Genomic DNA, 72,089 nt, shown 5'->3' on the forward strand with positions numbered 1-72,089 from the left:
CGTTTCGCAGAGATTTGCGTAACGCGAATATGCAAATTCCGCCCACCCCTGGTCGCGAAATGGGAACTTACTGCTACTTCATCAGTGGATAAGATGGAGCCTCACCAAACAACTACAAGAGTTAGAGTGTATTGATAAGCGGACGGGGGCACCCCAGGTACAGCAACTATTTGAGGCAGTGAATTCAGAACTCGCCAACCTAGATTTGGATAAAGCCTTTTGGCCAGCAAACTGGGCACCCAAAACCAGGCAGCTACCGTCCATGCAGTCTATGATGCGGGTGGCTCTAAATGCTCGAGTGACGCAGACATAACATGTGCGGTCCCGATTTTTGCGCTAAACTTTACACAGCTCAACATATTTTAGAACAGGCCTCCCTTAATTATCTACAAGGGGTAACTCACTCTAAACTGACACCAGAAAAGGCTGCTAGCCATGACACCCCAATCCGTATAGAGGAAGTGATATCAGCCATAGCCTGCCTTAAACATCTCAAATCTCCTGGCCTTGATGGGTTCTACGCTATTTTTGCACCAACTTAGCACCCTTTTTAAGCAGGCTCTTTAATGCGATAGGCGACTCCTCCGACATCCCCCCACAATGCTTCTGGCATCGGTTGTCATACCACAAAACCAGGCACAGATGGTCAACACTGTGCCTCTTATCATCTGATATCTCTCTTAAATACTGACCTAAAGCTTTTTACGGGGATCCTGGCGGCCAGGCTCGGACCCATGATGCCGGGACTAGTGGATTCGGACTAGTGTTGGTTTGTAGCCAGTATGTAATGCAGTGATAATACGCGGAGATGACTCAATCTCCTTGATAAGGCCCAACATCAGAGGGTGGAGCAAGTGGTGTTGTGGTGGATGCTGCAAAATCATTTGACAGGGTGCACTAGCCGTATATGGAGGCCATTTTCATGCAGTTTGGGTTGGGAGACCGCTTCCGCAAATCGGTATTTAGTAGCTACAGTCCCCCCACAGCCACGGTACAGGTGAACAGGCATTCTGCAGACCCCTTTCCGATTGCCCGGGGCACAAAATAGGGGGGCCCGCTCTCCCCGCTATTATTCGCTCTTTACATGGGGCCCATGGCCCAGAGAGTGTAGGAGAATCCACTGATATCCGGGGCTTGGTTTGGGGGGGAACGCCAGAACATAAGCATTTACACGGATGTTGTTGTCGCAACACTGGAGGATCTCTAGATCTCCATCCCTGCATTTTTCATTAAGCTCGAGAGCTTCACAGAAGCCTCAGGATACCAGGTCAATGTTTTAAAATCGCAAGTCCTTGGGGCTTCCCTTAACTCTTCTACTAAAGAGGCCCTTAAACTCCTATGCCTGATTCAGTGGGCGACGGAATCGATTCCATAGCTCGGTATTAAATTGGCAACATCGACACAGTTCACCGCCGCCTGGAATTACAAACATCTCCTTTCCCAAATCCGATTAGACCTGCACCCATGGAGGTTATTGGGCCTCTCTTGGCTCGGTAGCATGGGGGCACTCAAAATGAACGTGTTAAAAAAAATACTATACATCTTTCCGACACTCCCAGTGGATTGCCCCCCCGCCCCCTGGCATTATCAAATCGCTTCAGCAGGAATTCCTCTTGTTTGTCTGGGCAGACAAGAAGCCTAGGATATAAAGGGAGCTAAGCTGCAGATCCCCTAGGGAGGGTGAGTTGGGAATTCCTAATATAGGACGTTACTATCAGGCTGCCCAGCTTTGAGTTTTACAGGAATTGTCTCATAGTGAATCGGAATTTATTTTTATTTTTTAAGGAAAGAGCCATCGCTGACCAGTCTCTGTGGAAGATCCCTTTCCTCCACAAAACTCAACACCCTGCAGGCTATATGGATCATCGGTCACTCGCGCAACATTAAAAACCTGAGATTCAACTGAGGTAAGGTGCATGTTTTACTTCCTTCCCGTCTCCCCTTACGCCTATCGTTAACAATTTGGATTTCACTCCAGGCCTCGACCTGGTAGCCTTCCAACACTGGGATAAGTAGGGGTGTAGATCGATAGGACATCTCTTTGATAAGAAAGGCCAACTGACCTTTAAAGATCTTCGCTCCCACAGCACATGTCAGAGATCGAATACTATCACTTCCAACAGGTGCAACACTGGGTCATGCGTCCCTCGGTATGGCAAGGAGCTCAGAGACCCTTACGAAAAATGGCTGCACACCAAAACATCTAGCAAATACCTTATCACTGAGCTCTACCATTTATTGCGCCCTCCAGAAACAGCGGTCATCTCCGCAGGTCAGCCATGCTGGGAAGCAGAACTGGGAGTATTTTTTCACAAGAAGGAATGGGGCGACATCTATTATTGGGCACGCCACACTGCGCAGAATGTTTCTGGCATGAAAACGGTGACCAATTGTCGCCAAATATTGGTATCTCATGCCCCCCAGACTTCACAGAAGCAACCCCATCTACAAACCAGACTGCTGGAGGAACTGCGAGTCAGAAGGCACGCTAAGACACTTGCTATGGGGTTGCCCCACACTTTCTCCATACCGGGAACAGATTCTAAATGATATAGATAAATACTTTCATAGACAGATACAGCTCTTTCCGGCATACATCGTCCTAGACCTGCCCAACGCACTCACATTTCCGATCAGATCGGGCAGAGGCAGACAAATGGGAATAGCTCTGGGTGGTTTTAGAAAATGGGGATCCCTATATACCTATTTGACTTTGCTATACATAGGGAAATAAATTACTTTAGAGAAAAGTGCTATAGCTAAGTCAGTCAATTACTTGACAAACCCACGAAGAATTTAATGTTAGGTGAACACCCAAGTACCTTATAGTGAATTACATTAATAAAGCTTGTCACACAATTGTAGATGAAAATACATATTTATAAACAATTTATTAATTGTTTTTTTAGAGTTTGACATCAATGATAACTTATTTCTTTAAAAAAAAAAAGTTATCATTGATGTAAAACTCTAAAAAATCAATTAATAAAATGTAGGAACTTACCTGTCCAAAATACTTGCATCTTTTGTCTCTCACAACGCCCCCACAGAACACCCCTTAATCTGCATGACCAGGAAGTACAGTTCATAAACCCGTATTCAGTTCTATTGACCCAATATCAAATCAGCCCAGGGAGGGAAAGAGGCAGGGGATGGGTTGGGAGGGATAAAAGGGGGGAGGGGATTGTGTTGGGGCTTCTTGTAATGTGCCCTGCTGTCCATGTATGATCTTTTTGGCTCATTATTGGTGGCAACGTTTGATGCATTAACTAAACTTATCAATATGAAGATTTGTACCTAAAGAAAGCCTCAGATGACCCCAACAATCTAAAAAAATATCACCTGATCTCCCTGCTCTCCTGCCCAGCCAAAGTTCTCGAGAAAGCCATCAACCATCAGCTCACCAAATTCCATGAAAAAAATGACCTCCTAAACATTTCTCAATCAGGATACCATGCCAACCACAGCATTGAGAACGTGATGATTGCTGCCACAGACAATGTCAGAACACTCCTCAGCTGTGGATGGAGAAACAGTGGCCCTGATCCTCCTCGACCTCTTTGCGGCTTTCACACAACACCCTCATCAACAGATCAACAGACCTTACAACATAGGCATACAGCAAGACACCCTCAAGTTAATAGCCTCCTTCCTTACAGGATCCACACAGAGCATACGGCTGCCTCCCTTTACCTCTGCACACAAAGACATCAGAAGTGGCATGCCACAAGGATCATGCCACACCCCCGCCCTGTTCAACATCTACATGCCCCACCACGGACTCAACATAATCTCCTATGCAGCGACCCTCAACTGGTCTTCTCGCTCACTGAGACCCCTCCAATGCCAAAACCAACTTCAGCAATGCCATGGCCAACATAGCCAAATGGACGAATGAATGAGAGATAACTGCCTCCAACTCAACTCCAAGAAAACTGTAGTACTGATCTTCTGGAAGAACACCTCTGCATGGGACCACAGCTGGTGGTCTGCAGAAATCGGACCTACGCCCCTATGACTGACCATGCATGCAACCTGTGCATCATCCAACTGACCATGTTGCGGCAAGTCAACACAGTCCCCTCCTCCTGCTTACACACACAGTGCATGCTACGCAGAATCTTTAGATAGATCCCAACCAACACCAGAAAGACTGTCACTCAGGCCCTTCTCACCTACTGCCTCGACAACGGCAATGTCCTCTATGCCGGGATCTCCAACCTGCTCCTCGCAAAACTCCAGACCATATAGAACGCTGCAGCCAGACTCATCCTGAACCTCCACAAACAAACTCACATCACCCCACCTGAAAGACCTCCACCGGCTCCCCAAATGTTGCCAGTTCAGAATCCTCATGCATGCCTACAAAGCCTTCAATGACTTAGGATCTTCCTTTCTCAACTATTGACTAAACTGCCACCAACCCAGTAGACACTTGTGCTCTTCTTCACGAGCCCTAGCACACCCCCCAAATCCGTTTCAGCCGTAGCGGTGGCTGCTCCTTCTCCAATACCAATGCCAAGACCTGGAACGACCTTTCCCCCAAGCTCCGTACCGCCCCCTCGCTGGAAGACTTCAGAAAGAGACTCAAGACCTGGCTCTTTGACACAGCACCCAGATACTGCTAAGGGTGACAGTGTTGCATTTAATAAATGCTGTTTCATTGATTCATTGCTATGTCATCAGAGGTAATGAAAAAAGAATATTAATATTTGCAACACCAATTAGCTTACTAATCCTCAACAAAACACAACTAAGTTGATTGATGTGTATTTAAATGATAACACTTGCCCAAATATATAAACTTCACCGCCAATACCACAATACTAACATTCCCCCAATATATGCACTACTCCCTAACAAGCAGAGTTCAACATTCCAAGGTCTAATAACAACAATTAAAAATAAAACACACAACTATTCCCTGCAGAAAATAGTCATGGACTTCAAGCAAACCAGTATATGTACAGTACTAAAAGTCTAGCCACATACATCCATACAAGACTGTTATTATCATTTTAGCTAGCCATCATGGAGGTAACGCCAAAGGTCAACACCTAGCATTGAAGGATTAACCAATACTTAATTTGCATATGAAATGTAAAAGCTGGCCTTAGTGCCTTCAACTGAAGAGACAAAATATTACGACTTATTTCTATCAGGAGAACAAACAAAAAAATCTCCTCTGCTAGACTATTTTGAGGGCACGTGGTTTGAATGCCTACAACTGTGCCAATCCAAGTTTCATATTTTATGGTGGAATGTGTACAATAGTGTACTTTCACAGGAAACCAAAACAACAATGCTGTGGAAAGGTGGCACAATTCCTTTTTAGGCAGTCTTAGAAAAAGCCATCAAGCATTCTACCATTTTATTGTGACACTAAAACAAATACAAAAAAATAAGAGCTCAAACTAACACAATTCCTGACACAACTGGAACCCAAAAAATGTAAAGAAATATTACAAATGCACGAAATGCTAGCCAATAAAGAACTCCTTTTTGTAAACAATCCATTGTGTTAATCTATAATACGTACACCACTATAAAAAATAATCTAAACATAAATAACAATAAACTGCACAAATAATCAAAACCTAACACCATAGCACAATACCTAATTTCATACAATTAGGCATACTTTAGGAAAAAGGTCAAAACCTGGCTGTTTCCTAAACAACTCTAACTTGTGCACCCCATTCTGCTCCTCCAATTACGTCCCGCCCCCTTTTGAGCCTCCAGCGCCAGGAAGCCTGCAAGGTGACAGTGCGCTTTATAAGTCACATAAATAAATAAATACATTTTTATTAATTCATTTATTGATTATGATATAAATATGAAACATAAAAAAATGAAATAATCAAAAACATGAAAGTAGTTAATAAATCCTAAACCAGCAACACCTCAATAATTAGTGTATGACAAAAACATTACTAATTTCAATACAGTTCCCATTAATAACATTACTAAAGTACTTGAATTCACATATTTAACCGTTGTTCAAATATACAATACCTAAAAACATAATAATAATAATAATAATACAGACAACACATAATATTAAACCATACATATAATATCTTCTTATAATAAAATATATATATCCCACTTACCATTTCAAAACACATTTTAAAAATTACTTAGGAATCAGTAGCAGAAGTTATTTACCTATAATTCTAAAGTCTGACCTCTCACCTCTTGTGGTCTTCGCTGTTACTAAATTTCTAGCAGCAATGTGGAATACCCGAAGGCCACTGGTGCTCAATTTTTAGGTCGGGACAAAGAGTGCATAACTTTAGAACTGTTTTGAGGCTGCCCCCTTAACTTTAGCAGGGCATGTGGGGCTAACTGATATATATAAGAATTAGTTATTATTATGGACTAGCTTCATCATCCGCTCTTTTAACTTTTTAACTTTTTAAACTTGTATGTATTGTTTTAATGTTTTATTCCTGTCTTTTATGACATACCATGTCGAAATAAAGATTGCATGATGATGATATCTACCTATAATTCAATATTTACCAACAATATCATACATCCCCAAAATAATCTAGTATAAAAAGATCCCTCAAAAATACTAAATATAGGAATAAAGTGTATTAACAAATTAACATAAGCAATATCACCTATATTGACATGCTTTGAAATACCAAACGTTATTACAAAAATATAATAAAAATGATCCAGGAAACCAACACAAATTAAGTTAAATATATGTAAAACTTTAGAAATAAAAAATACAATATATTTTCCTTCAATTAAAACATGCTAGCTTTATTTAAAACCCATCTATCCACTATCATAGAACACCTGTAAAATCAAAAAATAGATATCCACCCACAAAACATACTATACCCATAAATGAAAGCATTACTGGGCAGATTTAGCAACACTCTACGCCGGTGCAAAGTCTCAGGAATTGACACAAGAGATTCTGTAACTGGAAGGGTGTCCTTCCAGTAGAACTGGGAACAATAAAACCATTGCTCCCTGTTAGTGCCTGTTTACCATGGGCGGTAGTGTCGGAATGTCCATGACCACCCATGGGAAACCCTGTTGACGCAAATTCATGCAAGAGAGTCAAACCACTATTTGTGTTACTTATAGGCTATTTTCAAAGCAAAAACATAAATATTTTATCAGCACTTGTTCCAAAGGTATGTGTGTAGCACAAGGAAGCCTGAAAGAGCACTATGCAGGGGAAGTGAACAACAGCATCACATCTTAATAGATATGGTGCTGCCCTGTTCCCGCCTCCTAACACAACTATGTGCTGCATCTTAGGGAGCTGCACTGCATTGCACTATAAATTTGTAATTTATCCTGTTAACCGCCTTAAACAGTGATAAGCAACATTTGCAAACTCTTTGTAAACCTAAACTTTAAATAGACAAAAACACATTAAGGCCCACCGCACACACCTTACACTCTATTTCCCAATCCAATCCGAGCTAAAGCTCTACTATACTATTCCACATGAACTAAACTACCTAACAATCCACCAGATCCGAAAGAATCGAGTAGAAATTAGAAAATAACGTGCTTACTGAATCGAAGAACAACACACAGGAACCATTATTCAAGAGATCCACCGCTAAAGACTGAAAACAGACTACAGGGGAGGCAAAAAAGGATTTTAAAAAAATCCTTTACATTACAGCAAATAAAGAAAGAAATATTAAGAATGCATTTCAATTGAAAAAAAAAATAAGAACATGCAAATAACAGTGGTAAAACTGCTAAAAATATGTAATAAATATATGGAAATGAAGTTTAAAAAATATGTAATAATTGATCAAATGTATTATTTATGTAACGATCTTTGGGTTGAATTTGTATGTGTTATAGTGAAAGGTGAATATACTCTGGTGGCTCATCAAGGAAGGTGAGAAATAGTATTTGTGTGGGCTAAAACATAAAAGAATTGTTAGGGGTGTGCCTTTTAGTCAAAATGTGCAGATTTTTAAAAATCCCTTGCAGAAACAAGTGGCCTCTCTGAATAAGGGCCAATTGGACTGATTCCTCCATAATGAGAGGAAGTAAAGAGTTGTCCAGAGAATAAAGCATGCTGAATCCTGCCCTCCCAATCGTCTCCCTCCACATCCAAGCAGTGCAACGGATATTATGTATCTGCACAGTAGGACGAGATGTGGGAAAAGCTAGAACAGTCTGCAATGTACCTGATTCCCGCTGGTCGCACTCATAGAGGATATGCGAGAGTTGATGAGATAGATAGTACCAGAAGGAGTCAAACTACGCGTGTGCAGCAAAGTAGTATGGGCCTTATTTATGAAGGCCTTGTGACACTTTTGCGCTGCTGTTGCGTCATTTTTCGTGATGCAGAGGTGGTGTAAACAATGCGCCACATTGCAACATATATACAAGGTAACACATCTATGCAGATGCGTCACCTTGTAAATCCCTGCGTCAGGTATAATGTATGAAGGGCGGGCGTTCCCACGTAAAAAAAGTGTTGTAGGAGTGGCACGGTGAAATCTATGAGATTTCACTGCAACACATCTAGGACTCCACTGCGTCAAACCTTACACATGCCACATGGAAGGTGAAAAGGTGAAGCAGTGCAATGGGTATAGGCTTACCCCAGCATTGCTGGAGTTGCGTCATTCTTGCGCCACTACTCCAGTAATGATTGACTTCTCTGCCGACAGATACGTCAGGATTCCTTACATATCTGACCCTGACGTATCTGTCTTTCCTTGCACCATGGACCACCCTACCTTAAATGCAGCGCATACATCGTGTCGCAAGGAGGGAGCAGTGAAATCTGTTGCATCGCGTTTTTGTCGCTGTGATGCAACAGTTTTCATAAATGAGGCCCTATGTTTCTATATTTGGGCAGAAATAAAAAAGAGGCAACTTTTAAACAGCGCACTTCAGACTGGCCTTCTGCCCAGATGAGCTTATGGAGCAGGCAGTTCGTAGATAGTAGAATAGTGTTATTATTGAGCAGATGCAACTTTTTAAGGGGAATGAGCATCTTAACAATGGGAAGCTTGCTTAAACTAGACAGGGCAATTTTATCCAGCGGTCCATGCGTTCAGACAGCTTTGGATCGCATCTGTTTCCCGATTGGTGTATAAATATGAAACAACAGTGTCTGTACCCCACCGGATAGGTGGGGAGAGGCAGCATGTCAGATGTTTTCCTGTTTGTTCAGATGCTAGAATGGGCAAAAAAATCTTTAACTTCGTCAAAAAGGATATAACATTGACCTCAAGGTTTTTGAAGTAAAACATTGTTGTGCACATAAAGAGAAGGCAGGAATTCCCTACAAGGGAAGGTGAAGCTTCAGCAGGAATTAAACTCTTTAAGACAGCAAGAAAGAGGGTCCATCGTAAGGGTGAAATCAGCTAAGACAATGTTCACCCCTATCGTGTACTCCTCCTGTCAGCAAACGGATTTGGTATGCATCCACTGGTCCAGACCCTCCAGACTACAGACATTTGTAGTCATTTACTAAGAGATAAAAAACAGTTACTCAAAACCTTGAAGGGATGGTGAACAAATTTAGCCAATCCAGCGAGCCAAAGGCCTACTCCGCACCTCATGGTATGGAGACTACATGGCATTCACTGCATCCAATACTATTGAGACTGTGTTGATGTAGGGCTTAGTTTGATACATCATGGTGACATAAGAATGGATGTTATTTTGGGGCGTGGCTAGCAGCATGGCCGGTTAGGAAGTGAGACTGCGGAGCTCCTGGGCGACAGCCGCGTGATCCGACGTTACAACAGACCGCAACTTCCCAGGCACGGCCCGAACTGTGGCTGAAGGTGTCCTGTAACTGATACGAGGAACGCAAAGTAGCACCGCAGTGGATACGCCGTGTAAATAGCGGCGGATTACCGGGTCCGTGAGCGGACTACACCAAGATGGCGGCCAGTGGTCGAGGGCGCCGAGCGCTGTGAGGTTTGTCAGCCGACTCTTGCCATCGCCCAGTGTGAGACCCTGTCGGAGTGGAGGATCCGCGCGTCGGAGGAACCTCCGCGAGCGCTCCCTGGTGAACGCTCGGTCCCCCGCCAGAAACGGAGGACTTGAGCGGCGAGGTGGCCTGCACCAAGATGGCGCCCGGAGTGACAGAGAGGAGTCCGCGGTCGTGAGCGGAGTGCGGCGCGCTGCTGGCAGGCCGGCGAGAGGAGACCCAACACACTGATTGCCGGCGAGAGGAGCCGCGGGAGACGTGAGGGGTTGCCACCATACCGCTCCTTGAATAGAAGGGACCTAGTCCCACCCGGCGGTGGAGAGCCTGCGGATGGGGAGGTGAGCCAGGGAGTGAGAGGTGAAAGTGGATGTCTGGCCCCCATTGCGGAGACACACAGCAGTGCCAGACCCGTCCGCCCCAGAATCCCACGCATTGAGGGGAGATCTCACCCACGAGGCCACCCGCTGCGAGCAGGCGGGGACACTCAGAGGCATCCGGGACGGCTATAGACCTAGCCCCCCCTACCCACCGCATGCAATAAAGGCTCTCAACATTAGCGCGACAAGACTACCATCACGGGTCTGGCAGTGGCCATCACGCTGCAGGGTGGCATTGACAACGTGCTGCAGAGAGGCGCTAACCCTCGTGGGACCTGAGATACCAGCAGGGCCTGGGGAGAGGGGCACGCCGTAAGGCGCAACAGGGGGCTGCCGGCCGACTCCCCCAGCCACCCACGGGGAGAGGTCTATCCAGCCAGCGATCCACTGGGCCAGCGAACGCACGAGGAAGTCATGGGGAGAGGAAATGTCCCGCCGAAAGGACCAAAACAGGGCCCGATGGACAATTACGCGGCCCCGCGCCGGGTGGCGGATGGACTCCCAACAGTCCCCACCATGGATTCTGACGCGGACCGGCTCATGGCAGCAATCCAGGCATCTCGTACAGACATACAGGAGTCCAGAGCTGCATTAGAGGTCAAAATTGGTGAGGTGGGCTCGGAGGTGACGCTTCTACGACAGGATTTTCGCAACCTCTCGGACAGGGTCACGGCGGCCGAAACACGAGTGGGAGAGGCTGAAGACACTATCACAACGCTACGGAAGGACATGGCAGAGCTCCAGGCATCGCATCGCCAGCTCGCGTGGAAAGTGGATGACGCCGAAGATAGAGCGCGGCGCAACAATCTACGCTTTGTGGGATTTAGGGAAGGAATTGAGAAGAACGACATGGTGGCCTTCCTGCAAGCGTGGCTGCGAGACACATTCCCACGGGCGCCATTTTCGCAATGCTTCATAATAGAGAGGGCGCATAGGGCGCTCCTTGCGAAACCGCCGGAGGGGGCCCGACCACGACCGGTGATTGCACGATTTTTGAACTTTGCAGACAGAGACCTGATACTGAAAGAGGCGAGAAAACTAGGCGAGATCCGGATAGAAAATGCGCACATCATGATCTTTCCGGACTACAGCCAAGAAGTGCAAAAGCAGAGGCGATCCTTTGATTCAGTGAAGGCCAAGCTCAGAGACATGAAACTTTCATACATGCTACTGTTCCCTGCGAAACTTAAAGTGCTATTTAATGACCAGACACTCTTCTTCACTCACCCGGAAGACGCATGGCAGTGGTTGGAAGAACGTCCAATCCTGAACAGTAGAGAGATTGCACTACGTGAGGAGCTAGACAAGTCTCTGAAAAACAGGACGCAATGGGAACTTCCAAAGCCTCGGAGACTGAAATCTAGAAGAGCCAGGAGACAAACGCCACTGACGCCGTACAACAGCCGCGATATGGGGCAGGCAAGGAGGGGGCGGTCGGCCTCTCCGGGAGGAGCAGCAGCACCGGCTTCGAGATACGAAGTACTACGCACCTCGGCGAGATCTGAAGGTGAGGAGGAGGACACGCACGACAGTCACACATCCGGCGGAGGAGAGGGGGACGAAGAAGATGACAGACAATCAGATCATCCGTTGGTACGAGAGATCAGGTTGCTGGAACGGGACAGGTCAGAACCACACAGCGCACCGGAATTCGAATCGCAAGGCTCTAAATCCTGAAGAGAGACAACGTATGGCGAACAAGGTATCATCGGCCCAGGGACATTCCGATAATAGACTACAGACTCATACGAGGGAAGGCGGGAAAATATGGAGTGGCAGTCAGCTACAGGAAAGCACGCAAGTTGACACTCCCCCCTTTATTGTATTGCGTTTGACACGATTGTAAGGTTGTTGGGGATTTGTTAGGGAGGGGGGATTGGGTGGGCGACAGGCCTACTCCTTCGGAAAGCGATGCCAGTGTTAAGGGCACACCTGGAAGGGGAGGGAGGTGGGCTGGGGGGGAAGTTCATGTTTGTCGGGGTACAAGAGGGGTAACACTGCGATCATACACTTTGACACGCCTGCGCCTACGTCCGAGGTGGAAAACATTGGCAGACAAGGTAAAATCTTCGCAATGGCAGATACACTAGATCCACCACAACAGGAAGACAGGGGGGTTTCCATCCTAACCTGGAACGTGAATGGCTTGGGCTCTAAAATTAAGCGTGGGCTAGTTACTGCTTATCTCAAGAGAATGGCACCAGACATAATTCTATTGCAAGAAACACACCTGCGCGGGAATAACTGTGCTTTCATAGCGAGAGGGAGATATGAGGTCCTGGCGCATGCAGGGTACACAACAGGCTCGAGGGGGGTAGCGATACTTCTCAAAAAGTCGTCCCCGTTTTGTATCACTCGTACATGGAGTGACTCGCAGGGCACTTATGTGGGAGTGCAGGGAACATGGAGGTGGCTTAGATACACCATACTCTCGGTATATGCACCACCGAAGCTCCAAACACGTACACTCACGGCAGTTGCACCCATTCTTCTAGACACAGCTGACACAATACAGATAGTGGGAGGGGATTTTAATGATGTCATGTCTGAAGAGCAGGACAGGACTGGCCACAACCGTAGAGTAGCCACCCAGACAGCATTGTTCCAGCAGATGGACACAATTGGCCTCACCGACATATGGCGCTGGCGTCACCCTACGGAGACCGCATATTCATTCTACTCAGGGGCACATCGGGTCTTTTCTAGACTAGATTATATATTTATAGCAAGACAATACCTCACTGCAGAGGACGTAGCAGAATACAAAGCCCGAGGGATCTCGGATCACTCGCCCCTGTTTGCAAAGGTGGGTGGGGTGCAAAAAGGGAAAGGTGCGGAATGGCGACTGGCGGCCTGGGAACTTCAAAAACCAGAGTTTGCACGCGGCATCAGGGCAGACATTAAGGTCTATGTGGCCGAGAATGAAGGGTCGGTGGCTTCAGGGGTCACCTTCTGGGAGGCGATGAAACCGGTCCTGCGCGATAGTATACGGAGGAGGCTGGGGGAGGAGCACCGGAAACAGATAGCGGTGGTGGCAGACCTAGAAGAGGCGATCTTAAGTTCAGAAGCGAAATATTTGCAGCACAAAGACGAGGTAACGCTGAGACGTCTACTAGACTCTCAGAATGAATATAGAGAGGTGGTCTCCAATGAGGCGTGGACACAATCCCTGGCGATGCTCCATCGTTTGTACGATGTCGGAGATAAATCAGGTAGACTATTGGCATGGCTGGGTAGGAGGGAAAGAATGGCTAGGTGGGTGGAATGCATCCGGCCGGCGGAGGGACTCATAGTGCGCACTGACGAAGGGATAGCGGAGGCTTTCGCGTCCCACTACGAATGCTTCTATGCGGCATGGGGTCTGGGAGACGAGGTGGTGGCGATGCAGTATATGGAAACGACTGAGGTGCCTGTACTACCCTTGGATGAGTGCGCGGTGTTGGACGCGGATATCACGACAGACGAGATTTCAGCCGCTATAACTAAACTAAAAACGGGTAAAACGCCGGGACCGAATGGGTTCCCTGCGGAATTTTTTAAACGGGCAACTGATCTTTTGACACGGCACCTTTAAGTCCTATTCACCGAATCATACCGGGAGGGGACCCTTCCACCTGACCTCACGCTAGCCACCATAGTGCCGATTTATAAGGAGGGCAAGCAGAAAGAGGAGTGCGCATCTTACCGTCCCATTTCCCTCCTTAACATGGAGGTGAAGATCATAGCGACCATCCTAGCACAGCGCTTACGAACAGTGATCCCAAACCTAATCCATATGGACCAGCTAAACCTCAGGCGGACGCACAACTGGCTGCAGGAGGTCAGGGGGAGGAGTGAGCCGCACTGGTTCCTCTCCCTCGATGCAGAAAAAGCGTTCGACGCGGTGCACTGGCCCTTCCTTATGGCGGCGCTCCAGAAATTTGGCCTGGGCCCTAAGTTCCGGGGCTGGATACGCCTGCTATACACGGCCCCGAGAGCGCGAGTACGGGTAAACGGGAGACAGTCTCGTGAATTCAAGATAGAAAGGGGTACGCGCCAAGGGTGCCCGCTCTCGCCTCTCCTATTTACACTGACGATCGAAATCCTGGCCGCACAGATTCGGCAGAACCCGGATATTCATGGCTTCCTTAGGGGTCCCGCAGATGCCGTGCAAGAAAAAATATCCCTGTATGCAGACGACGTGTTGCTATACATCACTCAACCTGACACTACGGTACCGGTGTTGTTTGAGGTGCTGGACGGTTACGGGGCGAGAGCGGGGCATACGATCAACTGGCATAAGTCGGTACTGTACGACCCGTATGGAACGGGGGAATGGGGGACCTTGCCTGGCGCATTGGTGACAACCACGGTAGGATTTCAGTACTTGGGCATCTACATTACCCTAGATGAGACGCTATCGTTCAACAGAAACGTAGCACGGATCATGGGGGAGGCGGTGGCGGATATGACCAGATGGCAACAACTGCCACTTACTCTTCTGGGCCGGGCGGCTATGTATAAAATGATCGTACTCCCAAAATTCCTCTATGTACTCCAAAATGAATACTACCCACTCCCGAGTGCTACCATACAGAAGGTACATGCGGACCTGCGCTCCTTCCTGTGGTTGGGAAAGCAGCCACGGATAGCTCTACAGACGCTACAGCGCCACCAATATAGTGGAGGGATTTCGCTACCCAACATAGAAGCATACTACTGGGCGGAACACTTGACTCCTATAAATGAATGGATACATGCTCCGGCAGACCACCCGACATATGCACTCGAACGACACAAGATGTCACCCAAAACTATACTATACTACCTCTACGGTGGGGGGGCTACGAAAGTCGCTACTGCCGGCAACGAAACTCACACTGCGGGCCTGGTCCAAAGCCACAAAACGCATGGGTTGGGAGGGCAAACCCACTAGACAGACGCCGTTATGGCAGTGCCAATGGTTGGCCGAAATTTGTAAGTTACGGGGCTTCCAAAGATGGGATGACATTGGCATCTCTACCATAGGGGATGTGATCTCACGGGGAGAACTGAAAACATTCCAGGAACTACAGACAGAATATGGATTACACCACACACAGATGTTTAAATACACGCAGCTCAGACACGCATGGAAGGCTCAAAACATCGCGCTAGCAGAAATACCGGAATATGCACCACTGGAAGGCAGACTCCTCCAGGAGCAGATATGTAGCCAGGCGGTATCCCTCACCTATAAAACCCTCACCAATAACATGCTGGGTGACCTGACAAAATTAAGGGGCATATGGGAGGCAGAGGTGGGAGTGATGGAAGATCTGGATTGGGAGACAGTCCTCATGCAACCACGGAAAGTCGCAATCAAATCGAGGTTACGCCTCATACAGCTGAATGTGCTTCATAGAACGTACTTTGATAGATTGCGGCTTCTTAAAATGGGGAGGATAACTGACCCGGCATGCCTGCGCTGCCGCCAGCAACAGGGGGACTTCTTCCACACGATGTGGGCATGTGCTCAAATACACATCTATTGGAAACACATTCTTACTGAACTGGGGGCGGTGTTGGAGACGGAACTCCCACTAGAACCTAAGTTGGTCTTCCTGGGCATGACAAACGAGGTGGACCTACCACGACCACAACTCATTTTCTTGGTATTAGCGTTGGTGGTAGCGAAGAGGGACATTGCTAAGTACTGGGGAGCCGCAGAGACACCTGACATCGAGGAATGGAGAAGGGGGATGGACCTCTACATGGCTGCCGAAAGGGTGACCTATAAAGCTAGGGGCTGTCCCAAAAAGTTCCGCAGAGTGTGGGCCAAATGGAGGCAATACCATGGACTGGAGGGGGGAGTGCAAGAGGAGACCCCAAATGGAGAAGGGAGGGGTGAAACTGCAAGTTTGACTTGACTAAGGTGCGGATGGTAACACAAAGCCATGAGTGTAGGTACGGAGGGTTTTAGGCCGTAGAGTGGGGGGATCGGGTATTGTGTCATAATGCCACGTGCTGGGGGGGTGGTGGGATAGGGAAGTTCCATACTGTCTTGCAAAAGTCTTTGGACTACCTTCTGCAATTGCAGCTAGAAAAGTGTGAAATGCCCGCTTCTGGGACACGGGCGCGGGTGTATGTTGACAGTGTACAGTTGGGAGGGAGGGAGAGTTGGGGGTTAAAGTTGGAAACCAAAATGGGATAACGAACAAACAGAAAACAGAAAAAAGCAGAAACTTCCGAGTGTTTTGCCGGTATGCACGGAATACTGTGAAAGTGCCGTATGGCGAGAAATGAGAATTGCAGCCCGACCTCCGGGTTGCGGGCTGAAGGGCCGTGTGATGAACTGTGACTTTATAAATGTTTTCAGGCATAGGGGAGTCAGGAGGCTCCTCACTATGATGTACCTTTTTTGTGTTTCTGCAATAAAATAAATCTAAAAAAAAAAAAAGAATGGATGTTATTTTAGCACAAACTGCATTCTCATGTACTTTTATGGCGAATGGATGCAACAGCTGTTCCTATGTTTTCACTGTTGATTGTTTACCTTGAGTTGCCATAAATTGCTCCATTTGGGGTAGGTGTATACTATGAACGGATGTATGACGTTACAACGCATGCTTTTACCACGCATGCTGTTACAACGCGGTTTTTACAACGCAAACCTTTACAACGCGTAGCGCTTTGGGGTGCTGGATAGTGAATAGTTTAATTTACTATTTCAACTCCAGTCCCCGTGGACACTAGGGAAGGTGTTGGATAGTAAATTAAATCTATTCCCTATCCTAGAGCGCCCCCCAGCGCAATGTGTTGTAATGGTTTTCGTTGTAAAACCTGCGTTGTAAAAGCACTGCGTTGTAAAAGTTTCGTTGTAAAGGATGTTTCCCACTATAAACAGCACATAGTTATGAAAAGTGGTGAAATGGCTTGATTTCGGGAATTTTTGTGTAACGTGTATAACATGAAATCCCTAAAATTATGTAAATTACGCCAGAGTCATTTCAATTTCTCCCATGCCCAATTATGTGTAGTCGACCTACCTGACAAAAAGCTCAAGGCCCCGGAAGTACAAGTTTGTTAAAGAGTGGCAGTGGCTGAGTGGCCCCTATCTTAGAGAGTATTGTATTGTCTATATTCAAGTAAGGACAATAGTCGCAAGGAGGGGCATTCAGATTGTTCCATGCTGGGTTCAAGCAGGAGAGTGACCCTGGCCTCCATTTTAGTCTCAGAAAGAGTCCTAATTAATAAGAGTCTCTTCATACAAAGCCAGTAAGTGAGGAGGAGCTAGCATATCTTTAAAAGCCTTGATAGAATTTGACAGCTGTAGGTCACTGATGAATCATTGCTCACTCGCAACAGGGGCCCGTGTCCAGAATGAACCGGGAGCAACCTGAACAGCAGGATCACCAATTCGCATCCAATGCCCACTCATGGGAGTGTAGTACCCTGCCCCTGTAATTAATGAGACTCTATGGGATCCTCACTGAAGACCCCAAAATGCAGGACCCTAATAATGGCACTAGGCCACTCACGAGGCCAAGGTTGGGAATCAGCGGCTCCGGCTGCATTGCAGATGTACGACGATTCTGTTTTGCATGTTGCAAACTGCCATTTTTTGCGACTCGCAATTTGAAACTTGCAAAACCAAATGTACTAGTGTGTCACAGACACATTTAAAGATTCCCAATGGAGTCGCAAATGACCTACCTCATCGGTATTCATGAGGCAGGTCGCAATTTGCGACCCACTGGGAATGGGCTACAATCACAGGGATTGTGGCCCCCCTGGGGACAGCAGACCACCATGTCTGTGTTTGCTTTTTAAATAAAAGCATTTTTTTTTATTCAAATGCAGCCCGTTTTTCTTAAAGGAAAAGAGGATGCTATTAAAAGAAAAAAATGAAAACTTTCTTTACATTTTTTGATGGCAGGCACTTGTCCGTGGAACCATTGTCTTCTTTTAAAAAAAATGTTTTGTTGCTAAACAGAAAGGGGACTCCCTCCCGTTTGCGACTGGCTGACCACCAATTTGAAATTGATGGTAACTGCAATTGTTTTGCAACCAAATTTGCGGTCATAAAACAGTCATACATGTCCGTTAGACTCACTATTAGTAAGGGACTCCCTTGGCAAGCCTCCTCCTAATAACAATGAACAAATCTTATTTTGCGAGTCGGTAATAGGTTACTGCTCGTAAAATAGTGTTTGTACATGCTGCAACCATTTTTAGTGGTCACACGCGGACAGATTTTCAGTTTGTGACCGTTAAAAATGGTCGTTCATCTAGCCCTTAGTTTTTTACCTCATTTCAAAAACATTTTATCACATTTCTCCTGTTGAAATGGAAAGTGGGAAAATCACAGATACGTGGGGATTCCTACTAGACTGATAATCCCAAATTTGGCACAAAAAGTATTAAAGCGAGGATTTAATGCGGTCCTAAATCATTATATTTCAATGTTAATGTTGTTCACTGCCGTAATTATTGTTTTTTTCTTTCTTCAAAGGCAAAAACTCTGTTGTGAAAGGAATTTCTAAGTTCCGGATTAATATAGACAATCGAGTGTAAACTTTTACAAAGATGTATTCGGGTATAGAGCAACAGACCATCAACCTTTCATGGCAGCATACCGATCAGAGAATAACTGTCTGAAACTACAAACCTAGAATCTATTTGAAGCAGGGAACACAATTCTGTCATAGATGACCTAGGTAGTATTTCACTTACACTGTGACTAAGCCACAGCAGTAATACAGTTTGTTAATTTAATTTCAAGGTTTTGGTTCATCAGACAGATGGCACACACACAAACCCAGGTGAAATTCCTCAATTTAAATTCTGTATTTTGGAATATCTGTGTATCCGAGTCGAGTGCAGCTGCGCAAGATGTGGCTTTTGTTTGTTATTACAGGTTCATATGAGGTAAGTACACTGTTTAGTTAACCGGGAAGTGGCAAATCACTGAATACTATCCCCAAAGACTGCTCCAGGGTGTCATTGAACCCTTTCATTCATGTTTTCTCTCACTAGACGGAAATAAGTAAGGCAAACACAATTCTGAAATGCACACAGTTGTCTAAACATGATCTCTGAAACGGTTCAAAACATCCCCCATTCAGATCACTCAGACTACTCAAATGCAGACCCTTGTCTCCAGGACGCACATTGTTGAAATCAAGACAGCTAATCCTACATTGTGCGGTGTTACAACTTGTTCCTGCATCCCGACTGCATGTTCAGTACACATTAAGATGGAGCCCTTATTCTAAATAGAGTGGCATTCGCAGGACCTGTAGTGACGTAGGGGCCTATTTATGAGATTGTCACACGGTGCAGTATAGCAAGTTAGCTTGCTGTGCTGCATTGCGTGAAAGGGAATGGACAGGAATGTGCTGTATTTAAGGCAATAGGGTGCATCCCTGTCTTTTTCTCTGCGCTGGCGCTCTTTTGGCAACCTAGAGACAACATAGACACTCTTGCACTATGCTGCAAGGGTGCCTGTTTTGCATGCAGGATTGTTTTTGTGCAGGAAGCAACACCTTCCTGTGCAAAAACAATCCTGAGAGGTAAATTCCTTTCTCTGTGTCTGCTGCAGAATGCACCACACTTAGAAAGAGGAATTAATGAGGAGATAAAAAGATATTTCTCCTTGTTGCACCTCACTTGAGAAAGCATATATTTGTGATGCTTTACCAAGTCTACCCATTCTGATAAAATTGGGAATGCATCAAAAACCATGGTAGTTGATTGGGAACATCCACGCATCACCCATGGAACGTCTTCCCAGGGCAGAGTAAGGATACGTAGTAATTTGCATGTACCGCCTTACGCCAGATTAATAGAGCCACTCAGGGCCAGAGTGGCCTTGCGTGGCTTCATAAATGACATGTAAGGTTTGCGTTGCTCTTGCACCACCTTCCGTGATGCAAGAGCGGCATAACCAGCTCATACATAGGTCCCGTGGTGAATACAGTGCCAAAAAGTGCTTTGCAATGTATAAATATGAACCACAAAACAAACAGGCACAGATTGAGAACCACTGAATTACAAGGGAAAGGGAAGGCAAGAGGATCCAAAGTGTAACCCGTGACTGCAGTTTACAAAGAAATGCACCATTTCTGGGGTTACAAAGCATCGAGTGATTAACCATTTGTATACTTCTCACCCTCATTCAGCAGCTGAAAAAGAGAGATTTAAGAATGTGGCCTCTACCCGTGCATGATTTCAATTTGTAACCTCCCTCAACTATCAATTATAAACAGAAATACATTTCATAAATTCAATTTATGGAATTATAGACATTGTTGCCAAGTGGCCCAGTGCCATGAGGAGCATATGCAGGAAATCCTGACTTTTCAGCTAACTTAACTTTGCTTGTTGCAGTTTTTGCGTCCACATCTCTCATCGGAAAACTAACACAACACCCAGAATGCATAACGCTGTTGGCTTGAAAGCTAGGACAATTTGATTGTGTCACTCATGACACAAGACGGCTTATCAGCAATGCTTCAATTTGGTAACTGGCGACCAAGAAAACATGAACTCGAAATGAATGTTTTTTAATATGGGTCACTATATGCTCTCCTCAAGGGCACATTCACAATGTGTCAGCACTGAAGGGAAATAGAAAAACTAAGGGCATATTCAGCCTTAAAAACATTGACAAGCTGGGGACTGTTGACATGAACGAAACCCATAAAGCAACGGGAAGCCCTTACAGATTTATGAGCTATGGTGGGCGTCCCAGAATAAGATACAGCTTTCTACACGCACTGTTAATGACCGGCAGAAACAACCAAGTAGTACAGTTGAAACCCCAGTGTTTTTATTGGTACAGGCCCGGCTAAGAGCAGAAATCAGTACCCTTGATGGTTCATCCAAAAGTGCTCTCTATGCGGGAAACCAGGCTGGCAAGAGAAGACATGACTTTGCTCGTCCGACCTCCGGGTACCCGTGTCAAAACATAAAGCTATATGAGTGGCAGCCGAACAGTCGATTTGCAGATTCATAGTACCACTGCAATCCATGGAACAACCACAAGAATGTCCATCTGCCTTCATACAGATACACGTCCTGCTAGGAGGACAGACATAAAAATCAGACAGAGGGTGAGACATTGAGGGGCTCTTTTACAAGCCCCGTGCACCAATGGAACATTACTTTTATAGACACTCCGGCGGTGCGCACTGCGAAGCCATATTTACAAGGCCACGTAGAGCCACCCTATGTGGCTTTTCATGTATAGTGTGAGGCAACACAGCGCAACTCGCTGCATTGCAACACACTGTGGTAGGAAGACGTGCTTTGGGTGTTATGGTGGGTGTTCACACATAATACACATGGTGTGAGAAGGTGGGTTGGTACATGCTGTGTACTAGTTAAAAGTGGGCACCTTGTGCCAGGCCACACGACCCTTATGATGTCTGAGGACAAAGATAACCTTATTGAAATCTATCCTAGTGGTAGCTATGGAGAGCAGCCTTCAGGCTTAATCTCGAAGGAATGTACAGCAGCTTGTCTTACCAGAATATCACCTCCTAAACATTTAAATGAAAGGAGAACCATACAGTGTTTATATAAAAATATGTATTCATTAATATAACGCTCTCTATTTGTCTCTACACTAGACTAGGACAAAGAACACACAATACTAGATCAATAGAACATACGTAAATAGCGAAATACACAGCGGGCTCCACGGGGAGACCGAACCATATACTAAAAAAATGATATAACAACAATGACTTCAATAGACACCGTGCCTAGAGCACATAGAATCGCTGGGACCCCAAGGAACCACCCAGAGGAGTGACACAGGGAGCCCACGGAGGTCGGGTGCAGTGAGGAAACACAGATGCGTGCTCCGTACAATTCTATGAGAAAGTCGTGGTTGGAAAATTACAAGGTAAGGACACTTCTAAGAGAACTTTGAGCAAACCTTTTGGAACTTAGGAACTTTTGGTACTTAGGAAGTTCTAAGGCCAACCCATCCGTGAGTGCCAAAGTACCTGTGTTACTTATCCCAGAGGAGCAGGGTGCATAGGGGTCAAGTGGTGTTGGAAACCTTCGTTGTTTTCAATGGAGAGCTGCAAAGAAGTCCGACTGCCAGGAGGGCGAAGAGTGTCTGGTGGAATCCAAGCCTGGTTTTGAGGTGAGAAGAACCTGAAAGAAGCAGAGGGGACAGAGTCTGGGTCACTTCAGGTAATCAGGGGCTCAGTAGTCGAATGCCCACCAATGTCGAGTGCTTGATGAAGAAGGGTTGCTTGACTCTGCGGCCACAGGGACCAGGAGACGTTGAGAATGACTAAAGTCTGGAGGTGGGCTGTCCCACAAAGGATGTCAAGAGCTGAGGGGTCGATGTCCGGCTGGAGCACCAACAAGCCATGACAGCTGCTACCCACGTGGTCAGAGGAAACAGGTTACGGTGTTGACCAGCAAGGTCCAGGGGACTCTCCAAGCAATGGAGAGTCAGGGCACATCTCAAGCAACCAGGTAAGCCCAAGAATTAGCAAGGTGACCTTTGCCAAGACCCACAGGCCAAAGGACCAGGGATCGCGAGGAGACCTCAAGCAAGTCTGCAAAGCACCAGCCCACAGCATACTCGTGGAGTGGAGGCCGGAAGTCTTCCGTGCAAATACTGCTTGGGGTCGGGACTACACAGAGTCCAAAGTACAGGCTCATGAAACATCACTAAGCACATGAACTTGCAAAAGTATGCAGTGCACAGGGGTTCGGGTTGCACGGTCCTCACGAGGGATACTGATCTCAAAATCGCTGAGAGAGCAGACCAACCTTAGGGACCTTCGGAAACCTACCTCCAGTGTAGCTGAAATCTTCAGAGTACTCATGAGCTTGGGAGAAGCAAACAGGTCTGATACGTTTAGGTTCCTGCTTTTGCAGGGGAGTAACTCCTTTACTCCAAGGGAGATTCTGCATTGTACAGGCAGCCAAAGTACTTGGTTTCTTCCTAGAAGAATCTTGTCCAGGTATAATCTAAAGTCCTGTGATCTAGTACCCATAGGAAGGGGTTGGAAATATTCTGTGGACACTACTAGGGGAGGGGCAGGACAGAGGGGTTGCTACACCCATGTCCTTTGTCCAGTTTCATGCCAGAGCAGGAGCAAATGGCTCCTGGAACTGGTTTGAGCTGGCCTATGCACTGGGACACCAAATGTGCCACCAGTGCTGACTTTCTAGCACTCTAAGTGTACACTCACACAGCCCCGATACACTCAATCCTGTCTGGGAGGTGGTTACACCTCCCTGTGACAGGATGCCTAATGTCATGCTTTCCTCTGCTCAAGCTTGGCTCAGCAGTAGGAGATCAGAATCGTGTTTGTGGCTGGCAGCATCCATTTTGTGCTGCCCAGGTCGAAAAAGCTGGTACCGAGTATACCGGTGACCCACATATATCCCTTCAGAAGGGTGGAATCATACCTCCCTGCCAGTTACTGGGGGGGAGGTAGGATTCCAAGGTGTTTGACACCAAACTAATGTTTCAAAGCAGCCATTTTAAAGTTAGCATTTACCACGAGAGCATTGGGTGACCAACTGGCATCGGTGCAAGTTCAGGACAATGATTATAAAAATTCAGGAAAAAAGGTCAAAACGCAGGACAAAAATTCAGGACACACGGTCAGAATTCAGGACAAAAATGTGGGACAAAAAGTACATTTTACTGACACATCAGATGAGGGCGCACAGTATTATATAAGTAAATAGACAACCAACACAAGCACAAGTCAAGCACAAGTCAAGTCAAGCACAAGTCAAAATAAGTTTATATTAGGTCGAGAGAACCTTGCACTGCATCTGTTGTGTGCCTGAGTGAAACTTAAATACCTGAGTTTGGATACTGGATGCACCTGGGTAACGTGCCAAAATGAAACCTACACCCCCCAGAGCTTGGCTGCTGGTGAGGTGACAGGAACATAAACAAAAGCAGTTTGCCATGCCCTGGGCTCTGGCAGGTGGAGGCCCAGCAAATGCTGTCACTGGCCCATTATCATTTTGTAAGTGATAATTGGGTCGACATTCAGAATGATATTGGGATGATGGCAGCCTGTGCCAGGTCAGGAAGGGGCTGCTGCAGGCCACTGATCACAGCAGGTGCGTGAGCTGGCCCCTGCAGTGAGAGTAGAGGACACTCGGCTGTTTGCAGGTGGCAGCTTGCTCTAAAGTCTGAAATTAAGGACCATTGGCATCAGTGAAAGAATTCCTCATGGACAATGGCGAAGAGACCCAAATTAAGGGCTGTCAGTGAAATTTACGGTTGGTCACCCTAAGAGAGCAACTCTAACTTGTGACAAGCATTTTGGCCGTCCTGGCCACTACCCCCTACTAGGGAAGTTTATGCATTTTCTTTACAAATTAATAACTCCTGATTACTAAACTCTTTTTTCATCATGTGATATACATGTGCACCTTAATTCATTTAATTGCATCCCTTTTTACTCAGTTTAAGAACATGTACATGGTTTATTGGTTAATGTTGTTATGGCGCTGTTAAATACAACATGCTTTTTTAGCTCAGGCAATTCTGTCAGTCTGTGCAAAGCTACTACTGAGATGCCTATTAGTTAACTATATACGAGCCCAGAAATAGGTCACATCAGGCGCAGATTTGACGCTCCTCATTTTATCAATCCAGTTTCCTACTTGGTAATTCAGACCATAATGGGCAACTCACTTTACGGGTTCTGCTGCTAAACACCAGAGCAATCAAAGAACATTCTGAGATAAATGTAAAGGAAATCCAAGAAAACAGGCCTCCATACAGTTTGCGGCCATCTTAATGTAGCCAGTGGGTTATTTCAGAGGTTATTCCCGTTCTGCCACTCCAACACCAAATTCTTCTAGCAACAAGTCCAATAAAATTAACACTTTGGCAAAAATCCAGCCAAAGTTAAGGAATCAGGCAACTGCAAGCTGAAAACAGATATTTACGCGTGTTATTGGTGTGTTCTATAGGCTCAGTTAACCCTTTCCGTGCGTTGGACGGCCGGGAGCCGTCCGACGTCACGGGTGGCGTGTGATTGTGAAACGGATTCTGGCCGTCCTAGCACCCAACCACAGGGGAAGCACTGGCACTTCCCACGTGGGCTGCCCATCTTCATACCCACACCGGGGAAGGCAGGGGAAGCCCTTCCCCTTCCTCCCCGCTACCCCCTCCACGTCATCAATGACGTCAGTGCCCAACGTCAGCAGCGACTAAAAAGCTTGCAATGTTAAAAATCTGCCATGGGTCATTCAGCAGCTAAAGATAGAGTAAAGCGAGTTTGACCTGTATAAAGCCTTTTCCCCTTAAAATTGGAAATAAGAACCTCCTGCGGATAACACTGTAATGCTCACAGAACATTATAAAGTGCACAGTATCCTGATTTGAAAAACTGTCTCAAGCGCAAGACCTGAATCACACACCCTGCTACAGCCTTGCAGATTACCTAAGAAAAAGTGAATTAAATTCAAATGAAACCTGGTTAAAAGCAGACTTGTAAGTCCCTTGTAAGGTGGTATACAAATACCCAGGGCCCGCATAGTAAACACTACGAGTGGGCCTGCAGCACTGACTGTGCCACCCACAGAAATAGCCTTTCAAACATGTCTCAAGTCTGCAGCTGCAGTCCCTGTGTGTGCACTATACTGCCACTTCAACTTGGCATTTAAAACTACTTTTCAAGTCTTAAACTCCTCTTTTATTTCATAAGTCACTCCAAAGGTAGGCCCTAGGTAAGCCCAAGGGCAGGGGGCTAAGTAAGTAAAGGGGAGAACATGTACTTTTATGTGATGCATGTTCTACAGACTAGCAGAGAGGGTATGTCTTGAAAATGAATTGATACAGCAGCTAGGATGTGGTCCACTGCCTTGATCTAAGGGGCATACACCACAACACAAGATGGGTTGCATTTAAATATTTAGGGGCACATGCATTAAAATTTGTTTTTGCGATTACCAAATACCGATTTTTAAGAAATCGCTATTTGGTAATCGCAAAATGCAATGCATCCAGAAAGGATGCAAATAGCGATTCTCTAATTGCGATCGCAATTAGGGAATCGCCTAGATTGTGATCACTTAATTGGTAATTGCAAATTAGGTAAATGCAAAGGCAAGGGTGCCCGGGGGCCTAAGTCCCCCTGAGGTGCCCCTAACACTAAACAGGTGCACATGTAAAGCACACTCATACCCTAAGGGCATGTGTGCGCCACATGGCACTTTGAAAAATGCCGTTTTGTGCATCTTTCAAAGTATGCACAAATAAGCATCAACTTGAAGTTGATGCTAATTAGCATTTCCTAAATGCACAGTATGCATTTAGGAAAGGCTTCTTGCATATGCTTTAAGGAATCGCAAATTACGATTACCTATTTGCAGTCACAATTTAGGTAATCACAAGAGATTGCGATTACCTGATTTATGAATCCAAATAACTTTCATGCATTAGAGAAGGCCATTTTGCGATCACAAACAGACGATTTTTGCGAATTGCGCTGTTTGCGCTCACAAAGTACCTTGATGCATGTGCCCCTTAGACTCAGCATACACTTAAGTGTAGGGTAGAGATTTTATATTCTGGTCCTGAAGAAATGTCATGGATCCCATTGGGACTATAAAGATGTGAAGTATGCCGGCCTAAGTATAAAGGAAAAACCCTTATAATGAACACTGTAGGACTGTCACAGTTCATGATTTTCCTAATGACAGTACTCACATCTTTGTTTTTCTCCCTACCAAGGGTACCACTGGATAAAAAATTATACAGCACTCCTTAGATAGTTTTAATACACTATTACACACACTTCCCCACTTTCACATGCCTGCTTTCACCAAAACACTAAAAAGTGAAAATCTCCAATAAAGAGCCCTCCTGCGGGGTATGTGGAGAATTACAGCACCTGCCCTGCAAGGAGAAAATGTCCAGTGATGAAACATGACACCAATTTAGGTGTGTGAGGGCTTTATCTTCCAAAGAGGAATACTCCCCAGAATTAATTAATATTCCAACCTTCCCTTTCTGCTGCCTTCCCCACTTTATGAACAGCCTCCCTATATTTGTGTAAACATGTCCTGGTAGTGACAAACAGCCTATTTTGTTCTTCACTACTGTGAGGCCTACTCCTCCCATAGGTTAGCATTGGGAATACCTTAATACATGTTTAAGCTGCAGTTTCTGATCAGAGACGAATAGCCCTTTTATATTTCATATGTTTGGAATGGTATTGATAAATCCTACTTACTTGTGAAATTAGATTTAACATTACTATTTTAGAAATGGCAATATTAGAAAGTGGAACTTTTCTCTGCACTTACCACTCTGTTTAAATCACAGCCTGTATCCAATACACGTCTGGGGTGGGTGACAGTTACACTCTGTGCATGCCCTCTAGACAGCCACAACAGAAGAAGGGTAGGTGTGTCTGAGTACCCATCAACATGCATGTGCTTTCTGATGGCCTTGCCTGGGCAGGGTGAAAGTGAGAGGCTAACACTTCACTTGAATAGGTTGTATCTTGTCCCCGCACAAAGGAGTGATTTACCCCCCGCAGTTAGCCTGACAGACAGGACTGAGCTAAAAGGGGAAGCTGTGCACTTCAGAGAGCAGATTTGAAGTCACCCACACATCAAAGACACTTTTGGGTATAAGTACTGGGACTCTGACACCGTAAAATCAGACACTTCTGGATCTTGAGCTGAACCTCTGTCAGAATGACTGCTGTGATGCCTAAGGGACTCATCCGTGGACTGCAGACTTGGAACTCCTGCTGTTCTCTTGTGTTGCCCTACTGCCTGCTACTCTCTGACTACTGAAGGAGAGCTGGAGTGTGCTTTCATCCCAACTGATCTCCAAGGGCTTGTTGGCTTGCCTCCTGTAGCTTGAGACTCAAGCAAATCATAGTCTCTGCGTCTGCTACTGTACCTGACTCACTGGAAGAAGCCCAGGTACTTGCAACATTAATTTCAACGCATCTTCTGTTTGTATGTAACAGAACCGAAGCATCATCCAAGTTTCAGGAGTAAAAACAGTGCATTGAATTGGAACTAGCGCTTTGCCTCCAGAGATCTATGCATAGGACAGTGAATCACTAAGGCTGCAGCTTGGTGAGATTGACACATCCCCTTGACTGTGTGGCAGAATCCGGCACATACCTTGATGCCTCTCGACTGCAGCACCCATCTTCAGAACTGACGCATCGCCTTCACTGTATGGAGAAGATCAACGCATCTCGCTGTTTGTGACCAGGAAAGGTACATTGTCCTCCAGGCCCTGCGTGGGTTCTGTAGCCAGTCTGTTCTTCAATGAGTTCTACCCAAACTCTTACTTTGCTTCTAAATATTTTACTGAATTTGTCTATTTAGAATTCATTATCTCAACTTCTATACATTGGATTTTTGTCATTTTGGTTTCTTTATACTATACAAACCTGTGTTTCTAAACCTGCAAGGAGTCTTTCTGTGGTGTATTCATTGTGCTACTGTGTGTGTGTGTTGCACAAATACTTTACACATTGCCTCTTTAGATAAGCCTGACTGCTCTGTGCCAAGCAACCAGAGAGTGAGCACCTGTTATCTTTTAGTGCAAATTAGCTTACCCTGATTAGGATTGTGACGTCTGCACACCTTTGTCAACCAGAAACCCACATTTCTAACAACCTGATTATTGGTCCTTATCTAGATTTCTATCAAGTATCACAGGAATGTTACATGTTAATGTTACTGCTGTAGATGCTTTGTATGGTATCCTAAGTTGTATCCATGTGTAGCCTTTACTACTAAGACTACTTCTATGACTATGATTCTAAACCTTCCCTAATAAAATATTATCGCTAAGAAAATGTTTCTGAGTAACACTTCTAAGGAGCATGTTTATGTACAGTGATAGACCTTTATATGAGATTTGCTCAACGACAATAATCTGTGCATTCACAGAGGAATTTTGTTTGTTTTCATAACAGACTGTCCACATAAATTAAGAAAACACATACACAAAGTAAAATATAAAACTTGTACTGTATTGATTTCACAAGCATATGAAGGGCTGCACAACAAAATACTTTGGGCCATCACTATTGGGTTCTTGGTGGTAACCTAGGCAGCACTTGGTGCAAACACCTTTTATCACTGTCTTTAAAAAAATAATTTTCTGGTGGTGGTAATGTGTGGCGGGAATGTCGGTACATATTTGAGTTGAGTTTGAGTTTGAGTTTAAAATTATTTGTAAAAGCGCGCATACACCAGCGGTTTCTTGGCGCTACAACTAACAAAAATCCGGGGCCAGAAACAAAACGGGGGAACTGCGAAGGGGATTATTCAAAGGACTTCCTGAATAGGTGGGCCTTAAGTTGTTTGCGGAATTGTGGGTACAGGGTGAGGGTTCGAATTTCCAGGGGAAGAGAGTTCCACAGGGAAGGGGCAAGGGTGGCAAATTTAGAGCCTCCCCACTTCTTTCTTCGGTAGCGTGGAATCATGAGTAAGGACTGGGAAGACGAACGTAGCTCTCTGCTGGGAACATAAGGGGTGATCTCAGATGAGATGAATGCTGGAGCTGAGCCTAGGCGAGCCAGGAAGGTAATGGAGGCGATCTTAAATTGGACCCGGGCTCGTACAGGGAGCCAGTGTAGAGACTTCAAAAGGGGAGTAGAGTGATGAAATTTCGGGAGATTGAAAGCCAGGCGGGCCGCCTGGTTTTGTATGAGTTGCAAGCGCCGTAAGCTATATGCAGGAATACCCGCATATAGGGCGTTGCCGTAATCCAGGCGGGACACCACCATGGCGAGGATGATAAGTTTAAGAGCAGAAAAAGAAAAAAAATGGGACACCCTACGTATAGTACGCAGTGAGAGAAAAGAGGAAGAAACCACAGAGCTAACCTGGGAGTGAAGGGAAAGTTGAGAATTAATTTTTATACCAAGGGTTTTAACTGAGGAAGCGGGGACAGGAGGGAGACCGAGAGAGGGGGGCCAGAACAGAGGAGTCCAGGGGCTGGATGAACCACTCGTCAACACCAGCTCGGTCTTGTCGGGGTTGAGTTTTAAGTGGTTGTGGTTCATCCAGTCCCGGATGTGAAGCATAATAGATTGAAAATTAAGAACAGAAGAGGGAGAAGAAGACAGATCAAAAACAAGCTGGAGATCGTCCGCGTAGTTAAACACGGCGACCTTCATTTGTTGCAAAGAAAAAATAAGAGGGGCAATATAAAGATTAAATAAAAGGGGAGAAAGGGAAGAGCCTTGGGGAACCCCGCAATGTACTTAACGGACGTCCGCTGTGAAGTCACCCAGGCGGACAGCCTGGGTGCGGTCACTCAGGAAGGAGGAAAGCCAGACCAAAGCGGTCCCCCCGATCCCCGCCGCCCTGACACGGGAGAGTAAGATGGTGTGATCCACCGTGTCAAAAGCGGCTGAGAGGTCGAGGAGCACCAGGGCCTGGCGTTGGTTGGTGTCCATACCCTCCCTGAGGTTGTCCAAGACCGAGATGACAACGGACTCCGTAGAGTGTGCGGGGCGAAAGCCGGCCTGGCGGGGGGCAAGGGCTCCATGCATCTCCACAAAGGAGCTCAGGGCGCAGGTGACATGGCGCTCGAGCACCTTTGCCAAAAATGGCAAGAGGGAGATAGGGCGGAAGTTGGCAGGAACGGAGGGATCCGCACCGGGTTTTTTCAGGATAGGCACGATAACCGCAGATTTCAAAGGGTTCGGTACCACTCCTTGAGCCAGCGAGCTGTTAAGAAGATGAAGGGGGGGGTCAGGGCAGGTGACAAAAATGTGGCGCAGAACGTGGGCGGGACAGGGATGCTGTGGAGAGCCGGATTTGACCAAAGGAACTAAGGTGGTCAAGGTTTCCCTAGTTATAAGGGGGAAGGAGGTGAGTTCACCCTTGGGGGAGGGACATTGGGGATCAACAAAGGAAGAAGAAGGGGGAGGGATATTGGCTTTAATGGTCACAATTTAATGAATAAACTAGTTGTTAAGGGAATGACAAAGTTCTTCAGACGGGGCGGGCTTAAGAGTAGATCTGTCCGAGAACGCCAAGTTTTGAACAATGGCAAATATTTCTTTACACTGCTGTGATGTATTATATTATTGTTTGTGATGTGTTTTTATGCTGCATTATTGCTTTTGAGATGGAAAAGTCCCTCACATGGTAACAGAGGTGAAACCCTGCCCTAAGTGCCTCAGCTGCAGTGATATCTTGATCCATAGTAATGATTGTTAATCATGAGTGATCACAGATTCTGCATTTGCACCATGACGGAGACCTGTTTCAAGGATTACAGTCTGGTATACTGGAAAGAGTGTACCTTGCACCACCCTCGTAATGGTGGAAGGCTGCTGCCCGCACCAGGAACTGAGTAGCATAAGCGCAGTTGTGACAGCATAACAGTTTTATAGTGAGTGATCAAGTAATATGACCAAGCCTTCTGACCTTTGTCACGTGAGCAACCCACTTTCATATGTTCTGCTGCTGTGTGCTCCATTCAAACTTGACCTACCTCAGGGAAGATGTGGTTACAGTACATGCATGTGTGAGCATAACTTGTTGACATGTACATGAGTCCTAGTGCTACAGGACATGGGGACAGGGCATGTCTGCTAGAGTGCCCTGTGCTGTCATGTGTATGAGTTTTTGAGAGCTACAGTACATGGGGAGAGTTTGTGCTTGTTAGAGCAGACCTCACTGGCATGTGTGTGAGAATGTGAGAGATACAATACATAGATAAAGCTCTGCAGGTTTGTGTGTGTCACATTGGTGTATGTATGTGTGTGCTGTGAGGGGTACCATGTATGGAGGTCTAAACATGTGTATGCGTGCAGCACTAATGATGTACAAGTGCCTCTGAGGGGTACCGTGAATGTGGGCCTGTAATGTCCCTTTTGGGGGCCACAGGGCCTGCTGGAGGACCATGTGGAGGTAAAAGAGCCCCAGACAAATTTGTGGATTGCTGCTTTCCTGAGAGCTCAGTGGGACACACACGGGAGAATGGAAGGCTCAAGCTCTTAAGTAAACTTCAACCCGGATATTTGCTTCCGAAAGAGCTCACTGGTTAGTAGGGCCTGAGTACATCTTAGGAAGGTAGTTAGACTGATAAAGACATAAAGAGTAAGTCTGGGGCATTTGTAAACTTTTGATACACATCTCACTGAGGCTAACATCCATGTGTGAACCTCTTGCCACTCCCATTGCCTGTGTTTGGGACAATCAAGTATGGAGACACTTCTTCTGTGCTATACTGCTCTCTGGAGGAAGAACTCAAAAGAGGAGTGGACACTTCAAAGTGGGTAACCCCAGAACACAAACTCCAAAGACAGAGACACTAAGGTCCTCATTTAGAGTGTGGCGGAAGGATTACTCTGTCACAAATGTAACTGATGGCCTGTCTATCATATTAAACATGAATTATATTTAGTGGCAGTTGCAATACAGCGGGAAGGATATCCCTCACGTTTATCAATTAACCTATTCCTCCAAACCCTAAATCAGGACCTAAATCATGTATACGTCTCAAAATAGATTATAAAAAGGGGAACTTGAGACTCTCAAATTGTAAAACTGAAGCTGTACATCAACCTGGAGAAGCTCAACTCGACTTCTGCCTGTAGTGACCAGGACTGAGGGAACATCACCCAGGAAAATCAAGAACACTCACCCTGGAGTCTGGAGCACCAGATTCTTCCTGACCCAAGACCAGGGGCCCCCGGCGTGTAGCAGATTACCTGGAGGAGGGGCGGTCCAGTGATTATCCTGCTGAATGCTTCCTGAGATGATGAGTGTGAGATTCTGGTCCATTCGTATCAGTGTACTGTTTGGGTTGGCTAACAACGTGTGCTGTGGTGACCCTCTGTATGATGAGTGGGGGCTGTGGAGAAGATTGGATTACTGCACCAATCAGGCCATTTGCCCTTGTGCATTCAATGCAGCCCCATGTGCCAGGTGGGGTTGGGGTGACACTTAAGATTTGCTGAACTGGTGCACTGTTGTGGTGAAATGAGGGCCATCACCTAGTGCAGTGCTGTGATCAGAAAAGGGATACCGGTTTGAGTGACCCCCATGTGCCAGGTGGAGGTCATGGAGGAAGTAGAGAACCATCCCCTGCAAAAGGTATGCAACAGTGAACTCAGAGCTGCTGGAGGTCCAGACTCCGTGCTGGCCACAATGAGACTACCGCTCACCGCTGGCATCAGCCACAGTCGACCTTAACCCCGGACCGTTGAATGTTCCTGGGCCTTCTGTCTCATTTCCAGCCAGTTGGCCAAGCATTGAGTCGCATGGACCATGGGGGAATCCAAACTGATTGAAGCAACAAAGGATCTGGGTCATTTGGTGCAGCCATTTTAGAGACTTATATTCTCTAGGGGGTCCTAGCCTCGATGTTCCCTTACATAAATGGTAATTAACATCCATCTGTATCTAGAAGAGAAGGATGCTTGTGGCTGAGTGGACAGTCTTAGGGCCTCATTTATGAGAAATGACGCATCGCTGCGTGAAAGCAGTGATGCGTCACTTCTCAGTGCGCACTCCTTGCGACATACCTGATGCGTCATATTTAATGTATGACACATCATGTCGCAAGGAGTTACAGATACGTCAGTATTTCTGATCTTTATTGCTCAGCTATCCATACCTCCTCCTCTGCTCACCACCCGCCTCCTCTTCCTCCACTCACCCTCTTTCCCCCTGCTTCCCTCACATTGTGATGTGCCTCCTGGAGTCACTCTTGCAATGCCTACAAAAATATTTTGGTTCCAAGGTATACAATGGGCTAGCTTCCTAGGGTGTCTGTCCACTTCCACTTCACCCCCTTGGTGTGTATGTCTTTCTCACCTTTGCAAAACAATCTGCGCATGTGCGTCTCTTTGTATGTACATATTTATTGCCTTCCCAGTGTGAGCGCATATATATTTCCTTCAGTCAGTGTGTATTTTTAGTTAATGTGATTGCGCCTCTGTGTGTCTGTGCGCGCATCTGCGTGTGGCATGTGATGCCTGACTGCGCTTGCATTTGTGCTGGGAGTGGGGTTTATCTTGTTGGTGTGAGTTTGTATCTACTGTTAATTGTATTCTGTGTGCATGGAATGATACGTTTGAGTCCTTCTACAAGGGTGGGAACTCCCACCAGTGAACTGCATTGATAAAACTGAAATGCGCCAATTAGTTTATGTGCGCATGCATGCCTGCATACATGTGTGTCTGAGTGTGCATATATGTGTAGGTATGTAGGAATGCCTGTTTGTGTGCGCTCTTGTATATGTGCATGCTTGTGTAAGAGTATCTCCTTTTGGTAATGCTGTATATGTATGTCCATGCTTGCTTATGCGCATGTCTATGTGCGTGTGTGTCTCTGTGTTTGGATGTGCCTACGTTCGTATGTATACTTGTGTGGTTGCATCTATCTGTATATGTGGCTGCAGGTAGCTGTGTTTCCAAATGTGTGCATGTCTTTGTGTGCGTTTGTGTCTGTGCATGTGTGTCTCTATGTATCTGTGCACACAGATGTGCTTTTAAATAAAGTTGAAGTGCGCAAACATATTCTATATTTTAGCTTTCATTGATGTGCTTTCTTTACATAGGCACATTGCATGTGATATTTAATCCAGCAATACTCATATTTGTGCTCCCCCTGTGCTCACATGGGTAAGTTTACTGGAGAAGGGATATGCATGGAGATCTGCTTATGTAGATTTCTACGCATAGGCCTGTAGATTTTTGAAGCTCCTCTAAAATGTGGAAATGTATGAATCTCGTTGGAGGAAACATTTCTTGAATGTCTCTGAGAGGAGCTGGGTGGAACGCAGGTCAAATATTCAATTTTCCAACTGCAACTGTTATATGGGAATAGAGCTTATAGTGCATATGGGCCTACATAGCACATGTAGGTAACATTACCTTGATACCCTGTTTAGGTCCCCATTTCAAAATCATTCTGACGACGGGCAATGCGCGGACAACTTTATTGATCCAGCATGAAGCAAAATCTTAGTTTGTATTTCGAGATTTGTTTATTAAAAAGTGCAGGCCATCACCATAAAAGCTGACCGGCCCTTAACAGGCCTCACAGCTACTGGTCTCGTCTATTTACTGCGGAAATGGAAACCAAAATCAGCCCAGGTAGGGTAAAAATGCCCAGACCAGTCTCACTTTGCAGACGATGCAGCAAAAGATAGGGCTGGGCGTCGGGGTTGGTAATGGCAGCCCAAGCTGCTGTGAAAGCAGCCTGTACTTTACCAGGAAAAAGCCAGTTACTTAATGGTTTGTCTGGCTCTGGTCCATTTATAGGTCGAGTTGTATTCAGGTAAGCCCCGCCCACTCTCTGCCTATATTTTTCATTGGCTTGTGTCATTGTCCACTATAAACTGTGGCTGTTCATTGGTCAAAAGGCTTAGTAGTCCCTCCTTAGTCCTGTCTTGTCTCATTTTGTAACCTCCCATGGGGACACCACCTGTTACATATGTTGTTACTCAGTAGGCTTTAATTACGGCTTCCGAGCACTATTTTCTCCAATAGCCTTGTCCTGCCTGCTGTTGCAGGCTGGACACGCTCTTGAATAATGCTTTAAAATAAATGTATAGCATGGACGCTCAACACATTTGCAATGCAATAGGTCTCATATTTGCGAGATTTTAAGCTATTGGCTTTGTTAATGACAAAGCCTTTTATTTATCTGTTTTAAAAACAACACATTAAAGGCAGAGGGCCTGATTCACAGAACTAACTTAAGCAAAATCTTAAACTTTCTACTTTTGGGATTCACAGAATGCACTTACTACTTTCGCTATTCACAGAATGAACTTACTACTTTTGCTATTCATAGAATGAACTTACTACTTTTGCTATTCACAGAATGGATTTATGACTACTAACTTTACATCTGCACTCGGGTAGGAAATTCCATCTCCCGAGCAGAATTTCCGCTTACAGGCCAGAATTGCTGCTTACATACTGGAATCTCCGATTTTGGGCTGTAATACACTCACTGTGGTCATTGATCATTTTCCTCAAGGGTAAACACCTGTCCAAGTGCCTACCACTCCCCACCATGCATCAGCTGACACATTGCAGCCAATCCCAGCCCCGCAAGATGTATAAATGCAGAGAAGACACACACAAACCCTTTCAACATGTCGCTGAATGTGTTTTTTGCTCTGCCCCTTGCCATGCAGCAAAACTACTTGAGGAGGAGAGCAGAGAGGATCTTCAGACAGAGGATCAACCTAATTGGAATATCCAGCCAAGATGTAAGGGCCAGAAACCATTTTCCTCCAGAAGTCATCTTGGATATGGTATGTGAATGGGAGCAGGAACTTGACTCTGTGACCTGCTGCTCACATGCAATACCAGCCTATCTCAAGATCATTTCTGCTCTCCATTTCTTTGCCACTGGGTCTTTCCAAATGGTCTCAGTGACCATGTGGGCATTTTCCAGGCAAGCCAGTCACGGTGCCTGCATCAGGTACTACGATGCAACACTGCTAGATCCCACAACCACACACAAATGCCCCATACACTGGCCATGAGATAAAGGGCAGCACGAGATTTCTATCTCATTGCACACTTCCCACGTGGGCTGGGTGCAATTAATTGTACACATGTGGCCCTTCAGCCACCCCGCCGCATTGCACACAGACACCGATGGTATTCCATCAATGTGCAAGCTGTCTGTGATGCCAGTGGGAGGTTCATTGATGTGCATGCAGTGTTCCCAGGCAGTACCCATGACAGCTCCGTATTCCACATGTCACCTCTTGCCCGGTGGATGGCTGCGGGAGAATTTGGCAACATGTGGCTACTGGGTAAGTACCAAGCACTAAAAATGAGGGATATGTGTTATTGAAATGTCTGAATGCCACACAACTTTAACAATTGTACAATAAGAATGATAAAGCTACATACATGGCCCAACAGACACTGTATGTACTAAAGTATAGATCATGTCCTGTGCAAATCAAAGAGGGAAATGTAACAGACTGCCCTTTCTTCTCTCCTCAGGCGATGCTGGGTATTCACTCTCCCCACATCTCCTCACCCATTACAGGTGTGCAAACACTGTACCTCAGCGTAGGTACAAAAGGGCACACATAAGGACTAGAGCCATCACAGAGTGTACTTTTGGTCTGTTGAAGTCGCGATTCAGATGTCTTGACCATACATGGGGTGTGCTGCTGTACTCCCCTGAAGTTGTGTGCAAGATCATATTAGCCTGTTGTGTTTTGAACAACATTGCTTTAACACATGGCTTACACATACCTCTGGAACCTCGGCTAGCTCTGAATCTGGTAAACCGGGCCATTGCACATAACCGAGGTCATGGTATGCAAGTCCGTGATCAGCCCATTGACACGTTTTTCACATGAGCAATCTGTAGTGTCATGGACAAAATGTGGTTTGCTCTCTGTTGTCAATGGTAAAACTTGCAAAGACACAACTGTGTCAATATACTCCATCCTGAGACTACTTTGCAAGCTACACTCACTGCATGTAAATCAGGGCTGTTGAACAGTAGTCAAAAGTTTGAGGGTGCCTCAGGTCATGTGCCCATGTCAGCGATCAGTGTAGTGGATGTCCCTGAACAATCTATTCACGCAGATGTAAAACTATACATGTTCTGAGAGAAACCTACCCGGTCCTTATGAAGATCGGTCACTCAATCCCAAATGGCCATAACCATTGCAGTCTCAGGCCTGTGCACTCAACAGATTGACTCCCCCACAAATGATGGGCCCATAAAGTGAGTGATGATGTCATGGGTGAATCAGGCACCATGTGTCTGTGATATACAGCACTAGTCCACCCCATTGTTACATAACACATTTTACAAATCTTGTAATGAGCACTCAATATGGACTACATGTACCATAAGGCAAAGTAGGAAAAAACGAAACTGGGGTTTGCTGTTGTGTCATCCCTCCCCAATGTCAGCGCAGAAATTTCATTAAATGGTCTGTTCCCCCTTTTGTTACATGTTCATGATTTTAACCTGCACTGTCATTTCAGGTTTTTCTACAATAGAACTGCAGGATGGCAGTGGATTTGATTAGTGATTGTGGATGGATCAGGATGAATACAAATGGCTGCCAACAATTTCCTGTGATGTATTTCCTATCTCCCACTTCCTGTATAGCATTTCCTGTATGAAATAATGTGTTCCGTGTCAATTTCGTAGATTACCGGCTGAACCGTAATTTCCAGTCTCGGACCGTAATGCGTGGATGGGGACCCGCTGCTTCGGAACCAGAAACTACGTTTTCGGGCCATATTCTCAGAAATTCTCCCACAACACATAATTTCATACAGGAAATGTTATACAGGAAGTGGGAGACAGGAAATACATCACAGGAAGTTGTTGGAAGCCATTTGTGTTCATCCTGAGTCAGCCTCTCTCACAGATCAGATCCTCTGCCATCATGCTGCTCTCATTATACTTATATGCCCCGAAATGGCTGAGGGTTATGAGGAGAAAGCACCCCCTTTTTACAGAAAGGGAATACGACATCTTGGTAGAGAGGGTGCTGGCAAAATATCCTCAGCTATATGGGGACCCTGAATACCAGCTGAGCACTGCAGCCCGGGCTTGGCTATGAGCCAACATCGGTGAGCGCTGCAGTGCAGTGGGAGTCCACACCAGGAGTGCTAGGGCATGCCGCAAGCACTGGGAGGACCTAAAACACTGGTCCCGGCACAAGGCTGAGGAGCTGCTGGACCCGTCTTCACAGCACCATGTGCATCGTCCTCGCAACTCCCCGCTGTACAGGAGGGTCCTGTGAGCAGCTTGGGCAACCCTCCATGCTCAGCTAGAGGAGCATGAGCAGGAGAGACCTGGTAAGTGCATCCTATGCATAATGTGTCTGGGAGTATGATGTGAGTGAATACAGTGCTGTACCATTGTGTGTTCCATGCCTCCGTTCACCTGTACAATGTCCATGCAGCAGTCATCAAGAATAAAAAAGCGCACTGTGGAATATGGACTGTACAGGGCAGAGTGCATTTTGGGAGTTGTAGTTTATTCCTGACAACTGGGTGAATGAGCCACACTTGTGCATTTGTGTTGTAATTTGCTTTGCCAGCACCACTACCAGTGAACCAAGGGAATCATAACTGATGTGTGCGTTGGATGAGCAATGGTACAGACACTGTCCAGTGTGTGTATGGCAGGCCAAACAGTACTAGATGCTGTGACTTGCATTGCATTTATTGAGTTTGGGTTCTAATGGAGCCAGATCATCATGTGCCATGGAGTCAAGACAGACTTTCAGATCCTTGCCTCACTCCTAAGTGTTTCTAAATATGCAAAGTGTGTCCACTGACACATGTCTTACCCTCAGTGGCTTGTATGCCATTTCACATGTACTGGCAGCTGTCACAACGACCCACCAGTGTACTGCACTACCTTATCAGTTACCAAAGCCACTATGTGGCACTGTATTGTCAGATTTTGTGAGGGGACCTCAAAAGGCTAGACTCACAATGTAGCAAAACAAAAAGCCCAGAGCCATGTGGATGTGTGACCCTATTTAGCATTTGTCTTGTCCCATACAATGCTATACAGCAGATGACATTTGTCCAGACGTCAAAGAGCTGCAACTATATATCACTGGGCAATTTCCCCTTTGGTGGACTGGTTATGGAACCTGCACATGTAGCAGTGACAGGACACACCAATCACAAGAATATCAAAGTTGAGGGTTGGCCAATACTGTTGTGTAAGCCACAAATATTCATGTGAGAAGTCCATGTCAGATTCAAATCAGGAGATGACAGTGAACATACACGTAATGTAAGCTCATAAACACTGACAACTGTATAGTGTGGTCAGAGGAAAACAAAGTCTGACCTTGGCTCATCTATGTACGTGTCCTGTCCTGACTAAAACAACCACTACATCGTGATTTTGCCTACATTTCAGCAGGCACAGCTGGCCAAATGGTCGTACAGTAGGACCAGGTCCTTAGCGGGAGGCCATCAGTGCGCAGGCGGTTACAAACTCTTTTGACCAGTGAAGAAGAAGAGGATGAGGAGGGACCCTCAACATCTGGAGGCAAGGGGATTGTGCCCACCCAGACTGACAAGGAACACGGATCAGGTGCTACAGCCCGGGTGGAGGCTGTGGACATTGAAGTGGGGGGAGAATCTGACACTTCTGGCCAAGGGATGGTGGAGTGCTACTCTTCCCCAGACTATTCACCTGTGGGTTTGGTCAAGGTGTCCTCTGGGCAGGCCAATACACGGGCCTGCCATCTGCCCCTCCCCACCTCCAGAGGCCCTCATTCCATCAGGGACTCCAGCTGCATCCCCTGCAACCAGTCCCCCTCATCGTAGCTGCCTGCTAGACCACAACATCGGCTCCGGACCTGAGGCACCACATCCCCCCACTCCCACTCGGACCCCTCCCTGTGCTGTTCCTCCTGTGGCTGTCCCAGAGGACACGAGGTGGATGTGTGAGGGTCACCCATACATGTCCGCTCGCATCACGCTGCAGATGTGTCTGGAGATATGCATGATGTGAGCGGAGCTTGTCGCAACTCTGGCCACCCTCATCACCAGCCTCAATTCCCTGGCCATAACCATGTCGTCTGTTGTTTCCCAACTCCTTTCCCATACCACCATCAATGTCTCCCCATATCCGTTGGCCCACACTGTTCCCCCCCCCGTACCCCTCGTGTGTCACGAACCCATGTGGTGCCTGTTCCTTTACTGACCAGCTGTGTGCATGCATCAGACTTGCAGGATCTGGAAATTGTGGTATTAGAGGATTACCAGAAGGACATTTGACTTTTTGACTGATGCATCTTAGTGGACAAACATTTATTTTGCCCTTGTAAATAGACTGGTTTCCCCGCGCTCCCTGAAGTGTTATATTTTTGTTGCCCAACCCCAATCCAAGTTTCCCTCTCCATCGGCATTAAGATCATCATTTGTTTTCCTTTCTCCCTTCCAAACGGAGGGTTGTTCTAATGATCTAACATAAATATGTTTGAGGAATGCTACTTACTTTAACTTGTTTGACTTCATTGTGAATGTCGGGTACAGAAAATGGACACGTATCTGGTGAGTCATCTGTATTTCACTTTATGGGTTGTTGCAATGATGGGTTACACTTGTAACTGTGTCACACACACACATACCTCCTCACATCCCCAGTCCACCTACATCGTTATACAGGACATGATACACAACAAAATCTTACTTGGGAAGATCTTTACTTTTTCTGTATAGATATTCACAGTAGTCAATCTAATTTTGGGATGTTGTTAATGGCGATCGTGCTTGCGATATCTCAATTTCAGAGGTGATGATCGCTGTGAGGGATCAGGTCTGGCTTGTCGCCTTCGTGTATGTGGGTATTGTCCATGTGTCTGTACAGGGTGATCTACATGTACAGGGGCCGATGGCGTATGCACCGTTGGTGCTTGTGCCTGAACAAGAGCTGCTTGAACAGGTGGTGGCAGTGCCTGTACCAGGGTTGCTGGTGGTTGTGCAGGTGGTGGCAGTACCTGTACACAGGTTGCTGGTGGTTGTGCAGGTGGTGGGAGTTCCTGTACAGGGGTTGCTGGTGGTTGTGCAGGTGGTGGGAGTGCCTGTACAGGGTTTGCTGATGGTTGTGCAGGTGGTGGCAGTGCCTGTACAGGGGTTGCTGGTGGTTGTGTAGGTGGTGGGAGTGCCTGTACAGGGGTTGCTGGTGGTTGTGCAGGTGGTGGGAATGCCTGTTCAGGGCACCGGTGTGGATGTGTACTTTTGCTGTGGTCCTGGTGTGTGGATGTGCTGTCCTGCAGGCAGATATGATGGCTGCCCTCCCTGCGTTTACCATGAAGGGAGACTTTGGTTCACTTTCAACATGCTCTCCATCATCTTCATGGCCGAGGGAATTGGAACATGTCCTGCAGGGACTCAGACATGTTTGACAGGGTAGCCCCTATGGCACGAATATCCAACCTCACATCTGTCTGCTGTTGGAAGAAGTCCTGCTCCCACTGGCCCCACTAGTTATGTGCAGGCCCCCTCTGCAGGTGTCTTCCTTGGATGGGAACAGCAGGTCTAACAGCGGGGGGGCAGGTGGAAGCCTGTGGGCAGGAGAATGGTGCCCAGGGGTTACCTGCCCCACAACAGGGTTGATGTTTCCCCCAGATGGTGGAGAGGATGCCGGGATACACTGTACAGGGAAGAGCGTGTAGGGGAACTACCATGTCTGTCCTGGACATGAGGGCTGTGAGGGAGTGATGTCTGTGTTGATTGGTGTGAGAGCCATAGCTGGTTCACCCTATGCTGAGGACAGGCAATTGTTTGTTTTGGAGGAGGCTGATGGATGTTGCTGGGTGGAGGATGTGATGCCGTGAATGATATTGGCGATGTGGTACGATTGCTGTTGATGGCATCCGAATCGGCATCCAGAGTGGATGGCCATATAGTCGACATCCTCTTCCAAGTCTTCGTCCTCAGTAACTTCATCCTCCTCTTGCACAGTACTTGCTGCCGACATAACTGCCTGGAGGATCAGTGGATTTTCCCCTCTGATTGCCCATCGGCCCACACTGGTTGTAGGTCCGTCGTCTTCATCCTCTTCCCCTTCATCCCCTGGAACCCAGAGGTTGCAACCGTGTTAGTGATTGCCCTGGTATTACATGTGAAGCAACCCAAGGGTTAGATTAACTGTACTTTGCATCAACAGCTGAGGATCATGTGACCTGGTTAGTGTACCACCACAAATGACAGCTCACACTATAGCACAGAGGTGTTAAACTGAAATGTACATTATACAAGCAAACTCACCAACTCCAGCCACAACTTTCTGTCCCTTCACGATCACCCCTGTTCTCAAATGCTGAACATGTCTGCTCACTGATGTTGTTGACATGGCTGTCCACGATCCAGCAGCTGTAGAGGGAAGTGACAACATTCTCAATGATCAGCATTACTAATTGACAAACAGGCACATGTGACACTCATAATATGTATATCACTTTGCTGATTCCATACTGAAAAGGATCTTGATCTCTGTCTTGGTTTAGTAATCTAAGCTAGTGACACACTTTATGTATGAATTACCTGATGGACAGGTGCGAGAGGGTTTCACTGCTGCAGCTAGGATGTCATGCATTCCCCGGGATGGTGTACGCTGCACTGGTGTCATCTGCCAGCGACTGTGATGAGACATACATGTCCATATTGGATTGGATGGTTGCTATGTGCTAACATGTCATTCTCAATAAACATTGACCGGATAATCCAGGACAATGTGTGGCATGTTTCCCTCATGGACTTTACGTGTGGGCCCCTGCTCACATGCAATAGTTGCCAGCTGTTACCTCTATGCAGCACTGACATCAATAAAATGACACATCAACAGACAAACTTGTATGAGAAAGTTACTGAAATTTCAAGGAAGGGGATAAATGACCCAGACTCCTCAGCATGACACTGATTTCACATTCACCATTAAAACCAACAGGTTTCGGCAGTCTAATGTTGTCTGTTGACCAGTCAAAAAGTGTTCATGTGTGAAATGTGCAATAGTCAGTTACATAATGTTGATCATTTGTGCTTCCCTACCCAAGAAGTCACAAAGTTCATTTCTTACTGAGAGAACACAGATTTCTTATGTCCATCCTTTGAGTGTCCTCTGTTTGCATCCAACATCATGGTAGTATTTAGATGACAACAGATGGTGTCTTGTACAGCAGACATCCTAACCTCATACGTCAACCACTCACCTATATAAAAATACGGTAGAAGAGGAGGCAAGCAGAATGCAACATTTGGTAATGATCCCACATTGCGGCTAAGTTGAGAAGTGTTGATGCTTTTCGCCTACACTGGATTAGCGTGTTGCTTTTCACCCAAGTGATTTGAAAATGTAACTGCATGGAGATTCAGCTTAGCAGCCCATACACCCATCTCAAAGGTACACAACTGGCATCACTGTGAGCCTCATCCATAGCCAATTTCAATATGATTTTGCCATAGATATTTTGCTAGGGAGTTTTCATATAATTGAATTGCAAGCTAGTTGTGTTTTGGACATTTCGTATGACACATTGTACTATTTTATGTCCATTCTGCACTCACTTGGCATACATTTTGTGTCATCCTTTCATTAGCCACTAAAGTCTGATCTGGTATACGATTAAATGCCATATGTGAGCATATTGTGATGCTGGACAACAGTGTTGTACAACACATACAACATACGGTAGAGACCAAAGGCACATTTAATGAGCCTTCAGGTACATTATTCTTGGGTTTACTCACCATGGCCCAGCACCGGCCCAGTGTGTGGTCCCGGACCAGATGTCACAGCCAACCTTGTAGCAGAAGTCAGTGTGTGTCTCTGATTCTGAGAGGACCTCATTGTACCTACAATGATAAGTGTGTTAGCAACTTTACATTTCTGCTGGCACATGTGATGCACTAAATTTCAGGCACAAAGGATAAGCACAAGCAGTTGTTGGCACCACCTTTGCAGACGTGTGGGTCACTTAATATCATGAGTGATCCCACATATAACTTATAATGGGCCCACTACCTAGAAGCGATGTATATCAGAATGACATGACGCCGAATCCTGAAATAAGACCCACTATTGTGTTTTGTTGATGGCCAACAAACAAGCCATCCAATGAGAGAGGTACGTGACCAGACGGGTGGACTGGGCGATTTCATGTATAGTGAAAACATTCTGAGTTGGACAGTGGATGCATTGTCATTACTACTGACAATGGTAGCTCACTTCTTGTTCCTTATTGTCATATTTATTAACATTTGAATTGTTGATTATGTCTACAGACACTATTACAATATAGTGGGGACAACCTTTTGACTTGTGGCACTCGATTGCGGGATTGAAATCCCAGGTCTGGGACTGTTGGTGGAATACATGTTATGTTCACTAATTATAAAGGTATGATGAGCCAAGACATATTACATTTTATCTTTCGCTATTGACCTATGTCATTTGCTAAAGGTGAATGTCCATTGTCAAATCCAATAGTTGTTAAGCTAGTTTTTCACCTCTGGTTACCTTTCACATTTGGGCACTACATGTCCCTCTGTTGTCTCCTAACAATGTATGCCTTTTGACATCTCCTGACCAGTTTGACTTACCAGTTTGTGAGGGGGGTATGCCTTGCTCTGGACGATGTTGTTTACTCCCAGAAGATGCGTGGACCTCTGCTACTGCGGTTGTCTGTGCTCTGGCTGAATATGTCAATAGGTGAGAAGAGAGAAAAGTAACCAAATGGGAAATGTACATGTGGAACTTTTCAGGCATTACCCCATATCGTCTGCATGCTAACAGTGTTGTGAAGTTCTGCAGCGACAGGGCAGGTAGGTGCAGTGGGGCGTTGGGGATGTAATGGTGTGGCAGGGTGGGAAATGAACAACGGAATATGTGAATGACATACTTTGATCTGAGGATTCTCTCACCTCCTGCTTTGTAATTTTTGCTTTCACAGGGTGAGTTACTTCTTGGATAATTTGTGGCAGATTTACAGGCCCCTTGCTAGATTTTTAAGCCGCTGTTGCGTCACTTCTGTGACACAGCGGTGGAGGAAACCATGTGCCACGTTGCGACTTAGTTACAATGTGAGGCATCTAGAGAGATGCGTTACGTTGTGTACCCTTGCGCAACATTAGACCTGCGTCAGATTTAATGTAAGCAGGGTGGGCATTCCTTTGTGAAATGCCTCATGAGAGTGATGCAGTGAAATCTACAAGATTCCACGAAGTCCCTTTCAGTAGGGCACTGCGACGAAGCCTTACGCATGCTTGAAGCAGACGTAAGGAGTGGCGCAGCATGTTAGGTATTGGTGGCCTATGAACATTGTTGAAGTTGCATTGCACTTACGACACAACTCCAGCAGAGCGCCACCCTTACGTCATCAGAAGAGACACACATCTGGCAATCCCTGTGCCACTGTGACTGCATTGTTAATACGACGCATCCATGGTGGTGCAAGGGTAGAATTGCATGTCGCATTGGTGCTGGCACATCCCTGCTAATATGCAGGGATGTGCCAATCCTTGTAAATCTGCCCCCTTGTGCTGTCCCAATTCATTTGTCAGTTGATTTTAATATGCTCTGCAACCCCTTACATTTTTGACTGACTCAGACACATCTGGATGAGTGGAAAGGACACTTTGTCAATTACTACTTAACAGGGTTCAGTATATATGGCAGCAGTACTGTGCCCATGTTTTCAATAGTGGGAGAGGGATTTGCCATTTTTATTACAAAGGATTCTGGGACTTGTGGTGCAACATACACATGAACCTCTGACTGACTATATTTTCATATACACTTTGTAAAACTTCCTAACTTACAATGCCAGTGCAAAACAGACAATCTTTTCATACACTTTTTCTTGTCATCCCATTACCTGGTAACACGTTGCGGACATCACTCACAGGCAACCCATGGATCATGTGAGGTGGATTGTGGTGAGGATATCCTCCTCTTGTGGGGTGAGACGGAGGCGGGTTACGGAGTGTGGGGCGGGGAGGAGTCTGTTCAATTCGATCCTGGAGTACTTCTCCTTCACCCTCTGCTTTTCATCCTGCTACTTCTTCTTGATATCCTGGACTGTGCGCCTCTCCTCCCCCAAAGCTGCGACAGCAGTGGCTAATTGCTGCCATAGAGCTGCCTTCTGTGTGCCACTGGTGCAGTAAGGTGGGAGTCCATATAGGCGTTTGTGGTGCCTCACTATGTACTCCACAAGCATGGTGGTCTCCTCAGTGATAAAGTTCTTCTTCCTCCTCATTTGTCCATTTTCCTCTGGCGATGTACAGCGATTGTAAACACAAAGTCTCTGTGGCCAAACCTGTTCCTTCAATGTGTGCTGCTTTTATATGTTTGGTGCTGCTGGTCTTCCAGTTAGTGTTAATTGACTTCAGCTGGAGCGTGGTGGGGAATGGTAGGCAATTGAAACATTCATCAGGCCAAAATGGTGGTATTCCGGCAAAAAATCTGGAGTTCTGGCCCGGAAGCGGAAATTCCACCCCAAAAGCAGGGATCCTTGCCCGGAAGTGGAATTCCCGCTCCAGGTGCGGAAATTCAGGCCCGAGTGCGGACGTAAAGTTCGTAGTCGTAAATCCATTCTGTGAATACCAAAAATAGTAAGTTTATTCTGTGAATACCAAAAGTGGTAAGTTCATTCTGTGAATACTAAAATGGTAGTAAGTTTAGGATTTTGTCTTAAGTTCGTTCTGTGAATACCAAAATGGTAGTAAGTTTAGGATTTTGTCTTAAATTCATTCTGTGAATACCTAAATGGTAGTAAGTTTAGGATTTTGTCACAAGTCCATTCTGTGAATCGGGCCCATTGTCATTTACAATGCCAATAGCTCAAACTCTCGTAAATGCGGGAACTATTGCATTGCACATGCTTGTTATAAAAGTAAGTGTTTATCTGGACATTCATTTATTGAGGTTGCTGAACATACATTGAGTTGTGAGCCAGTGTACCCTGAGCATCTTTCTCCTCTCCGAGAAGACTTAGACTGTTCAATTAGCGCTTCCACTTTGAGTCAAATACTGAAGGTGCCACAGTTGCTCTGGGGAATATAAGACTGTGCCCCAGGACATCAGTCGTGAAAGGCCTGAACCACAAAGTTGAGCCTGGGAACTCCAGATTTCCCCACGGCAATCCAAAAGCGGTTCTGACAATTGAATTTTGTTGATGTTGTCAGGTATAGTAATAATTGTGTTGAGCTCTATTTTGTGTGATGCCCTCTATATTTCAGTTGTGTTGTTATGTTGTGTTGTGTTATGTTATTTTTACATTTACTTTAGAAACGTCAACAAGATCTGCTACATTTCCTGCTAAAAGCTGAATATTCTTTACATTTCCTGTGGCAAGCAGCCATTTACCACTGTCTAAATTAGTGAAATACCACTTTTCCAGCTATTGGACTATTTAAATCATCAGTTACCTCAAAGCTGTGGTATAAAGCTCACTTTATGTGACACGGCCCGACATGTTTCACAAAGGCCTCTTATCCAAACATGCAGACAGTGCTTGATGAGATGTTTCAGCATGGTGATCTAATACAACACAAACATTACGGCACCAATCACTGACACATCTCAATAGATGGAAGGTTTATGAACAGAATGAGATCTGACTTTCTAAGAGTAACCCAGTGCCTTGGGATATCACCTTTACATGACGTGCAGTTCAGTGCTAAACGCTGTGAAAGGACAGTCTAGTTTAGTCAACTTCTCAATCGAGGAGGCAAGGGCGTACTGCTAAAATAATATTTTTTCAAGACTTAGCATGTATCCTTTTGTTCTTGGGCACTGCTGCTCTTTGACAGATTGCAGTTTTCTTTGAACAGCTTAAACCCTGCACGGCTGAACTGTTGCCGCAATACATCATAATACCTCCCTGCATTCTTTCACTGGAGCTTACTATATATATATACACACCATCTCATCTCTGAGAAGAGGGGGGATTGTTCTTCTACTTGGGAAGGCTAGGGTCATCTTTACTGAAATGTCTGGACCACCCTGAGCCTTTCACCAGCATGTTTAAACAAAAATACATTTGCAGACCTATCTAGAGCAGCTGCTTTCATTTTCCACTTGCAGATGCTATCTTGCTTACAAAGCACTACGTTCTACAAACAAACTGATGTTGACTTCTTGGCAATGATAACACATAATTGCATGTTTTGATAAAGTCATCGTCTTAAAACCAAATTTGGCACGGAGACACAGTAAGTTATTTGCCATTGTGGCCGGGGTCTTCTTTGCAATAAAAGCGAACGTGTAAATTGTCCATCTGCACGCCCTTTGGATTACCCCAGCGAAGTGCAATTACCACACCATGGGCCTCATTTATGAAAAGTGACGCATCGCTGCGTGAAAACAGCGATGCGTCACTTTTCACTGCGCTCTCCCTGCGACATGATTGATGTGTCATATTTATAATATGACGCATCATGTCGCAAGGAGTTACAGATACGTCAGTATTTCTGACATATCTGTAGGCGCAAAAGTGACGCATTGCTGCAGTGTGTCACAAAAGTGACGCAACTCCAGCAATGCTTCCTTTCACATGGGGCTGCATGTGAAAGGGCTTGCGTCAGTCTTACGCCTGCTGTGAGGCAGGCGCAAGATTTTGACGCCACAGCGTCCTAAAAGTGACGCAGTGAAATCTCATAGATTTCACTGCGTCACTATTACGAGGCTTTTTGCGGGTGAACGCCCCCTCTGCATACATAATACCTGACGCAGGTATAATGTAGCGCAGGGGTTTACAAAGTGACGCTTAGATGCGCCACTTTGTAAATAGTGCGCATCAGGAGGCATGCTTTACGCCGCCGATGCGTCACAAAAAGTGACGCATCGGAAGCGCAAAACTCACGCAAGGCCTCATAAATGAGGCCCCAAGTTTTCTCTTAACGGCAGTAAATGGAGGAGTTCCCCAAAGTACAGGGGGGGTGAAGCAGAGCATAACTCTTTTAAATACTAAATCGTATTACTGTAAGTGGTCCTAGAAGAAATATTGTAAAAAACCTCTTTCAGTTTGTGTTGTTACAACAAGAAAAGGGGCAGTGATGCAAAAAAATACTTGTTTATTGATGATGCACGGTGGTGAAGTCGTGGGAAACCAGGTTTGATACAGCTACTCCTAGTGCGACATCGAGAGAACATTTAGAAAATAATTCACGTAACTCATTGCAGCAATAAAAGATGCTTTGCTGCATTGTGTGCAAGGGAGAGACTGGAAAAGCAGCATATCTACTAAGATGTGGTGCTGTTGTTCTCTCTAGCAGTGCTGGTGCCCTTTAAGGGCATTATTTATGAGGCCTTACAACAGTTTTGCGCTGCTTTATGCCATAGTCACTTTTTGTGATGCATCGGTGGCATAAAGCATGCCCCCATTTGCGCCCTATTTACAAAGTGACAAATCTAAGCAGATGCGTCACTTTGTAAACCCCTGTGCTACATTATACCTGTGTTAGGTATAATGTATGCAGGGGGGTGTTCCCACGCAAGTAGGCCTCGTAGAAGTGTTGCAGTGAAATCTATGAGATTTCACTGCGCCAATTCTAGGACGCAAATGTGTCAAAACCTTACACCTACCTCATGGCAGGTGGAAGGGTGATGCAGTGCTATATCCATAGCCCTCCACCTGCTTGCTGGAGTTGCTGGAGTTGCGTCACGCTTCCGGCACAACTCCAGTAAATACGTAATACGTCATTTTTGTGCTGATAGATACTGCAGTAAAACTGATGTCTCTGTTATTCCTGTGCGACATGATGTGTCATTCAGGAAATATGACGCATCCATTATGTCACAACGAGGGCTCAATGAAAAGGGATGCATCGCTGTTTTCACAAAGTAATGCGTCACTTTTCATAAATGAGGCCTGATGGTGCTTTGCACCAACGCTCACACTTATACCATAGTGCATGAGTGTGTGCGCTTCACCGAGACCGTGCCCAGTGCCTCTCAGGCAACATGGACCCCTCTTCGGCTACAGCCTGCTGTCTTGCCCTACTGAGTATTTCCATTTCAGAGATTAAGAGCCTGATTTAGATTTCAGCAGAAAGGTTACTCCATCCTAACGGTGACGGATATTGCGTCTGCCAAAATAATAAATCCCATGGGATATTATTGGGATTTATATTTCAGTGGACAGGATATCCCTCACCGTTGTGATGGAGTAACTCACCTGCGAAATCTAAATCAGGCCCTAAATCTGAAAGTAGAACTTTAGACCGGGTGGAACCTGGTTTCGACAGCCAACCCTCTGTGCATCTGCAGCGATTCGCGTGACCCCATGTTTAATTTTGCAGTAAAACTGTAAAAAAAAAAGGGGTGGGGTTTGGAGGGCTGCATGACCATTGGGTTAGCAAACAATGGGGTACACCTAGTTAAGTATTTTAACAAAATATGACCTCACGTATTACATCACTCATGACGTCTTTGAGATCGCAGATAACATCTATGCGACATCTAAAATGAGATCATTGATGCCAACACTGTGCAGGGCGAAGGCATGAGTCACAGTTACTTGGGTTAACAATAATTTGCTGAATTTCAGTGTTTTTAGTTTAAAATGTAACATTTTAACAAGCAGTTCAGGAACAGGGAGATGAATTAGGATTCAACTTTGGGGGAGTAGCATATGCTACCCTTAAGGAACAAATCAATACACCTATACCAGAAAGGACCCTATCAACTAGTTATTGCATTAATTTCAGAGCTAGTACGTATACTAGAAAATTGTCCATACATAAATTAAACAAGCAATGAAGTGACTGAATCCTTTGGGGCATAAAAATGATTTTAAACATGCAAGTGTTGATCATTTTTGCATTGGTATTTCATTCCTCTGAATAGACATTTATTAATAAAAGACATGATTTCTTTGTCTAGCCTGTTTCCTTTGAATTTGCTTTACATTAGTTGGGAAGATCGTTCAACGCTAAACAGCTTTCTATAGTATGACTACGTAACTGAGCATCGCAATAACATAGCTTGTACATCACAAAACAGAGGTACAAGTACTTACTATGAGGTGCACACACAAACACACTTGCAGGCTGACCATAGTACTTCCTAATACACCATTACATCAACACATGATCACTCATACAGACATTGACAGATTCATACCACCAAACACACACATCACTCTTACTCATACTGAAATGCATGTGCACCACTACATAAACACAATCATCATATATCTATCTCACATATATACACATACACCAGCATTATACTACTACTGTGTTAGGCAACCTAGCATTGCAGCTGCTGCATCTGCTCACTGCCTCTCCTCTACGTGTATTCTTGCATTGCTGATGTCCCCCCAACACATGTATGCCATGGTAATGAAAATTAGAACATTCTTTTTCTCTATTCAGTCAATCAATCAATCATTCAGCATTTGCATTGCCAATACTGTCACCCTTCTTACTATCATGGCACTGAGGGGCTGTGTCTATGCTGAAAAACTACGTCTTGAGCTTCTTTCTTAAGTTTGTTAGGGAGAGGCCTGTACGGAGGTGTAGAGGCAGGGTGATCATGGTATTGGCAGCAATGCAGGAGAAGGAGCAGTCCCAGTGGTGGCTATGAAGGATGTGGGTGGTGTGTGGAGGGCGAGAGTAGCTAATTGCAGGTGTATTGCGGATAGGTGGAAGTACAGTCAATGGTTAATGTAGGTTGGTCCTTGGTTGTGTAGGGCCTTGGATGCATGCATGAGGATCTTGAACTGGCATCTGTTCTAAATTAGTAGTCACTGGAGATTTATGAGGTGGAGAGTGATGTGAGCCCATCCAGGGAGGTCTAGGATGACTTTGGCCATGAGGTTCTGTATGGTCTGGAGTCTTACGAGGAGTTGGGAAGAGATTCCTGCTTGGAGAGCATTGCCGTAATCGAGGCGGTTGGCGACAAGAACCTGCATGACTGTCTTTCTGGTGTTGATTGTGATCCAACTGAGGATTCTGTTGAGCATGCTAAGGATGCACCATGTTAACTTGTCATTTCATGGTTAGTTGGCTGTGGAGGATGATGCTAAGGTTGTGTGCATGGTCTGTTGGCGTGGCTGTTGGCCCGAATTCCACTGGCCACCAGCTGTGGTCCAATGGGGATGTGTTCTTTCTGAAGTTCAGTACTTCTGTTTTGTCTGAGTTGATATTAAGCCAGCAGTCCCTCATCCGTTTGGCTACATCAGTAATGACATTGCAGAAGTTGGTTTTGGCATTGAAGGGGTGCTCGGTGAGCAAGAGGATGAGTTGGGTGTCATCAGCAAATGAGATTATGTTGAGTCCGTGGGATCTGATGATGTCTGCAGGGTATGTAGAAGTTGAACCGTGTGGGGCTGAGGGATGATACTTAGGGGACACTGCATATGATATCCTTGGGTGGAGAAGTGAATGTAGGCAGTCAGGTGCTCTATGCGGATTCTGAGAGGAAGGAGGTGATCCACTTGAGGGTATTTTGCTGTATGCCGATGTTGAGGAGTTTGTCGATGAGGGTGTGGTGGGATAGGGTGCAGATTGCAGGAGAGAGGTCCAAGCCGATCAGGGCCACAGTTTCCCCATGGTCGAGGAGTGTTTGCACATAGTCTGTGGCAGCAATCAGTGTGGTCTTGGTGCTGTGTCTGGCTGGAAATCCTGATTATGAGGCATCAAGTAAGTGGCTAAGTTCCAGGTATTCAGTGAGCTTTTGGTTGATGTCTTTTTTAAGTACTTTGGCTGAGTAGGGGAGCAAGGAGATGAGTAAGTAATTTTTGAGGTCGCTAGGGTTGGCACAGGGCTTCTTCAAGAGTGGTCTGACCTCTGTGTGTTTCCATCCGTCTAGGAAGGTTACTGTGGAGACGGAAGTGTTGAGGATGCTGGTAGGAAGGTTACTGTGAAGATGGAAGTGTTGAGGATGTTGGTAAGCTCCGTGTCGATTGGGTTGGATCTGAGGTTGAAGAGATGGTGGGGGCAGGGGTCGGTGGACGTCATAGCGTCAATGGACTACATGATGGTCATGGTGGTCTGAGTGTTGAGCAGAGATCAGGCAGTTATAGATCTGATGGTATTCGCTGGTTGATTGAGGTTGTCAAGGCCGAGGTTACTCAGTTGAGGGTTGAAGTTGTAGATGGTGGTAATCTTGCTGTGTAAGTAGCCTGAAAGAGTGTCGCAGAGTTCTTGGGAGGGGTGGATGGTGTTTTCTGTGGCTGTTGGGTTGGAGAATTCCTTGACAATTTAAAAGAATTCCTTTGTGTGGTGAGAGATGAATGCTCTCTTGACTTCCTTGATGTGTCAGTGGTAGTTGCTGAGGGCTGCTTTATGGGCGCCTCTATCAGAGGGGTCCTTGGTGATACACAATCTCTTCTCTAGTTGGTGGCAGTTGCGCTTGGTGGTTCTGAGCTCTGGGATGTACTAGCCAGCTAGTTTTGAGGTATTGCTGTTTTTTTCAGGTTTCAGCAGAGCAATATTGTTGACACATTTGTTAATCCAGGCAGAGAAGTTCTTGATGGCCTGGTCAAGATCTGCTGAGGCTTCAGGTTGTGTGGTACTGAGGGCCTGAATCTACTGTGTCTGGGTGACCTAGCCCTAGTTGCAATGGTTGTAGCTGTGGAGCTTGGTGGGGCTTCTCTGAGCAGCGGAAATGGTCGAGTGAAGGATGGCATGGTCGGTGCAGGTTACTTTTTGTGGTGTGGGTGAATTTGATTCCGTCAATGGAGGTGAATATGGTGTTGATTGTGTGCCCGGCTTTGTGCCAGGGCACAGTGACTAGTTGGGTGCGACCAATTTTGTTGAGATTTTCCAGCAGGGAGGTAGAGATGGTATTGTTGGTGTCATCCATGTGGAAATTGAGATTGCTGAGCAGCACGTAGTGGTCTGAGTCAATGGCAAGAGGGGTGATGTGAGTGGAGATGTCACAAAAGAAGGCTAGTCAGGGTTCCAGGGGTCTGTAGGTGAGGGCCCACCCTTACCATGGTCTTAGCATTGATTTGTAGTCAGAAGTTGAGGTGTTCTATGTAGGAAGCTGGCTCTGTATATGCTACTGGCAGCCCGTCCCGATGTTGTCCGGGTATGAATTAGAATGTGTGCAATGTGTGTAATAGGCAAGGGAAATTTATTTTAAAATCTCGCAGTAGACAACATTTTTAGCATGAAGTGTCACAATAGTTAGGCATGTGTGTGCAGATACTGTGTGTACCTCGGAGTAAGAAGTATTAGCAGATGTCTCTAGTGTGTATGTACTCCACTTCCATAGGTAAGCGTGTGTGAAAGTGCATCCAGTTGTAAATTTCGTGTCCCCGCAGGCATGCTGAATCGCGTCATCCCCCGCTTGAGGCCCGGCTCCAGGTTTGTTTGATGTTGTGCTTGTGGTTTAAAGTCGTTGATGCAGAGAGTTGAGTGGGTGACAGCGCGCGCTGGAGACGCTGCGCGTGTGGGAAAGTGCAGTCAGTTCAAAGGTTAGTGCCCCAGCAGGCGCGCTTAGTCGCGTCATCCGCTGCCTGAGCCCGGCTCCAGCCCTGGTTGATGTTGTGCGCCTGGTGTCAATTTGTTTATGCAGAGAGTTGAGTGTGTGACAGCGCGCAGGAGACGCTGCAGTTAGTGTCCCCGCAGGTACGGTCCTTTATGCAGAGAGCTGACTGGCTGACAGCGCGCAGGATACTGTGCAGTTATTGTCCCCGCAGGCACGATCAGTCGCGTCTGCCCCCGCCTAAGCCCACGCCCCTTGCTCCCGCTCAATTGCCGCACTCATTGGCCTTGGCCACACCCCCCGCCCAACGCACACGTTTTTTTCCACACGCCCTCAAGGGTCGTTTTTTTTGGGGGTATGTGCCGCGCGATTGTTGCCGTTTGTCGCGCCCATTGGCCACACCCCTTGGTGCAGAGCAATAGCAATTGCTGCGTCCATTGGCCTTGTTCATGCCCCCAGCACACGCCCCCAGCACAACGCACATGTTTAAGGAGCGCTTTTTTTTGTCGCCATGCCGTGCCCCGCCCACGTTCACGCCCACAAGGGACTACTTTGCTGGTAAGGTACTTTTACCTTTCAAATGTATATGGTGGGCATCTGTATAGCCTATGTCCTTCTGCTGCAACTGCCCTTTCCAATGCTGTATTGGGTGTTGTGATTGGTGCTGTGGTTCCTGAGATTACCTGCCTCAAATGTTTGGACTCTCTCTTTATAATATTTGTATGGAAATGGATACCATAGTAAGGTATAGTATAAATGGAAACCAATGGATCCTCACAGGCTTTACAGAGGGCAAAGTAGATAATACTAATGCTATCTTTTGTATTAGTTTGGTCGAGCATCTAGGCTTATCAGGGGGCAGTGCTAAACATTTGTTGTACACACATAGACAAAAAATAATTGCACACATTCAATGACTAAATCTGAGACCAATGGTTAAAAATATCACAGATTTTTATATAATTATAACCATAAACACATATGTAGGGTAAATGCTTTTGAAGGTATAAATTTGTAAAAGTCAAAGAAATAGCAATATTTAAGAGTTCAGTTCGCGGCGGACATACCGCCAATACAATGTCCTCCACGGTCACTGCAATTAAAGACATTGGGGACCTTATTTATGGGCTTTTGCCTTAGGGCAGCAATGCAGGCCTCCCTTCTACACTGCCCTATTGTAAAAGGAAAGGGCAAGAATGCACTGTATCTATGTGATATGGCGCATTCCTGTCCTTTTCCCCTGCGCTGGCGCACAACGGGCTACCGTGCGCCAACACAGGCACCTTTGCACCATGGCGCAAGGGCGCCTGCTTTGGAGGGCTGATTGATTTTGTGCAGGAAGGGAGCCTTCCTGCACAAAATCAATCCATTTGAGAGATTTACTTTTTATATAGGTTCTCACCTTTCATCTGCATAAGCCATCCGAGAGGTCTGTGGTCGGTTTGAACAAGGAATTGAGGACCAAACAGGTATTGCCTCAACTTCTTCAAGGACTAGATCATAACAAAGGCCTCCCTCTCTATGGCACTCCAACGCTACTCCCTGGAAAGTAACCCTCTGCTAATAAAAGCAACACGCTGGTTCTCGCCATCATTCTTAGTTTGGGGGCTGACTGCTCCTATTCCTAGCTCAGAGGCATCAGTCTGCACAATGAACTGCATAGAGTAATCTGGAGATTTGAGAACTGGTGCTGAGCACATGTCTCTTTCAGGGTGTCAAAAGCCTTTTGACAACTAACTGTCCAGTTTATCTTTTGGGCATCTACTTGGAGGTGAGTTCTGTGAGGGGTGTCACAACGAAACATACCCCTTCACAATCCTCCTACAATACCCAGTCAAGCCAAGGAATGCCCTCACTTGGGTCCGGGTTGTTGGAGCTTCCCAGTCCAGAATTGTCTGGATCTTGAGTTGTAAGGGTTGCACCTGGCCTCCACCTACAGGGTGGCCATAGTATAAAACATTGGATGCCTTAATAGTGTGGCCTGCTGCTTGCAGGGCCTGCGAAACCTTCCCAAGGTGGACCAGGTGATCTTGCCAGGTGGAGATAAAGACAGCAATATAATCTATATGTGCTGCACTAAAGGTTTACAGCCCAGCAAGGACTTGATTCACCAACATTTAGAAGGTGGTAGGGGCATTCCTCAATCAAAAGGGCATAAAATTGAACTGATAACGCCCATCCAATGTGGAGAATGCATTCTTTTCTTTTGCTATTGGGACCGCGCCTATCTGCCAGTATCTTGTAGTTAAGTCAAAGGTGCTGAGAAATTTGGCTAAACCCAGTTTATCTATCAGTTCATCAACCGAAAGTATAAAGTGAATATCTGTCTTGGTCGATAGTATTGAGACCTCTGTAGTCCACACAAAACCTCAATTCTCTCTTTCTACCATGTCAGTGAGGCTTGGGAACTTAGACCACTGGGCTGGCCCAGGGACTCCCAGAGTAATAACCCCTAACTCCAGCATCTACCTTATTTCAGTTTTGATGCTCTCCTTAACTTAACTCAGACTGCTGATGGATCTTTTCTTGAGAGGTAAGCTGTCTCTGGTATACCAATGTGTCTGTCCAGTGGTTAAGGAGAAGAGCTTGGCACACAGCTGTAGGACTTGCCTGCAGTCAGACTACTGTAGGGCAGAGCGGGTGTCTTAATAGAAAACTCCATCAACTGACCCATCTTTTGGACTGTAAGACAGGAGGTCAGGGAGAGGTTAACTCTCTGCTTCCTGATCCTCTGTAACCATCAGCATGGTTATATTAGCCCTGTCAAATAAACGTTTTTGGCGGTTCACATGGATCACCCTCTTGGGGGTCCCGCTGGTGCCCAGGTCTACCAAGTAGGTGACCCCGCTTTTCTTTTCAAGGATATGGTAAGGACAACTCTATTTGTCTTGGAGGGCGCTTCCAACCACAGGCTCCAAAATATGTACCTTTTGCCCTGCTTGGATCTCTGCCAGTGCAGCCTTTTGGTCATACCAGAGTTTCTGGAGCTTTTGGCTAGCCTCACAGGTTGTGGATGCTTTTTCCATGTACTCTGCCATTCTGGAATGAAGGCCTAGTACATAGTTCACAATATTGTGCTTAGATCTGTAGAGCGGCTTCTCCCACCCTCTTTCACAAAACAAAGTGGTCCCCTCACAGGTTGGCCAAACAGAAGTTCAAAGTGGGAAAACCATACTCCCTTCTCAGGCACCTCTCTGTAGGAAAAAAGCAGGCATAGCAAAAGGACACTCCTTCTCTTTTTGAGTTTTTCATCGCATCCCATGATCATGCGTTTCAATGTCTTGTTGAATATCTCAGCAAGGCCATTGGTTTTTGAGTGATAAGGTGTAGTGAACTTTAGGTCACTCCACAATCATTCCACATCTGTCTGAAACCACCTCCTTAGGAAACCCTACCGTGGTTAAGATACCAATGAGGGCTTTGGCTACTGCAGGGGCTTTAGTAGTCCTAAGTGAATTTCCCTCAGGATACCTGATAGCATTAACCACTACTACCAGTATGAATTTGCTTCCTGACCAACTATGTTCACACTTACCCTTTCAAAAAGAAACCCAACCACTGGAAGTGGAATTAATGGGTCCTGTATGTGCCCACCTGTCTTGTCAATGGCTTGACAGGTGACACAAGAGCTGCAAAACTCCTTCACCTTCTGGGACATATTTGGCCAGTAGAAATGGCTGATTTGCAAATTTCAAGTTTTGGTCTGGCCAAGATGCCCAACTAGGGGAATGTCATGGGCCAATGTGAGGAGGAATTCTTGACATTGTTTAGGCATTAGCACTCTCCTAGTGGTACCAGTTTGGGGACTCTTGCCTCAGGGTAAAGGAGTCCCTCCTCCCAATAGATCCTGTGGGAACCACTGACATCTCCATTTTCCTATGCAGCAGCTTGCTATTGCAAGCTTGAAAGAGTAGGACAGGTACTTAGTCCTTGGTGCAGCTGTTCTCTAAAGGGTCCCCCTGGCCCAGGAAAACAGCCTGATAATGTTCAAGTTCCATAGGCTCAGTCCCCTCTGGGGTGAAAGGCCCTCTCCCTGAGGAGAGGGGTCCTGAGTGTTCTGTTGTCCCCCAGTTTTCTTATCTTTTCTCTTGGAAGGTTGGGCTATTATCCCAGGCTTCAACACTTCTTTTTCACACTGGGCTTGGCTGTGTGCTTGGGTTTATTTCACATACCAATTCAGGGATTCTCTGCATGGTGGTATGGTTTTCAGTTCTACCTCAGTCCATGCTGAGGTCTCCAGATCATTCCCTAGGAGAGATTCAACTAGGATTGCATAAGGGAACACTACTTGTTACAGGCCAGTAACCCCTCCCCATTCTAAGAGTACCACAGCGATGGGATGCTCCTGAGATACATTTTCATTTCTGGAGACTGGATAGGTTTTCCCAGCCAAATACTGTTAAGGGGAATCCAGTTTGTCTGTCACCATGGTGACAATTGCATCTATATCCCTCAGGACCTCTACTCTAGTCTCATTAATCAAGGGTTGCTTCCTGTATTTTTTCTTATTAGGTGGTAAACAGCAAGAGGGATAAAATCTACCCCGCCTTCAGATGCTAAAATAGGTTTAGTGTGAACCCGATTTGCTCTGGGCACACTGCTGATCCCACCTGGAGATGAGACAGGCAGAGTCTACAGGTTTGTGTCCCAACTGTTTACAGTTGTAACAACAGGCATTTTTGGAATCAAAGGGCCTTATTTATGAAGGCCTTGCGCCGCCGGTGCGTTACTTTTAAAATGGGAAAAAGTGACGCACCGGCGGCGCAAGGCCTTCATAAATAAGGCCCCAAGTGTTTACCTTTGTACTCACTGTTTGATTGTGAAGAGTTCTGGGACCCACCCTCTTGTGCAGGTTGTTGTGAGCATTTAGAAAACTCTTTACTTTTATCCTTAAGATGTTCACCCACTTTTCCCTGGGGAGGTTTTGTAACCCCCTTTCTTTTGGTCATCCCCCAGTGTTAATCTTGGTCACCCTATTCTTGACCCAGTGGTCTGCCTTCCGACAAATTCTTGTGGAGAGATTTTACCTAGGTTTACTAGATACCAATGCAACTTTTCATTAATGCAATTACTTAAAATGTGCTCTTTCATAAACAGACTATAAAGCTCAATATAGTCATGCACTTCACTTTCAGTTAACCAGCCCATTTAATCTTTTCACTGAGTAGTCTATGAAGTCAACCGAGACTGACGAGGTTTTTTGATTCCCAGTGAATATAATTTTATATTCGTCAGGGGTGGGTCCAAAGCCCTCAGTCTGAGTACGCTTAATGAGATCAAAGGACTCAGAATCTGTCCCAGTGAGTGTCAGGAGTACATCCCTGTGCTTACGAGTAAACAGCTCCCAAAGCAATGCTCCCCAGTGTGACTTCTTCACATTTCTTCATGCACAGGCCCTCTCAAAGACTGTGTCCCATTTTGTGATGTCATCACCTTTCTCATACTTGGGGACAATCTCTTTGGGGATTTTAGGGTTAAAAGAGTACTCTCTGTCCCTAGGCATTATGTTGCTGCCACCATTTATGGGTGCTAGGCCCATATCAGCTCTTTTCCTTTCTATAGCCAGGAGCCTATCCGCGTTGTTCTGCGAGTTCACCTTGCTAAAAGGATGTCCTCCTCAGTGAGGCTGTCCTCAATGCTGTTTGGGGGGGTCTGACCAAGATGTGTGGGAGCTAGGTACCCGTAGTACTACTTTTAGAAAGAAGGGCGCAGGGACCACATCTTATGTAACTAGGTGAGGGATTTCGCAAATGTCATACTTCCCACTATTTTCTTCTTCTAGGAGGAGGTCTTCCTCTTCAGAGGGTGTTCCTTGGCATATTCTACCAAGAGCTCCTGGAGCTTGGTCTTGGTATGAATGGAACCAGTTTTAATGTTTTTAAGTCTAAAGAATTAAAAACACTGTTTGTGATGAAGAAATTAGAAGTTAACTTTTGATGTACATAGAATTCTGGGACTTGTAGTGTGATAGACAACATTAAACACATGAGAGTCCAATTCACCAAGAATATTTGCACAAGCTTGAAGTGACTCCCATAGTCACATTTGCTGTTCATATTAAACATGTATCAAATAAAGCCGCTGTTCAATCTGGTGCCACATTAAGGTCATCATTCACAGGCAGCCTATGCAGCATTTGGGTGCTGCATGGTATAAAGGACATCCTTTTCAAGTGGTGTGAGATGGAGAGTAGGTTCAGTTTGCCTCTATCCTGGTGAACCTCTCCTTCACCCTTCTCCTCTCATCCTGCCACTTCTTTTTTATGTCTGGGCAGGTCCCGATATCCTCTTCCAATGCACTGACTGCATTAGCCAACTGCTGCCAGAGGGCTGCCTTCTGTGTTGCACTGTTGAGGAATGAAGGCAGACCAAGTAATTTTTAAGCTGTTCCCCACAACAAATTTGCTAATCATCTCAGTCTCCTCCTCTGTGAAGTTCTTCTTTCTCCTGACATTTAGCATGTTGATGCTTGGCAGTTGGCAAGGACAAGCGCAGAGCAGGCAGGTGACATATGTGTGTGGAAAAAATAGAGACGTGTGTGGGCTGCTTTTATGTGGTTTGCAGTGCATGGGTTGCAGGTGGCCTAAATTGTCAGCAGGTGTGTGTAATTGAACTTTCTCCACCCGAGTATGGACACTGCACCCAGAGTGCAGAGATACCACATTTGGAGAGGAGATCCAGCCCAGAGTGTGGAAACTCCACCGAGTGCAGAACCTCCTAACCCGAGTGCGGACCCTCCGCAGTCGTACAGATACTACTTGTAAGCCCTTCTAACTTTACCTTAGTGAACCTGGCTCTGAATGTGCAAGGTTAGACATTCATTTTTAAGAAGAATGAGTCAAGGCCTAGCTTTGGCCTAGCCTGCATAATCCAAGAAATGGAAATGTTACAGGTCATATCAAAATTGTTTTAAAGGCAATAAAATCACAAAGGTATACATTTGTGACTTTGAGTGTGGATCCATATTCTGCTTATTGTTAATAATGCACAATTTTATAAAAGCACAAACGCCTTCTACAAATACAAAGCCACATTACTTATTGCTGCCATTGTGGTGGTTACATGTCCCTCTAAACTGAGTCCTGAAATAACAAGTTCCTTTCTGTGTCTCTTCAAAACATCAGTTATCCAAATCTGCTGAGAATAGCTTTGAAATCCACACACTAACAGGGCATCATGCAGGTGCCAAAACAAGACTCTGAGAATACACACATCATAATATGCCTGCCACGCCCATTCTACATGTACAACACAGGTACCCATGTACCAGCACATGGTTCATATCGATATCCAGAAGTGTTCATCTTAATGCCATCATAAATCTTCCTAGTATGCCAAAACAGTACTATTCCACAAAATACCACTTCACATATTACAAACAATAGTGCTTCACGTGCATCTGCCATTTTCAAAGGTATAACACCACTTACCATTGAACCTTACTACAAACTTATCACTGCACCACAACACATACAAGACCAGACCACATCACATCATCATTTATTTCAGCATAACATTTTACAACACACTGTAAGTCCTTTACAGTTCACTTCACAAAATGTAGTGTCTCATAAAATGTCTAGCTGGCCATTGCTTTTTCATACAAGATAGTTTAGCAACCCAAATAACACTCCAGTTCACCACACTGTTCCTCATCATTGCATCCAACAAAACATTGCAATACACCTCCTAGTAAAAAGCATGAACACATACTTTAATGCAGTCAACACACTGAACATATTATAATATATCATCACACTGCACAACTTTCTGCCTAATATACCACAACACACCCAGTCTTTGAACACCAAACCACACAAACCAGAGCACAGGAAACATCATATAAACGATATCTCTATACCTCTATAAATATATCTCTAATACCACATTATAAGACATATGGCCGTTCTTTGGTTTAGTTAATGTTGATTAGATGACATGAAAGTGAAGTATTGGTTGTAGACCATGTTAATTGGGTAAGTTAATCAACTTTGTTGGCCATTGTATTAGAATAGGTGATTTGACACTCTTGGGCATGCAGTCTTCCTTTCAAGATAGACCCACAGTTGGTTACATACCCAATGATATATTCGTAAGGAGAAAAATGGCAACCACTTTGTTCTCCATATGTATCCGCAAGGTCTGTAATGTGGACAGTTGTCACTGCTGGTATGCTTGGCTGCCATGACTCCAAAGTGGTGCTTGCATACCATATTAATGCAGTATCAATATTCACTGACAAGTACTAATACCATTTTGAAACAGTCAGCAGCTATGAAAGTAGCAGAGTTGTATATTGGGAATGAAAAATATTTGTGGTCCTAAAAGCTTATACAATATTTTCAACTTTTGCTAATGGATCCAAAATTGGGCCTCCACAGAACAACCCAGGGAGCACATTAGCTCACACAAAATTCCACCAAAAGGAAATAATTTATGCTTGCCAAAATTCCTGTAGTGAGGGCAAAATGATACAATTTCTCATTCTTTGACTACGGACGTAGATTTGGCCCTTGCCAATGATGTTTTTCTGCCAATAATTTGAATTTTGTCTTGGAACTAGTTTTAGAGAAGGCCCATACTCTCTATGGTCAGGATTCATGAACAGTGTTTCAGATGATGTATCGTATTACTCCAGTAGTACTATTTACTTATTACAACATGCAATTAAAAGGTGGGGATTGCCATCTCTACCTCGCTACTCTTTTCTGTATGAAGATCTACGCCATGATAGAGATTTTCACACACTGAGGTATATGTTTTTTGTAGTAAATGTCGGAGTGAGAGGTTGGAGTGGTGAACAAATAATAAATCATTATTACAAAATGAGTTAATTTGAGGGGAAATTATACAAGGTTTTAGGGAGGGACATGCTAATACAAAGTACCTCCCCACAAAAGAGTAAAACCATTGCAATTCACAAAATGCATTTCTAAATGTAGTAAAGCCCTAATAGTGTGAAAACAGGCTCAAATGTACTCCAGCCCAGCTTCAGAGTAAGTCATGCACTACACTTGAACAATCACTGATACTGCATCACATTCCCATAGAAAACAATGTAATTTCCCATAGAGATAAATGAATTAATGATTCATTAATTCAATAAATTTAACAGTTGAAATATTAAGTATCATTAATTACATATACATAACTTTTAAACCTATTTACTACAATCTAAGCAAAAAATTAAAATGTTAGTGAGGGTGGGTAATTTTATTTTTTAAATAAACGAATATAGTCAAATTATTTTAGAATTTAATAAAAATTTCAAGGAGGAAATAAAAAATGTGTCTTAACCTTTTAGGTTATTAATTCCAGGATAATATTACTTATTCAAGGAGACTGTATGTGTAGATTTTACCTTTAAAAATTAACTCTTTTTAATGCATTTCGTTATTATTACACTCTAATAGAGTTCCATATTTCCCAATAGTGAAATCTCTGTAACTTTAAACTCTAATATGCTGTTGAAGGTAGCTCCACAGCCTCGTTTAAGGGGGTGGAGTCATGTACATCTACACATAGATGTTACTCTCCATGCAGAAACCGTGATAGCAAAAAAGTGGAGAGTTACATCTAGGTGTAGGAGTAGATCTGCACATGAGTAGATCTCCACATGTAGATTTACCTCTGGGTGTAGGGCCCTAAATCGGTGCGGTGTGGATTAGTGGCTGTTGTGTTCCATTTGTGCCATGGTCACATATTTAGCTTCAGTCTGCTCTTGCTTCTTACTTTGTTGCTCGGATATGAATCTACCTTACAGAAATGAAAAGACAAGAGGATTTTGGCAAAACAGAAACAAGATGGTTTGATTAAATGTAGTAGCCAGGTGAGTATTGACAGAGTTGTGTCCGAAGAAAATCTCTTGCTCTACAGAGTTTTGGCGGACACTTTATACATCTCTTGAGGTACAATAAAATGATTTTGCATTCTTGGAAAAGCATTTTAGTAGTAAGTAACAAGTACAGTCATCTGATAAGGGGACATAGGTGGCTTTCGACCTTGGCGAGAGCTAGTGTGGGCCAGTGTGTATATGTCCAGATGATTGGTGTGTAGAACATGTGATCACTATGCGTGCACGACGTACAACGTAGGGGTCTTCATTGACGAGGATGAGGAGGAGAGAGAGACCATGGCAAGGAGAAGGCAGCCCAGAAACACCCCAGCATGTAAGTGCATTTTTTTCATAATTAAATTAGGGAGGGTGGAGGGGCCGGCTATCTCTGCTCCGCAACGGAGTTGTAGTTTTGCCTGAACTCTGCGTACTCAATACAAAACTCTGTAAACTCCGGTGGCGGAGCTGAGTCCCCCCCCTCCCAGGGTTAGTTTTCAGCCCTGTTCTAAATTGTATGAGATCATCAATGGATGTCAAGTTCACTGGCAAATCATTCCACAGTCGAGCTGCTGCAATCATGAATGCCCATCCCCCAAGCCTAGTTGTCTTAATTCTGACAACCCTGGCCATCTTGACAGAGGAGTAGCGTAAACTCCTGTTAGGGGCATACCATTTACATTTATTTTGCAGAGAAATTGGTCCAGTGCCATGGAGTGATTTATAGACAATACACAAAGACTTGAACATGATTCATTGCAGTATTGCTAACCAGTGTAGGTCAGCTAGAGATTGGGTTACAGAGTATCTTCTCTGCCTCTCCAAAGCCATTTTGGCTGCAACTTCTTGAACTCTCTGAAGTCTCTTAATCAAAGAGTTTGGGGCGCCTAACAATAAGGCGTTCTACTTAAAATGACACTCTGCACCACCAGGGCTCTAGAGGAGATAGGGAGCGGTGGAAGAATCTTTCTAAGCGCTCTAATTAAGGAGAAACAAAACTCTACCGTCTTGTAGACATCATCCTCCAAAGTAAGCTTCCTATTAAGAGTTACTCACCGGCTCTTGACCGCCTCTCAAGGGACCAAAACCTTGTCGAAAGATCCTGCCTAAAAGTGGAAGTGGAAGTGAGACTGGACCCTGGACACCGGATAACACCTGATCTCTGTCTAGTCTCCATTAAACTGCAATGAATTGGATTTGATGTATTGCAGTTTTTTAGAAACTTGCATTGTAATTTTTTATCATGTACATTTTGTAATCATTTTAATTAATTATGCAAATAAAATTTCTGATTCTGATTCTGATTTGATGTATGCTGTAATCCCCTTCACACATTCATGGAATGTGTCAAGTAGCGTTGTTTTAATTACATTTCAATGATAGAATTAGTTTGGTATCATCAGCATAATGCAACACCTCAACTTTATGTGATTTGATATGTGAGATCAGTGAGCTCATATAAATAATAAAGAGTATTGGACTGATTGAAAACCTTTTTGGAACTCCATATTTAATGGCCCTGAATTCTGAACAGATGGGAGGAAGGGATACAGCCTGCTGTCTATCAGCCAGATAAGATGGTAGCCACTTTGCCACCACAACCCAAATTCCAATTGAGAGTAGCACGTTCAAAAGAACATTGTGACTGACCTATCTAACGCGGCAGATAAGTGGGAGTGGGAGAGGTGTGGCGCCGCGGCCAGGGCGACTGATGCTGGAATCTGAGGATCAGAGTTCGATCCCCTGCTCCGGCGGCAGGTTAGCCCAGCACCATGTGACTCTGGGCAATAGCTTGCTTAATCTTCCCGACGGCCCCCAGCGCCTAGAGACCCTTACGGGTGATTGTGGGCTTTACAAATGTGGATTATTATTATTATTATAAGTCCAACAGGATCAATACCACTTTATGACTCTTATCTACCTGCATTCTGAGTTCATCCATGGCCGTTGGCAGTAGGGTGACCAGGCGTCCCCGTTTTGCCAGGACAGTCCCTGTTTTTAACCAGCTGTCCCAGCAAATTTCAAGAAATTTTGCTCATGTCCCCGTTTTTAGAGACGGTCGACTGAAAACAGCGGGAGGAGGTTTTTATGTTTTACAAAGCAGAGATAGTTAGCAGTTGTTTCAAGAAAGCAATTTGTTTAACAGGCAAGCTACTGGCCTTAAAAATTGCATTTTATGTATGTTCCTACTGCCTGTTCTGTAATTCTCTACTGAGGAGCCCGCTCACCGCCTTAAGTAAAATTGTAGTCCTTCTTCTATTTTTGTGAAATTTCCCGGTTTTTGGCTTTAAAAATCTGGTCACCCTAGTTGGCAGAGAAGTTTCCGTTCCATGACCCGGGCGAAAACCAAATTGCTCTTTCTCCAGAATCTCGTTACTTTCCAGATAATGAGAGTGATTTACGAACAAAACGTTCCAAGATTTTCTCAGAATATTGAAAAACCGACATATTCACGCATGCTAACAACTTTTTAGTTTCAGCAACCTTTGGTGCCTAATGGTACAAATTAAAATCTTGAGAAATCTGAAGATAAACAATTATGAGATCTTTATCTTGGACAGCACGTTTATGAGTCTCTCATAAACAGTAGCTAGTTCGTTCAAACATTTAGCATCAACAAAATCAGAAAAATTGGGACACGATGAATATTATGTTGACAGCGAAAGCGTCGTCTTGCTTTTCTCGACTCAGCATCATACAAACTAACGAACGAACGCCTGCTAATTGTTGTTCAAACTAGGGGCATAGCCTTACTTTCTTACTTCATCGCATAGCCTTAATTTCTTACTTCATCTTATACTCTTTGCTCTTTTTCGTAGCCACTTGACTGAGAGAGGGAATAAGTTACACGAAGCTCCCAGGTCAGGCGCTCATCCATTCCTCTCATCAGGAAGAGCCCGACATGAAAGGTTCAGGGCAGCGCGTGACGAGAAACAATATACATCTGCGGTGAGTCTGCAGAACCTAAAAGGAACCCCACTATTTTTTTTCTCTTCTGGCTAAAACGTCTTGAAAACTGTATTATTGCATAACTGCCAATGTCAGTATTAAGTAGGAAAGGTTTGTTTTGCAGCAAGATTCTCAGACGCGTGAGTCACCAGACATGTTCACAAAGAACTTCAGGAGGTCAATTAGTAATCAAATGGAAGGGAAAATGGCGCGTCAGCTTGGAAATTGATGGGTAGTGTGGAAACATTTTCGTATTGTCTGGTGTGTGGTGGGTGTCCAAAGATACATTATTTATGAAATACACAGGGAGCAGTTAGTGAGTTTCAAGATTTTTTTGTTCAATGAAAATTCATAAACATATGTTATAGCCTAGATTATCGAGAGACTGCATTTGTGTTTTGATAGCATCAAATGAAGAGAAATTCATGCTCCTCGAAAAATTACAAATAATTACATCTGGAAAATGTGAACCATTTTCCTATATCATAATCACAAAATACCAACAATTAAATACTTCGTTCCTTCCTGACAATCTAGCAGAGAAGCGACCGTTTCGTGATTATATTACTATTTCATGGAAATGAGGAAAAACATCTATCAATGCCCCTATTCTTGCACATTTTATTCAATTATTGAAGTGAGGTGTAAACAAAGCAGCGATTTATTCTCATTATTTTGTAACGTTAGTTTTTATTGATCGATTTTTCATTACACATTTCATAAAGACTATTAACATTACTAACATAACGTACCATAACGTGTATTTGTAAAGCGTGCGTTCATTCAGAAGGGTGTATTGGTGCTAAATAACAAATGTCTATGAAACATGCAACGCATGGAATCTATATTGATCAGCAACACCGACCCTGGGAAGTGCAAGCACAAAATCCAGACTATAAATTTAAGTTTTGAAAAGTCGCAAAAGGCCACCACCAGCTAAGTGCCCGGCATCTGATAGATGCAAACTGGGAACAAAAATACCCCGCTGACAAAACGTAAACAGTTGCTGCAGCACGCCTACATTATATTATCTTGCCTGAAACAGTTCAGGAACAGGAACAGTAGGAGCAAGGACCATCTGGATTCACAGTATTATGCCTATTTTTCTAATTTACTCTTTGCGGTTACATCAATTTAAACCAAATCGTGTTTCTTTCAGCAACATGCTTTTTCAAATCTGTAAAATTGATACATATACAAATAAATGAAACCTTGAGAGATGATAAAACGAATTTGTTCAATGTGTTCCGTTAGTTCTTTATGATAAACATGGAGCACGCAAAAAGTGTGTAAATGATGAAGCGAAAATGCCATAAGACAAGAAGGAATTTATTAAAACGCACTTGGAAAAGGAAAAGTACAGAGTGCACTTTGCTGGAATAAGACCACAGCAAATATTGCTGTCTATCCCCAGAGAGTAAGTGACCTAAGTAACTAGAACAGCTGCAGCAATACAACTTAGATTCTCGGTACAGAAACTCTGATACTGTTGCCCAAATGCATTGCACTGATTCTAACTGGTAAGCTTAGTGGTAAACCTGGTGATACATCCTACACAAAAGCATCAATAAAATGGAAAGAAGACTACAAATCAGTAAGAGCAATTTAGTCGTTAATGAAGAACCATTATCTGATCTTGTCTTACCACATGTGTTAATTACTACAAAGCTTAGCGGAAAAATGGACATGCTTTCATCTTCAAGGTTAGCGCTTTCAGTTTCACCCTCGTGTTCTTTACTGGTGAAGACAGGTATGCCTACAGGTATGGAGCTGCCCACGTCAAATGCAGAGTGGCCATTTTGGCTGTCAGGGGTTTAGCTCTTCATTCCCTTGATCTACTGTATACCCCCTATGACCAGCCGTTTTGGGAGCTGGGGGGATCTTCTTTGGAAGAAGAGGGCCAATCTCTACCACTCCCACCAGACGTCACGTCCAGGGTGTGGTGGGCACTTGGGGAGAGGGAAAGGAGTTTTGAATACCTGGTGCCCCCTGGCTCCATCCTCTTTCTGTGGGCATTCTATATGAATTATTGTCTGCATTTAAGAGACAGATATCATACCTGTCAAAATACTGACACCAATCTTGGCAGGTTAATTTTAAGGGTAATCCAGCTAATTTCCAAGATGCTAGCTTGGTGTTGGAAGCTGTATTGCAGACAGCATGTGCCCAGTCATTGGCTATGGAGGTGGCTGGGTTACTACCCTCATTATGATCAGGTAACGTGGTAATAGTGATAATATCACTTATTTCTGACAGTTGCTTGGTAGCAAGGCCAAAGATGTGCTTTACTGGATGTACCAGATTAAGGTATTTGCACTAGACTAGCTAGCCATACAAGGGAGGGACTGAGTTAATAACCTCCTTAGAATTAGATAACAGGGTAGTGGTGATACAATTCCCATACATTATCTGGTCCTTGGTTGGTAACAAGGCCATTACTCCACGAAATTGTATTTGTCAATTTAGGGGAGTCATACCGAGTTTTGTGACCATATAAGGAAGTGGTGCCTGTAACCCCTACCACTCTACCTTTGGATTGTGCATCCCAGACCAACTGACACATGTTATTCTATCTCTTGTTAAGGGTTGATAGTGATTAGCCACTGGTTGGTCAAACAACAGGGCACCCTGTGGGATACCCTCAAAACACAGGGTGAATGGGTGCTGGTGGCAGGTTACGGTCAAGTTGTGGTTTATAGAAATAACCGAGGGGTAGAAGTTGGACACCGTCAGATTGAACTACATTAGCATGATAAGAAGTTAACATGAAATGCACAAAATCAGAGGAACTAAAATTGATTATCAGACAGTCCCCATGGCAATTTTCCACTGGATGTCCAATGCAGGCTACATGAGTTACCATTATCATTTCATTGTAAGACAGAGTAATTACATCCTTTATATGGAGCCCGAGCCAATGAGCACATTAATTTCGTTAAGAGTCATGTGACTCACGAATGGTATGCTTTGGTACATTCTCAATCACCAAAATAAAGGGAGTACCTTCAGAGGGGAGATCCAGATGAGGGCAAGAAATTTATAATGTTCTGTTGCTGCAGCCCCATACTATTGCCAGTTCTTGTGTCCGCTCTCACATTAGATCAAGGAATTGTTGGCCTTGGTCTGACAGAAGGTTGTGTATCCGGCCTTTGCACTGGCTCCATATTGCAGTTACTAGATGTTGAAGCAAGATTCGTTTTTTGTTGTTGTTTTAAACATCAAAGTTTATTCATCAAAAATCCAAAGTAATACAAGGTAAAAAACTGTAAATATAATGAAGTATGATACATTGAAATTATATAAAAATCAAGACACATTGATTGAGAAAGGGAAAGGTGGAGGGGAGGGGAAAGGGAGGAGAGGAGCAAGGGAAGGAGAAACTATTATAACCTTAACACTATTATGAATGAATGAATGAATGAATGAAATTATTTGTAGAGCGCACGATGGCCAAAGCGGCTTCCTGGCGCTGAGAGCTCTAGAGGACAGAACAGACAGGGCCAGGAGGTTTAGCGGGGGTAGGCCAGGGCAAACAGAAAAGTTTTTAGCGCTTTACGAAAGTGTGAGAGAATGGGGATAGAACGCAAAGAAAGAGGAAGGGAGTTCCAGAACCGGGGAGCAAGAACAGAAAATCTAGTTCCACCAGTGCGAGATTTGTGGAAACGGGGAACAGTGAGGAGGGCAAAAGAGGATGAACGAAGAGTGCGGGCAGGGATGTGACGAGAGATCAGAGAATTGATGAAAGCCGGTGCAGAGTGATCAAGGGCCCGATAAACAAGGCACCCTAGCTTGAACAAAGATCTCTGCAGAATGGGTAACCAGTGGAGGGATTTAAGGACAGGAGTGATGTGATGGGTTTTGGGTAAGTGAAAGATGAGACGGGCGGCCTGATTTTGGATAGCTTGAAGGCGGCGGGTTTCGTAGGCAGGAATGCCTGCGAACAAGCTATTGCCATAATCCAGGCGGGAAGTGATAAGGGCAGAGATAATGATTTTAAGAGAGTCCAGAGAGAAAAAGCGGGAAATTTTTCGGATGAGCCGAAGGGAGAGGAAGCAAGAGGACACCACGGCGCTGACCTGGCCGTGCATGGA

The sequence above is a fragment of the Lissotriton helveticus genome, chromosome 3_1, assembly GCF_964261635.1.
Source record: "Lissotriton helveticus chromosome 3_1, aLisHel1.1, whole genome shotgun sequence".
Taxonomy (NCBI): domain Eukaryota; kingdom Metazoa; phylum Chordata; class Amphibia; order Caudata; family Salamandridae; genus Lissotriton; species Lissotriton helveticus.